Source organism: Glandiceps talaboti, chromosome 3 (genome assembly GCF_964340395.1).
Source record: "Glandiceps talaboti chromosome 3, keGlaTala1.1, whole genome shotgun sequence".
In the NCBI taxonomy this organism is placed as follows: Eukaryota; Metazoa; Hemichordata; class Enteropneusta; family Spengelidae; genus Glandiceps; species Glandiceps talaboti.
In genome coordinates, this window is record NC_135551.1 from 7622191 (window position 1) to 7681770 (window position 59580).

The following is a 59580-nucleotide window of genomic DNA, read 5'->3' on the forward strand; positions in this document are numbered from 1 at the left end:
ATATATCGCTGCTGCTGCTGCTGACAACCATGCAGTGAATCAGTTGTTAGTTGTGATGTGAGGACAGGAGTGAAAGGGGACACAATATAAACAACTTTCGTATCGGATCATGAGAAGCGCAAAAGTTTTGGTGGAACAGAACGTATGTTGTTGCAGTAGATAGACGTCCGTGTCGACAAGGTCGAATAAAATAATTTTGATTATACAGCATTTTCTACATACAATATTAACTAACATGCTACTCGAGTTGAAATATATCATTGTAGATGAAATAATCACATGATAACGTTTCCATGGTAACCTAATACATATTGACACGTTCTTTTGTGTGGACGACTTTGATGTAGTCGGTAACTTCGACAGTATAGTCGATGTAATTGGAAGTGAAACGAAGGTTATCATATTGGGTAATTGGATTCTGACGTATGTCAACCGTTCTTGGTTCTTAAACGGATTTTTCACAGCAGGAATGAATCTAGATGGAAGAAAAATAATGAATCTCGTTTATTAAGAGCAATTCGCACAGACTGGCTGGGGAGTCATTCTCAATTTGTTCCTACTTTACTTCTAAATATATTATATTCTATACTCGGCAACGTTTCCTTATTCGATTGCAATTGATAATGAAACTGTGTGACATATACAGTATATATGGCGAAAGATTAAAATACAGTTAACGTTGTTATACACACACTTTGAAAGATAAACTCCTAGATCGGTGTTTGAATAGTAAGTGGCCGACGTCTATCCCAAGAAAATAACAAGAATCAACATTCGACCCTCAAGCCGTAACCGAACTTTCACACCCTTTTTCAATCAAACTCACACCTATAAACTTTAACTTTATCTCAATCAACACTCTTGAAACGGTTCTCTCTGGTGTTTCTGCATCCTCTCATAAACTAACTTCTCCCATTCTTCTTGTACACTTCGACTAGTACTAGTAGAAACTCATTCATCACCTTTAATGGAAAAGTCACCATTTCCCGTTCTTCTCCACCTCGACTCCTAATTACACAAGAGTATGTCTATAGGTTTATAGTGAACAATTCAAACATGACTGTATTCAATATTTAAATACGGCCACCTTCGTCAACCTTCTAAATTTCTTCTTTTTTAGGTCTATTATGGTGACGAAAGTGTATACAAGAACACTGTACAATTAATCCAAATACTTTCAACATGTATACCACGGATGATTACTGTTATTGAACATACATTCTGGGTTCTGTTGATAAGTGAGTTTTGTGAACAATTAAGTTTGAGTGTAAAAAGAGGGAGCTGTTTCTAAACGTATCGAGTTTTCCCTTCGTCTTTTAAATTTGCTGATTTCACTCGACCATCAATTCAATACCATTTCTAAAAGAAAATTACTGGAGACTGCCTGGGGCATGTCGTACCGAACCCCTTTATCGTACAATTATTCGTAGAGCATTAAACAGTGTTCCCAGATATAAGGATGCCAAGCTCTCTTGTACTTTCAGAGAGCTCTCTTGAAATGAAAATCATAGTCTAAACCTTTTCACCATGTGCAAAATCGGTATGCATCAGACTGAATATTGTTCCAAGATTGTCAGACACTCGTTAACAAGCGGGAACTGACTTGCCTAGTTGTTAGGTAAACCATTTCCATTTTCCTATTTTTCCTGTTGTCCTCCGGTTTTTAGGAAAGTCAAATAAAATATTCCTCGTTACAGCAATTTCCTGAAATATCACGTTATGAATATCATCGGTGAAACTGATAAAAGGAAGTAAATTACTAAGAAAGGAAAGAAACTGAACTGAGGACCGACAAAGATATAAATAAAAGCTACAATCGATGAAATTGTACTTGAGTCTAGGATCATGGAAATAAGTCTTAATTTAAATAATGGCCCAAACTTGCTTGACCTACAATAGGAAAATTAGACTGTAAGATACGTTGTGACGTTTCGCCCTCACCGGCCTGGCCGGTGTGTGAGGGCGTCACGTCACGGCGTACCTTACAGACAGTAGGAGAATCTACTTTATAAAGATCTATAAATACTTGAAATGTCTTTTTGCTGATATATAAAGTTTTAGGAATAATACAACGATATGATACATTTACAAAGAATGGCACCTATTCCACAGAACACAATAAGAAAGAAGATAGATTAATACAGGGACTGGTACAACTGACATGTAAAGAAGTTGTCAAGTCGTAGAAATCAATGAAGGGCACTGCAACTTGGATTGGTAGAATAGCGCCATCACCGTCACAAATTCAACTTACAGGGGAACGGCATTTTCATTGAACTATGAATGCTGGCGAGTCACTTCACGATTTTACATCACCTGCTTGCGATTTCAGGAAAACATCGAGTTGATCTTGTCTATTTATATAAATTATAGGGTATCTTTGCTGTGGACCATTGCATCATGGTAGTCTGCAGCAATAATAATGTATTCATGCTTACACAATGAATATTCATGAGATGTTTTACATTGAAGGGAATAGGTACTTAGGAATCAGGATGTGAAATTTATGCTCAAACCGTTTGTTTCTATGGATGTTCATTCCCTGCTAAAAAAAAGGACCGGTGATGACTTGGGTACATATAACAACAAAGTTGTTTCGGTCGTTGGGGGCGCTAAATAGATAATGGTATCCGAGGACACAGCCACGTATTTTTTTTATAAATGCTAGGCTAGTTTAGAGGTACTGCAGCTATGCACGTAGAAAAAACAGTCGTTATGATTTTCTGAAGGCAGTTTTACTATAACTTGAGGATAATACCTCACTCCAGAGTTCACCCTCATCAGCATTCTGTTTGAGGGTGTCCAAACACAACATACAGACTGCAGTAAAAGTGAATGAAAAAGAAAAGAAAAGAAAGCAGTTATTTTTCTATGATATATTCTCTTTTTATTCCATACCCAATTCAGGATTGAACATTGGTGTTCAAAAGTAATTCAAAGATACTTTGAAATCATGTACACAGAATCATTCTAAAACAGGGCTAGTCTTGCTTACAGCTTCTTTCTTGGAATGACAAAGCAGACAAGACAGGACTCGGCATTGTGGACTTACTATAAGTATTTCTAAACTTCTGAGGTATACAATACATTGTATAATTCAAATAAATCGTCCATAGTAGGCAGGATACAGTATGATAAATACTTTCACTTAAAAGTCAATGTTTTGGGTGTGCAGTAATCAACGTAACATAACATGATAATTTACACAAGTACACCTTCATTTCATTATTTCTATTTCACATTTCATACATCAACCATAATAAAGGGGGGTTACTTTTCCACAAATTCTCCAATTCATATCACAACAAAGTGGAATGTCATTATGATGAAAGAACGTACTGTGGTAGAACAAACTGACAGTCAAGTGGAACCAACCCCCTACATCCTACCCCCCTAAGCAACTATCAAACAGGACCAACCCCCCCTAAGTAACTGTTCAATGGAACCTACCCCTAAGTGACTGTCAAATGTAAAACACCCAAGTGATTGTCAAATATGACCTACACATAAGAGGCTGTCAAATGAGATGATCCCCTAAGTCAGTCAAATGGAGCTGTCAAATTGGACTACGTGATCCCCAAGTGACAAATGGAAAAACCTGTGACTGTCAAATTGAACCTACCCCCTAAGTGACAGTCAAATAGGACATACCCCCTAAGTGACCATCAAATAGGACATACCACCTAAATGACTGTCAAGTGGAACTGACTCCCTAAGTGACTGTCATATGGAACTGACCCCCCCCCCAGGTGACTGTCAAATGGAACTGACCCCCCCCCCCCCCCTAAGTGACTGTCAATTGATAATGATATTCAGATAGGACTGCAATACATATAATATACGTTTTTTTGTATCAGTATCTTCCAACTGCAAAATTTGCTCCTTGTAAAAAATGAAATTACCAATATTGCAAATAAGTCTTCCTTTACAAAGCAAAGCTATATAAAAACATTAATACATGAATACTAGAAATACAGAGTTTATTTGTTGTCTAGCAAAAATGAAATGCTTGGTACAGTTGCAGTCATATCTAGGAATTCATCACAGATAATCATGTGTCTCGCCCACTGTTCAAGGGAACAAACAACCTATATTTTATAACTCATGATCATAGCTCAACCAGCTTGCTGTAACGGTAATTTTTATCATTTTTCGTTAATTTATCCCTCCAAATGAAATTCTATCGAACCCTTATTGCAAATGGGTCAAACATTTCTAATTAGTTGAATTACCTCCTGTCATTATTGATGTCATGATACACTGTCACTTCGTTTTCAGTTCAAGACACTTTCTGGTGACAAATTTACTTCTACTCTTTACAAGCTCTTGGACTCACAAGTGAAACTGCACAGAATCAGTGGACATTATCTACGGTTTTCATATATAGCTACCGGGTACTTGTCATCTCTAAAATCTAGTCAGTCTATTCAGTCAGAACTCTTGTGAGATCACCTTTCCACAAGCTAAGATATAAACAAACTAAAAATTATTATTTTGACATGTAGACACTAATCTGTCAATAGATGTTTAATATGATTACAACTGACTGTAGACTGGTTCAGTTTATTGGAAGACACATCAGTGTTTTACACAGACTTTTTACTTATACATTCACTGCATGAAAGGGTGGTATTTCCGGTTCCGTTTACATGGCGGTCACACATCGAAATTTTGCCGAAAATCTGGAAATGCCGCATTTCTGTTGTGTGACCGTTATGTATACGAAACTGGAAATGCCACTTTTCATGCAGCGTTTGTCACTGACTTCCAATGCTTACATTATCTTGATAATAGATTGATAATATCTCAATCACCCAGACACCATTATCAATCTCAACTATTTGATGTACTCTTCCACATGCCGCAATAATAATATTCGTTTGTCATTTGAATTGTTTTATTTTTGTTATTCTAGTTTTAGTTTGTCGAAACTTAGGGTGCCACAGTTGTATGTAATCATGACTACAGACATAGTGTGACCACTAAGGCCTAAGAAAAAAAAATTGTTTGGTTCCGGTTACCCGACCCCCACCTAGTTTTTCACGCTGACCCTAACCCTTTCTTTTACGTATTTGCAAAAATAAAATAAAATCGCGAAAATTGTTAATTCTCGCAAGAAAGTGGATGTGGAAACTGACATCAACTTAAGAAGACAATATAAAACTATTTTTCCAATTTGTAATGGCTGTACATCTGATGAAAAGAAACCAATAACACAGAGAATATGAAATAAAAAAATTTACCTACCCCACCTATTCTAAAATTGGGCATAATCGGAAACACACAATTTTTTTTTTAGGCCTAAGTACACTCTACCAATGGGATTTATTGCAAGATAAATTTAACTGCCACATTGTTTCCAAGACATAATTTTGCAACATTGTTGCCAAAACAAAAGTTCAATTTGCCACATTGTTGCCAAGACAATTCCATTTGCCACACCGTTACCAAGACAACTTCATTTGCCGCACCGTTGCTCTGTCCCAGCGTATGTTCTGACAAGTGTAAAGAATGAATTGTAGTCTATTCTATAATGGCTAGATGCAGACCTGTAGGAAAATAAGCAAATTCAAAAGATATCACTTTCAGACTTTGGAATAAACATTCACTGGAAAACATAGAATTGACGATATAACAGTTAAAGGCAAAAAAAACAAAAATTATACCTAAGGTATTCAGTTAAAAATCCTCACAACTTTTAAACATTTATCAAATGAAAGTCTTTCTTTAATACTTAGAAAAGGATGTTTATTTTAAGGGTGATTAAAACCACCAAAGTTCTGTACAATTGTACAATACCCAAATTATATTGTCGAATGAGAAAAACTTTGTATTCCCCTTTTACAGATTTTACTCTTTTCATTGTCAAGGCTTTCAACCTAGTCAACAAAATATTGCTAAATTTGTCCAAAGTTAAACTCTTCATCAGTTTATATACTATGACTGCTAAATTCCTTATCAACTGTAGATGAATATTCTACAATCGTTGCAATAGTTGTCTAGAAATGCCTCTGATCTTATCAGTGGTGGACAAATAAAACTTGCTTTGAAGGTGCCCAAAAGTCGTCTCCTTTACTAAACTAACATAAATTGATACAAAATAATATTGGGTGTCTCTGAGGTAAGTTTATGCCATGTTCTTATCAGTTTGTTTATGTCTGTAAAAGTCTGTCATATTGCTATATACAATATGTCTAACTTTCACCGACATAAACAACTGATAAAAATCATGGCATACATCTACATCTGAGGCACTCACTATTGTTTTTGTATCAATCTATGTTAGCTTGATAGTGTGACAAGGGGAAGACTTTTCGGCACCAGATTTTACAGCAACCGTCAAAGCCATTTTGTTGTTGATCACCACTAATAAAACGATGTTCTGATCACAGGCATCTCTACATAACTGCTGCAAGGGTTGTAAAATTGTGTTCTCTAAATTCTGAAAACATGTGTGACTGATAATATGACTTACAGTATTTCTGTTAATCTCATCTGGTATGGAAGAAATCCCAATAAACTATCAACTGCACCAAATTTCAATACCAAATCAGGGTCTGGAAAATGGCTCCCTGTAATACAAAATAAATACTTAACTTAAAAACTATACGAATGTATGAAGAAAAGAAAGTCATAAACCATTAACTTCATAACTTCCTCACTACAACACAAGTAAAGTACATATGGTACTTAGATTGAAAGATCTATTCTTTGTTTCCACTTTGTAATATACTCAATAACGTGGGTCGTGAGCGGTTACATAAGCGGCCAACGACTGGACCTTTCAGACTACTACCGTATTAAGCACAACTTGGGTACCTGCAGTACCTAGTACAATCACATTATATTTCGAATACATTACAATTCAAATTATGGACATGGTTGAAAGAAAAAAAAATGTCTTTCTCATTACACTCGCAATAATTAACACTTTAAAGAGCACAATGTGATTATATTTAGAATGATATACTTTCTCCTTATTGACTATAGATGCCGCCCTTTATTCACCATACAGATTTACTGTGAACGATGGTACTTCAGTTACCACGACACTATTTCATCTCATAGGAATCTATCTATGAAACCTGACCTACTTAACAATGTGAGGAAATGAACTTTATCAAAGACACAAATAACTAGAGTTATAAATATATATATATTCTAAAATGATCATGGTCACTCATTTGTTTTCTGAAATAAACTTTAATGATTACAAGTTTTTAGGTGGTAACTTTCGCTATATTGCGTGTATTAAATTTAATATTATGTGAATTAAAAAAGTACCTAGAGTGTTTCTACTTCCTGAAACATATTTAACTACTAATATTATTTGCCATGCATTGGCTAAACTGAAACCTGATATTTAGGCATCAAGTTATCTATAATAGTCTGGATATCAACGTGGTTTGTGAGTGGAGGTGTAAATGGTAACGATACTGTATAGGAACTAGACTATGTGAGTGGAGGTGTAAATGGTAACGATACTGTATAGGAACTAAATTAAATATATCAGGGATACTGCTAACAATCACTTTTGTTGCAAAATATGAAATGCATTATTTTCGTTTAATACAAAAATACAAATAAAAGTCAGTCGGCAAAAAAAAACAAAAACAATATTAATGACATAATTCAGTGTACATTTACCAGGAGAATCCAAATTCCACTATTAATTGTACTAATAACGCAACAAAAACATTTCATAGTGTCATTTAAAGTGGCCATATGGATGAGGATTGGGTATTTCTTTGGGATTTTTAATTTAAAAAACAATTTTATCATGGTCTCCTACTTGAAAAACAAATGAGAAACAACATAGACCAAGTCTGTGTTTGTAACTCAAAACACTGCAAAAAACTACAGAATGTGGAAAAAGTTTGTTATTGTACATATAATATCAAATATTTTACACATTTATTATGCCTTTTCAATTTATTGAGTTACAAACAAGGACTTGGCATATGTTGTTTCACATTGATTTTTTCACGTAGGAAGCCAGTTTTATAAATCCAAAATCCAAAATAAATACCAAAATAGTAATCTTCATCCATTTGGTCACTTTAACATACTAAAGTTGATGTTTTATAACTTTTACGCAAGTACTTTAATCAACACAAAAAAAAGATCATAAACTCAGTAAGTACCACTTTATCAGATTTGCTGACAATGCTATCAAACTTTAATTTCCTACTTCTGCTTTTTGTACAATGGATATATGGATATCTACTATCACCTTGTAGTTCACGAGCCACAAAATTTGAATCAAGTTCTTGTATTTTTCTTCTCTTTGAGGCAATATCTTGACAGAATATTCTAGCAATTGATACTATGTCATGTCTGCCATCTTCTGTTGATATAAGATTAATATGAATTCTATTCACTTCACCTGTAACAAAACAAAATAAAATCATCAGCATCAAAGCAGATGTTATAAATCGAACATGTATCTAACACATAGTGTGCCCTGTAATGATAGCCAAATTTCTTCAATCAATCAATCAATCAATCAATCAATCAATCAATCAAATTTCTATAGTACAGATTTCCAGAGCAATGTTCTGTTCAGTAGTGCTGAATGGCTAAAAAGCACACCATATGCTTGGTGAACAAATAAGTCACCACATAGTAAGAGATAAGGGAACACCAAATTTTGGTGTGTCGTCACTAGAAATTGTGTGGCAGTGGAGCGTCAAATTGCTTAGAGGGCACACACTAGGTGTCTTCATTCATTGGCCTACTCCTCTGTGACGTGACGCTGACAGGCTGAAGAACATGGCATATTTTATACATGTAGTCTAGCACACTGCTATCAAGTTGATATTCTGGCAATCGATGTCTTGATTTACTAAGATACAGACACAAATTAAAACTATTGATGTTCGATATGGTAGATTACAGAAATGGGTAACAGCAGTGCTGTTGTTGTGGTAATCACCCTCTGATATCAAGATAGTGCAAACATTGGAAGTCCACAAAAATATACACTGCACTACCATGGAAATCATCAGAGCACCACCCTACATACTGTGTGTGCGAGTACAATCAAAACCATTCAATAGTTAATATCAACATGTCACAACAATAGTTTTTGTTTGTGTCTATCTACACCGTGACCTTGATAGCCAGACTAGTATAAAGTAGTATATCATTCCTATGTTTGTCTCTCTCATAATATGCTACAATTGTACAATTATGTGACAACATTTGTCTTGATGCTAAAGGGACTGTCTTCAGGGACCTTGTCAAAAACACAGCAACTTGTAAAACCGTTATGTTATGTGTATTTTCAGGCTGAAAGAAAACATATTTTGGAGAATAGTACTGATATCTGTGCTAGCTTAATACTCCGAGGGAAAATGGGGGAAATATTAGCAAAGCTGAAAGTTTTGACTGAGCACTACAGAACCAATGATGTTATATTTACGTTGTCATTACGTAGAACTCCAGCAAAATAAATCCCATATTTTCTACATGAGTGGGTACAAACATGGTGTAATTTTCATGTTGGACGTCGCTTCACCACATACCCAATTAGCAGACAGTTTCGATAGCAACCTTCTAGTCACATGACTACATTGAGGTGTCACCTGACATTAGATTCTTGTTAATCATAGTACATTGTACCACGACACAATTTGTTCAGTTTGTTTTGGCGTGACATCAGTCATGTGTTGCCACATGACATATTGAGTAACCATGACAACATTCACATGCTACAATGTATTATGACATACATGAAGGTGACAATAATTCCACTCAGAGACACGGATTTAATTGCATATGACATTCTTAAAATATTAATATCACTTGGATCAGGCTATTAAACATCGTTCTGGGCTACAGCTATGTTGCCGTTTCTGTGAATCCATCGGTTTTGGAGTATTTTGTGAAAAAAAACTAGAAATACTTGTCCTAGCAATCTCCCGAAATCTGTATACACTACACTTTAGTTCTGTACACCATAGCGAGAAATGATATTGTGAACTTTGGACTCAAGTTAGTTAAATATAACATATTGGTATTCAAAAGTCAGAAAATTATAAATTATTGGGACAGCTAACCTATTGTAATACACCCTTGACAAAGCTGATGAGACAGGGTTTCGAAATACTTGGTCTCAAGTCAAATGACCACTTAATTTTAGTTTGACATCACCAGATCCATATGGACAGGGTTTTTTTTAAAAGAGTGACAGAATGAAACTGAAGTGAGAAAAATAATCATGTCTTGTTTATTCATGATCACACAGTGTACATTATTCATTTGTTACGTGTAAACAAATTGGATTCATCTGACTCTATGTTGATCACTATTATCGTGAGCAATGTCAACCACTAAAATCTAAAATTGGTGGTCCTCATAGAACACTTACTAAAAATGTAATTTATTTAAAACCCTGTGAGATGTTGCTGAACCTTCAGGATTATTCTCAATCATTCTCTGATTGTGAGTAAAAATAGTATTTTTATTTTTAGTATTGTGTAAACAGATGTTTGTGTCAAATGATCACACATAACTACAAATCAATCAAAAACCATCTATCTAAAATGTACATTTTTTTTGTAGCTCTGTCCCAACTTGAATGGATTCAAAAACTGATTTAAACTGAAGTGATTCACTTATATCAGTTCGACAGTTTTTTTGTCCTCATGAGAAAAACTTAGCAATGGATTTGAATCAGTTCACTTTAGCTTTTACATTGTTCTGAACTGATTTGCTTTGCATAGGTTCAAAACCATCCCCATGAAGTGGTTGTGAACTAATTCAACTAAATCAGTTCAAATTGTTTTTTATGTATCTAGAGACAGGAGAACCGATTCTGGTTTGATTTGGAACTGATTCAACATACCATGAGGGGACAGGGCTTTGTTTATAAACCACAATAATTGCTATTTATTCCAACTATCAATCTTGTATATATTAAAACTGCATCACATGACCCGAGTGTAAAATATCTAATGAGTCACTGGTAACCATAGCAACAATCAACCCCATAAATATAGCCATTTACATGTATGGGCTGGTTGTTATTTTAGTAGTGTGTAGGCGTGGCTATCAGATGATGAGTTAGTAACAGTAAACTAAAGGTGAGTTCACCATACATTGGTAGCCAGCTAACAGACCACTGTCTGATGTTACAAAACCCTTACCAATGTTGCAACATTGTCTTTGCATTAGTTACCTATTAGTTGATCCACATCCTGAAAAAGGATTAAAATGTAACAAACGTACTTGAATATGTCAGGCCAGACAATAAAATGATGCAATGTTTAGTAAGATTTCTGTTGAGTGATACAACATTCTGTGTCAGGTCACCTAACCTACCTGTAGGACTAACACTACTACACTATTTCCGCTATCCTAACTGACGTTTTGATTTTTTGATTTTTTGAATTTTCGCTCATCCAACAAGTCTACTCTGACTCTTCACTCAGACAGGTCTTGAATGGCATTCCACCATACAATGTGATTGGTTGAATACCTAATTAGAAATATTTAAATCCTGCAATCAGGTCACATGATGAATCCATAATAAGGTGTTCCCATGGGAGGTTACGTGAGAAATAGTTTCTGTCCAATTTTATTTCTGTTAATGTTTTGCGCATGTTATGTGTGTGGCAGAGTGTGGCCTAATACCAGCATGTGTGAAGAGTCAGAGTTGACTTGGTGGACAACCAAAAATTCACAAAAATCAAAATGTCAGTTACGATACAGAAATAGCGCTGTATCGCATTAGTCCTACACATCTACAGGTACAATGTGGGCTTAAAGTTACCTGACTTCCATTGTAACATTTACACATACCTTTGGATTTTATTTTTGCTCCACTTTTATAAATTTGATAACTATAACTAGATGTTTCTTCTCCTAGAATTTCTTCTTGTTTCTTCAAAATTTGATCATTCAGTAAATCACAATTTCTTTTAAAAATACCTGAAAAAAATTAAAATATCATGAAATAATATGACATGGAATCTCAAATACATAAACATATGATTGCATATTTCCCACCAAACTAAACTTGCACAACATTTGTTTTGACAAAATCGAACAGAAGCCAGCATTTTACAATCATCGAAGTTTGAATGCCCACAAGGTCTGAAAGAGAGACCTGAAATTTTTGATGAAGGATAGCATGCACTAGACTACAATCATCATAAAACCACACAAGCCTCTTTACAGCACAGACTGTGATGTTTTGAAAAATATGCCCTATATCACCAACACTTTACGTGATAGTCTGTAAGGTAGGCCATGATGGGGCGCCCTCACACAAGTCAACCTGGAGGGTGGTGAGGGCAGAACCACACGACATATCTTAGTTTATTTACATGACAAAGCCTGTCTAAAAATGTCAGTGTAGTCACTCATCAAATCTTTTCAAACACCTTTTTATTTCCTTCCTATCCATAAGGCCATCTCCTAGTATATTTCTGTAACATTATCTACTGTAAATGCATGTAAAGCTTCAACTATCTAGTTTAGTCTTCATGTTGATAGGTGCCTTAACTGAAATAAATCCTGTTTATCTCAACTTGTAGTTTTCTCAGTAACTACCCCATCCCCATTGAAGTGCTCATTTACTGCCCGTTTTCAACAGCTCTCTTTGATACAATCACATAGAAACCAATAAGAAACTGCCATTTCATGATAGCATGACCGCATGACCGCAATTTTTTGCTACATTTTATCTAATATGAAATAAACCATTCAGATGTATTGCAACCAGATGCAGACATGCAGGCACCATATGTTTTGACATTCTGCATACTATTAGAGGTGTGCATAGTGGCATGTCACTTCATTTCATTTCAACAAAATGTGGCAAGAAACCGTATGCATTCAATCTTGCTCTCTCAAAGAATAACACATGTTGCAGTTCTTAATCTTATTGGTTTGTGTGTGGTTGTATCAAACAGAGCCAGTGAATAGTAATATGAAATGGGCCGTAGTTTGCCGGAAATTAAAATGCATTACTACAAAAATACAAGATCTTTTGGTAACCAGTAACAATTAAATTATGCTTGACTTTTAGTAAGTAGAATACTAAACCGATCCCGGAGTTCACTCCATGGTCTATCACTTATTATATATAGCAAGACTTGAAGGGTGACATATTTTCAAGTTATTATTTCCCAACGATGAATAAAGTTTACTCCATCGACCCATACATTTTCTGAAATAATTCTGAAGGTGGAGATGTACAAAAGGAAGACTTGAAGGGTGACATATTTTCAAAGTTATTATTTCCTAATGATGAATAAAGTTTACTCCATAAACCCATACATTTTCTGAAAGATTATTCTCTCCTCTTTAAGGCTATTGTGTTTTCTACTGTCAGTGGCTGAAAGCAGATGTGTTTCAGGTATGACTAGAAGTGTCTTGATTATTACAAAGTGTCAATATAATTGCCTCGGAAGAGATCACTTGTCACCCAATTTTCCATTTCTTTAGTCTTTTAGAATGTTCACTTCACACAGAACTGAAGTGAGTCCAGATTTTTTTCTGTGATCTGTCATTCTTCTACAACACGCCTCGAAAGTTGCCACACTATATTGTATAATGGGAAGTTCAGTGACAGATTGTTCTCACTTAATCACCAATTTCGCATGTAATAGTGCGAACTTTATAACTTTCCAGACACACTTTAAAACAGCCTTAACAAACATCTAAAATATACAATACTCAAATATCTTGACGTCCGACTCTCCTACTATACATAACTAATGCAGCTAATGTGGTACGTGTGTTATTCAGGAAGTCGTTGTAGAGGGCGCATCGGACTCCCGAGTAAAATGTCAATTACTCTTCCTTTAATCAGTCAAAGTTTGTGGCGTGTTTACTGCTTATGTACGTAACGGGTATGTTCTTTGCGAGTTCTGATTCCACTGAGTGCATCCAAATAAATATATATGAGTGAATTTACACAGTTTTATTGATAAATTCACCTGATGTCCTAGCCATTACTACCTTAACCTTAACCTTCATGGCTATTATCATCAGGGAGATGCATGTACCATTTGCTCAGCTGTCCTAGCACCGTTCGTTCACTGAAACAGTCATCACTTGTTTACAAAATACATTTCATTGTCTACCCAGCCAATAAAGGAAATATCACTCTTGAAAGACCTTCGCTGTCTGTGAGTTTTGGGGGGCTGAGGGGGCTTATAGGAAAATAGCTCTGGATGTATTCGCTACGGGGTTTCGACACATCTCCCCCTCCACTCTGGTTCTTTCCTATGTCAAACAGCGAGACTGCGAACAGATTTCGTGCGCATGGATTTTGGGAATAAAAACCACCCATACCCTTGCTAATGACTATAAAGAGTACAGAAAGCAACTTTGGATCACTAAATTCAACCTACATCTTGTCCATTCTGTCAATTCTTGTCTTACGTTCATTTGAGCCACAAAACATACAATATGACAGCTGGTTAAACATGAACAAGGTTGTGTGCATGTGCAATATTGAGCTAATCTGTTTGCATGACTTACCATTGTCCATTTTGTGGCTCAAGGGAACATACGACAAGAATTGACAGAATAGACAAGACGTAGGTTGAATTTAGTGATTTAAAGTTCATTTCTGTATTTTATATAGTCATTAGCAAAGGTATGGGTGGTTTTTATTCCCAAAATCTATGCAAATGAAATTTGTTCGCAGTCTCGCTGCTTGAGATAGGGAAGAACTATAGCAGAGGGCAGAGGGGAGAAGACATGTCGAAAACCCACAGCGTATACATCCTGAGCTAATATGAAAACTGCCTTATTGTTAAAGTGTTTATGCTACTGTTGTTAATGGTGATGTTGCTAATGAGTTTCGATACGACATAAAAATAAATAAATAGTACATGTACACAAATAAACAAATATTTTAAATAATCTTGTAGGGAGGGGCGTGGCTACACTTGCCTCTGCAGACAAGTTGATAGAAAGCTTATTACAATGTACTACACTATCACTTCTTCGTCAAGAATTACAAAAACACGATGTCCTTGACACTGAGTTAGTTTACTGCACTACACGAGTAAACAACAATACTAACCCAATCACGTTACTTCAGCCACGTGTACACATCATATTGTGAGATGACCTGACCAAAGGTCATGCATTAATATTCCATTGTTCTTCCAGCACTGTGTAGCAGAGAGAGGTCAACGATCGGAAGAACAAGTCTGGTCAAATATAGAAACACGTAATTAATTTGAACCCATCCCCGAGGAATGCAAATTTGCGGTCTTACCTGCTGTATCGTACAAACTTATGAACGATATTCCTAAAGCCATACACCACACGACAATATTTGAAATATCCGGGAAAGATACATCATCCTCCACGACAACAATGCCAATATGCAGAGGGAGTTTTTTCAAAGTTTTTGAGTCATTTTTCAATTTCATCCGAGTACGTTTGGGATGGTATTGGAAAGCTTTCTTGAGATTACAAATCCATGCTACCACCCATATCTTGACGAAAATAACTGCATGCACAAGTCGTAAAAGTAGTCCGTGATAAAAAGACATTCTGGAGCATGTCGCCAGCTTGTTGAGTCTTATCGGGTCTTCCCTGGCGTACAGGTGTACTCGGATCGCGTACTCTCTCAGCTGATGACCAAACACAGATTTATCATGCTTTGCTCATGCGGCAGACGAACAGACATGTGACGCGATTCCGATAACATATATAACGGACGTTTCTATTGGTCGGTTGTATTTCCCCAAATGTTTTCTTGTAGCTGATTATGGGACTCTTTTGGTGTTAGCGCCAAACTTATTGAATTCAGACCGTTTCTTAGGTTCATCGGGCGAAAATAGATTAAGTATCTTGAAGGTAACTTTTACGTTAATCCCGTTTAAGCCCGTTGAACAATGTGACTCGTTAGACCAATCACAACGCACTTAGCATAGGTAGAATTTGTTTGACACGCATGCCTGACAGATGGTGGCATGTGATTGGATAAACTCGGTTCAAGGTATGATGACGAAAGATTGCATAATAAAACAATACCAGTAACGTTATAGGTAGTAACATCCACTAAACGATAATATTATCTCATTCTCTGATCTCATTAATGTCGGACACTATATTCAGACATGAGACAACAACACCCAGTCACATAACTCATTTAACACGTTTGCATGTTTCAATATTATGAAAGATTATTGCTATTGTTATTTTTTTTTTTTTTATCACAACTGAACTGATGAGGTTCAGGTGTGTGTGAAAACAACTTTTAAAGTCAAAAAAGCTGGAGCAATTGCCATGATATTTGGTGAACGTATTACATTAGGTGTCTAGATGGGCAATTGTTCAAATCAAATTGATCCTACCACCGTTGTGTGTGATTTGGGTAAAAAAAAAAAAAAAGTCTATACAGTGCAAAGATTGGTCAGTGGTATTCCATTGCTCAAAGAAATTGTTTTGACAGCTTAATCCTATTTCACTGTATCTTGTGCTTGTGTACAAACAAATACACCCTGGGGAGAAAAGGCATTAAAAAGACATCATGAATTAGTTGATCTAATGTAGGAAGGAACATTACAATATAAATTCCTATTTTTAATAGCATAGAAATCAAATACACACAGTAAACCTGGCAAAATTTAGTTCAGCATGATAAAGTCAAGATTTTGATGGAGGCAAAGTTTAGTATGACTGTTAGTGCTCACGATAACAACAATAATAACATAATACGACAAAATATCAGAAATTAAGACAATATAAAACAATATAATATTTTCAATGTTTTAAGTTTGTGGCTAATGACTTTTCCATGTGGCTAATTGAAAATGGACAACAGAACATTGAAAGGTGAGATGACCTTATTGAAAGGTGACATGACCTCACTTAAAGGTGACATGACCTCATCACTTAAAGGTGATTTGACCTCAATTTAAGGTGACTTGACCTCACCTAAAGGTGAGATGACCTCACTTAAATGTGAGATGACCTCACTTAACAGTGACTTGACCTCACTTAAAGGTGACATGACCTCACTTAAAGGTGACATGACCTCACTAAAGGTGACATGGATGGCCCCATTGAAAGGTGACATGACCTAATGAAATAAAACCTTTGGGTGTCAGTTCTGTTAGTCAAAATACACACTGAAATGATATATGGTGTTCAAACTGTATTTTCTTCCATTTTTCTTATTAAAAATAAAAACAAACCAGTTTTTGCAAAAATCTGCTATGTGAACATTTCTTTGAAATAACAGCCTTTTCTCTATTGTCACACATCTACATGGTCTATATATGATACAAACATTCAATATTAGTCACCAGTACTTATTCTGATATTAATCTTGGAAAAAATGTCATGTGACGTATCAATACTATCTCTAAAAAAAAAATATGGATGATGAAGCCTGTGTTCTTAAAACTAAAGTTGGTCTGAAGTCTGTGGGTAAAAAGTTCAAGTTAAACAATACCATGCAATTCTCAATACAGTAAAGTATTCCGGGGACACACAGCTGGTTTATTTAGGTGACGTATTAACATTTCGGCTATATTCGCGGTTTTAAGTTACTCTACATGGTCAATATCAAAGGGTATTGGAATTTTCCAATTGCATCTGTAGTCTACCTTTACCTACCAACCAACCAACCAACCAATCTACTATAAACCTAGATATTTTCACCACTGGAAAAGTTTGTGATTTTACAGTCTTCAGCTAATTCTTAAAGACTAATTTTCACTAATTTTCACTATTAACCATACTGGTAAACTGTGTTCATGTACATGTGTATGAAAATATATTTTTGTTGCTACATCGTAATTTTGTGTTTTTGTTTGTGTTTTGCAAAAATGAGCAGCAAACATAAGTCTTAACCAAACAATTCCAGATTTACAGTATCTTTGCCATCCATAGGTGGTGAAGTTCTGTGTTATTTCAAACCATATAGATATCTGGTATCAATCCTATATACGACGGTACAATACGTACTGTGTTTCTTCCGTATAATCTCATCTCGTAATTAATCAACTGTTTCCAAAATCCTAAATTTGGACGAATCACAGAGCGACGTGCTTTAATATAATCGTGAGCTTTACGCAAACTTAAACTTTCATGTTTCATCATGTATACGATACACATGGTACTGGATCTGCTTACACCCGCGACACAATGAACTAATATTTTTCCACCTCGCACTTTTTCTTCTCTGATTTTATCAGCAACGCTGTCAAAATATGGTGATAGTGAGGCTGCGGGGACATCATTGATAGGCACTTGCATGGTTTGGATGTCAAGACCTGTGGGGCGTTTGGTTGATGTTGGAGTCACATTCACAATAAACGTTATGCCTTTCAAACGAAGGTTTCTTCCACTGCAAGCTGCAGCACCACTGCTTAAGTATAAATAGTCTGTGATTTGTGACATATCCATAGCCATACTTCAACAGTTACTGGTACCAATTATACAGAGTGCAACATGTACTTGAATGTGGTCTTTGCAGTCTTGCCAAAATCTATAACAAAACCGATAATTTGTACATGGTTATAATGATAGTATATATAGCAATTTATCATCTCAGTCTTAGCATGGTGATTTCTAACAAACATTGACCGTCGAACTAAAGACACACACACACACACACACACACACACACACACACACACACACACACACACACACACACACACACACACACACACATATGACCATTTTTCTGTAATTGTTTTTAAATTTCTTTATTTTTTTGTTATTCTGAGCAGCAGCGAACCAATTTGTTTGGCCATTAAATAGGAGATCTCTTTGTAATTTATTCCTGAAGTGGCTATTGTTCGCAATTGCAATACATATACAAAAAATAATTGTACCTTGGTATGTAAAGTACTCATAAAAATAAATGTTGAGTGCTCATCTCACTTTTACATCTCAAAACAGTGCCCAAACCAAATTGACAATCATTGAATCTTCAATTTGGTCACAAAACTATGGGTTGTGAAATGTGACCCTTCCCTCAAATATCATAATGTTTGTAAAATGAGTGACACCCCCCCCCCCCCCATCTGTAAATACTGAAGGCTCCCTAACACAATATTGCAAACTGGAATCTATGAGTTGGGTTTCACCTCAGACCACTAACCATAGACCCTCCATCATCCTCCTGGGTGGAGGGTCTATGCACTAAGGAAATAGTAGTAGTAGTAGTGGTGGTGGTGGTGGTGGTGAGGTTTCACCATACAGTAGAGGGTAAAATGAGCAGCCATGGTACACAGTGTGAATCGAAATCGGTGTATTGTATCAATTCCACTCGACAGAAATGTCCTGTGAATGTATACTTGTTAATTGTCTGTGTGGTAAACAGTAGGCCTACCTGAATGTTACCGTATTTCAATCGATAGACCCTGTATGTTGCATTAAAATACAGTGCCTACTTCTAGCTCTGACACTGTACACTAGCTGTTAAACCAATGAGAGACTAAACGATATATATACTTGTGTGATCTCTGAGATCAAACCACACTAAAATGTTTGAGGACAGTTACATCACAGTCCCTCTATGTGGTTACATCATCTCCCCTTATAAACCAATGCATCATCACAGCATTATTACAGCAGATAATGGCTTTGTTGTCCTATTGTATTGACCAATAACAGAGTTAAGATCAACTACAAACTACTGCCAACAAATTCTGCCGATACTTGACAATTTGTGTGATCACAGAGGCCAACAGGATAGAATGTACTAGTTGCCATGGTACCACTGCCAGGAATTCAACTATGTCAAGAGCGAGGAAGAGTGTTTTCAGTGTTTGTTGACAATCTGACCGGAAACCGGTCTGTACAAAAGATACTTTCGGGTCGTTTACCCAGACTCATCGCTGGGCATGGGGGCGCTGTCTGTTGACAATCACCACCATGATCAAATACTTCACATGTGCTTACTAGTATATAGTGGGTGATACTTCCATGTACTTATGTACTTGGCCTATGCAAACAATTTCGCACTTTCTCAATTTCTGTACATAGGGAATGGACGGAGCAGGGACTTACCTTTATTTACATAGTTTGTTTTGCAAAAAAACATAAGCAAACAACAACAATGTTAACTATAATACTTGTTTCAAATACAGATACATTTCATTAAACATGAACAAAACGTCGTCATTTAAGCCTTAACTTGGTAATCCTTACGTTACTGTAAGTCATACAATTCAAATGGCATTTCATCTGGGTAGAGATTAGTTTTAGTAATGTAATTAAGTTAGGTTTCTTTGCTTAGTCTTTCTATGTAAAATGTTGCTATGTTATTCTTTATCAATTGTAATTATTTTCAATCTTATCCCCCTCTCCTTTTGTACTTCCTGTGTACGTGTAGTTTCTGTAGTGTATTCCTTTCCTTTTTTTTTAATTAAAAAAAAAATATTTTAAAAAACTCCCCGCGAAATCTAAATAGCCTAATAGGCAAGTAAATCAAGTTGACACCGCCAGAGCTAACGTACATACTGCTGACAATTATGTAAGTAGTCCTGGAACCACATCAGTAATATACCTCTAATGCCATAATGATCAAGTTTTAGTATCAAAAAGCTTTAGAGAAATCAATGAAAATGCCAAGAGTAATCAATTTTGTCTAATTGCTTCAGGAGATAATTCACTAAATTAATGACAGACAGTTTTGTGCTGTACTTTTTTCGGAAGCTGTATTGATGCTCACGCAAAATTTTATTATGATAAAGAAATTACCTTAACCAATTATCGACTAATTTTTTTCCAAAATTTGGAAGAATACAAATTGGCCTATAATTGTCCGGGCTATGTTCTGAATCCTTTTTTATATATTGGTTTGACTTTTGCTAGTTTGAGGGCATTTGTATATTCCAAGGGCTTGGATATAGTGTCAGCTACATCCGATAAAAGTTTATGGCAATTTGTTTGCACAGGGCAAGTAAATGAGCACATGTGAAGGACTTGATCACGTTTTGTCAACAGACAGCGCCACCAGCGGTGAGTCTGGTAAACGAAAGTACCATTTGTACAGACCGGTACTTCCGGTTGGAGTGTTTGTTGACAATCTGAATAATTCATACATAGCAAACACTCTTCTTTGCTCTTGACATAGTTGAATTCCTGGCAGCTGTATCACGGCAACTACTACCAGTTTACATTGAGGTGACGATCATGTGCTAGCCTAAGGTAATCTTTTCACTTTCAGAACATGTTGGTTTTCTACCAGCTCTGCGTTTCATGTATGTTTGTAACGGTTTACCGTTATACTTATAGCGTTAACTTTAACACGATTTACCGTTACGTAGACTGAATGGGACAATTTGCCTCTGTTTGTGAGTGGCTTACAGGAAGTCTGACATATAGGTAGCCACATCATTCTTGTGCTTATATTCACCGGGGGAGAATATATATTCCGTCTTCTTGGCAATGTCCAAAAACACTCACTTATAAAAAATATAAGTTATAACGCCATCATTCCATGGAATAATGTTGTATTTTTTCCAAGTGTAGAATATGACTTTTGTCACATGACTATATCATATCCACCAATTTTCTTCTTGTTGTCTTACCGCTTAATCAATTTGCAATATTGTGTCTATACCTGTTTCATAGTGTTATATTTCTTGATGTACATGTGTGTGTGTGTGTGTGTGTGTGTGTGTGTGTGTGTGTCATCGACTCATTGTCATGTCAATATGTGCATCTGTACGTGTTACTGTCAATGAGTTGACCACCTGTTGCCCACTGCCATCTTATTAAGATCAAAACCGGGTCAAACCAGATAGAATGGACATTCCACTGCTTTCGATACGGTATTACTATTAGTAGTTTTAAAAGAAGTGAGATCTATACAAATCAAGTTGAATAGAAAATTCAAACTCGTGTAACAAAACTGGCAACACTCTCCTTGTAACTCGATCAGTCATGTAGTTGCCATGGCAATGGTTGCTTTGTGAACACCTTCTAATAACTCACCCCATTACAATACGTCACATTTATTGCCCCATTATAACTGGTGTCCCATAGTACCATGACGTCTGGCAACTCAATGCCTATGTACACACACCTCGTTATCAATAGTAGTAATCCACACATAGTCATCACATAACTGTATTCTATAATTTCTAACTTGCATATCTCTATTGTGTGTTTTACTGGTCCCTCAAGACAACCAAACACTTATTGGACTCAATAAACCCATAGCATTCTAAGCATTTATTGAATCATACAATTTTTATCGCAATGATAATATAGCTGTCTTGGGACATTCTATCCTGTTGGCCTCTGTGATCCTGCAAATTGTTAAGTATCAGCAGAATTTGTTGGCAGTAGTTGATCTAAACTGGCAGTCCTCCATTGTGTTTTATTGGTCAATAGGACAATACAGCAGTTATTTGATGTAATAAATGCCATAATGTAACTGTCTGCGGACACCCTAATGTGCTTTGACCTCGGCGATCACACAAGTATCGTTTAGTCACTGTAGGCAATAGTTACAGTGTACAGTGTCGGAGCTAGAAGTAGGCACTCTATTTATGCAACATACAGGGTCTGATCAAAATACGGTAACATTCAGGTAGGCTAACTGTTTACCACACAGACAATTAACAAAGTATACATTCATTGTACGTTTCTGACGAGTGGAATTAATACACCGATTTTGATTTACACTGTGTATCATGACTGCTCAGATTACCCGATATAGTGAAACCCCAACTCATAGATTCTAGTTTGCAATATTGTGTTAGCTTCTTGTATTACTGGTACACAGCACAAACTGAGTTTTTAAAACTTTTTATTTTTCAGGCATTTTACAAAAAAAATAGTTCTTAAAAACTTTATGAAAATTTAATCTACTTGTGTATAGGCATGATAATATTGTCTGTCGGCAACTGAAAGCTTGAAACTTTACTAGTTGGTACTGGAGTATCATTGCTCGATCAGACAACCAACAATATATTCACTTATAATTGTTAAAATACAAATAATGAGAAGGTGTACATGAGGAGTTGATTTTATCTACATAAGTAGTACAGTATTAGGTAGACTGTCGACAGTCGTACATGCCTTTTTTGCTACGTTTCATCTAAAACAACATCGTAACCTCTCTCAGTAGCACTGAATACTAATGCATACTGATAGGAACTGCGATTGTTGAAGGCACGAACCGACACTCCCTGATCAGTACACAGTTATAGTATTGCTCTGGATCAGAGCGAGGCAACGACTTTAGTTTTAGATAAAACGTAGCAAAAAGGCACGAACGACTGTCAACAGTCTAAGTAACAGGTTGAAATTGTGATTGCATTGGGGACACTGATTTTAATAGGGTATGGACTCAAATATCAGTTTGAGTGAATACAGTATCATATTATGTGCACAGCTATAAATATGTTGACACACAGGGAATCCAATACTTTTTCAGACTGTACAATATTATGAGTAACTTAAGTCAATTTATATCAAATTTGTAACTCAGTAAGTCATTATATCTAAAAAAAAAAAAAAAAAAAAAAAAAGTATTTTTTTTCAAATTTTCTAGTTGCAGCTAGTGCAAATTTGATAGGAATTGTCATAACTTTTAGTAAACCACGGGTTTCTTCACAGCACCATCCAAAACATACTTGTTTCATATTTCGTATCAGCAGAAACATGTACTCTATGTGCAATAATGAGTGTACATCAACTAAATCCTGTCATTAAGTTATTTAATCTACTTCAGGTTTTACCTCTGCCAATAGATTTAATGTGTTCCTGTCGTTGAGGGTGCTGATTTTACGGTCCATACCCAAAAATGATATAATTGTAATTTTTTTCTGATCACATTTTCAAATAGGTGTTTACTTAGACGCAATTCTCTATACTAAGGGGTGTACAATAAAAACATATAATTATTTTATCTAACAAAACACTTTCAAAAATTGACCCCCATTGCAGCTAGTACAGGTTTAATAGTTACATGTAAGTATGCCTTGTTAAGTAGAATACTACAGGTAAAAAATTATGTTCAAAAATATATAAAATCAGTTTTTGTCATTTTTATTTAAACTAGATTTTATTCTTAGATTGTATATAGCTTACCTATAGTCTTGATGGATGGCTGATGCTACTAGTATTACTGTCATTTTGATGTGTTCAATTTCACTCGTTGATAAGGATGTGCGAAATTCAGAAAATCAAAATAGCTGCAGTAAGGATTGTTGAAGTATTGACGTAGCTATAGTCAGCCATCCATCATCTCTATACAGGTAGGCTACAGATTGTAAGCCATAGAATACAATGCTTAGTGTGTGTGTGTCTTTAATTGAAATTGCCCTGCCAATACTGAGTTGGTAAATTCTTACGATAATAATATCGTGACCGTGTGTGTAAATTACTGTGTTTTGTTACAGATTTTGTCAAGACTGAAGACCACTAGTATACAACGTATAATTGATACCAGTGACTCTACAAGTATGGCTATGTTTTCATATTCAGTGTTCCATACTTTGTCACAAATCACAGACTATTTATACTTAAGCAGTGGAGCTGCAGCTTGCAGTGGAACAAACCTACGTATCAAAGGCATAACTTTTATTGTGAATGCAACCCAAACAGCGACAAAACCCCCGACAGGTCTCGACATCCGGACCATGCAAGTGCCCGTCAATGACGTCCCGACAGCTTTACTATCGCCATATTTTGACAGAGTTGCTGATAAAATCAGAGAAGAAAAATTGCGAGGCGGAAGAACATTAGTTCATTGTGTCGCGGGTGTGAGCAGATCCACTACCCTGTGTATCGTATATTTGATGAAACATGAAAGTTTAAGTTTGCGTGAAGCTCATGATTATATCAAAGCACGTCGCTCTGTGATTCGTCCAAATTTGGGATTTTGGAAACAGTTGATTAATTACGAGATGAGATTATACGGAAGAAACACAGTACGTATGGTACCGTCGTCTCTAGGATGGATACCAGATGTCTATGAAAAAGAAGTGAAAAACATGGTTTGGTAAAATGTGTCCATGTAGGACAAAAATATGGGTTTGAAATAACACAGAACTACACCAACCTATGGATAGCAAAGATACTGTAAACCTGGAATTTATTTTGCTTCAGACTTATTTTCACTAGTGTGTATTTTTACTAACAGTTAGAAGTGACACCCAAAGGTTTCATTTCATTAGGTTATGTCACCTTCATTGAGTTCAAGTCTCCTTTAAGTGAGGTCATCGCACTTTTAAGACTGCAGGAATTGGTGATTGGCTTTAATGTCACTTTTTCAAGGATTTTTCAAAATTACACAAAAAGGAGGTAAATCTGATATTTACATAATAGTTTTTACCAATATTTATAGCATATTGTTAGCCAAATTTTAATTGGAAACTTTCAAGTTCATCACAAACTTTAACTAAATGATTATTTAAATGGGAATACTATTCCAGGAAGTAGATGCATTTTTTTTGTGTGTTTTAAAAAAAAAAATTTTGTGCTGGGAATTCAGTTCTCCCATCGATTTTCTGTTATGCAGACATATACACACAAACACACAAACACACACAATATTGAATGCTAAAGAGATCCATTCAGATTTGGGTCTACATGACAGGGCTATGTTACACACTCCATAGCACGTTGCTATGGAACTGTCAAGGCTTTCCCAAACAGTCTTACAGGAAATAGATGTACTTTCATAAACTTTGGGTTGTGGAGAGTCATTTTATGATTTCACAAGACATAAATTCTGTGTGATTGCCATGAAACACCAAAGTGAAACTCTATTTCACCTCTGTACACACTGGTCCACTGTTGCATCATGGGACTTAGCATACATACATATTTATTAGATGCACACTGAATATTCATGACAATTTATCTAAAGGAAATAAACACATAGGAATCATAAATATTCAGTGTACATCTAATAACTATTTATGTGATGTGAAATCGTGAAATGACTTGTGCCCTCCAGGAACTAAAGTTTATCAGAATACGTTTATTTTCAGATGTTTCCCATTAGTGATTTTGACCCATACTGTCACTTTGAATTCAAATGTATTGAACATGAAATGTCAGTACTTGATCAGTGTGTATAAATATGGCAGCTACATTTTAATAGTCCTATTTCAAAATTGGTTGAATTCATGATATTAATTCAGAAATTACTTTAATTTATTTTGTATGATTTTAATTTATGCATGGTTGAGATGTAGCCTGTAAGGTATGCCATGACATGGCGCCCTCACACATCGGCCGATCCTTCTGGGTGAGAGGAGGCCGGTGAGGGCGGAAAGTCATGACATATCTTACAGTCTAGAGTGAGATGAAGTATAGAATTGAAACAACCTGAATACTACCAAACCAGAGTGACTATAAAGTTTCAATTAAGCGGCACAGTGTTTTTTACTACCAAACCAGAGTGACTATAGAGTTTCAATTAGGCAGCAGTGTTTTTTTTACTACCAAACCAAAGTGAATATAGAGTTTCAATTAGGCAGCACAATGTTTTTTTTACTACCAAACCAAAGTGACTATAGAGTTTCAATTAGGCAGCACAGTTTTTTTTTTACTACCAAACCAAAGTGACTATAGAGTTTCAATTAGGCAGCAGTGTTTTTTTTACTACCAAACCAGAGTGACTATAGAGTTTCAATTAAGCAGTACAATGTTTGACGTCTCACACAGTGTTTTATGTTACAATAACATACACACACATCAAATGTTACATTTTATCTCACTGTGAACACAAATATTAACTTGTGGTTGAACTTCCTTGTTTCATCAGACAGTTAATTTGTGTCGACAGTTCACACTATCAGTGTCTGTAAATTTGCATTTTGTTTGAATGTGTAATTCATGGCAAAAAATGGCGCAAGGCATAAAAAAATATCATGCCACCTAATTTAAACTCTACAGTCACTCTAGTTTGGTAGTAATCTTCTTGACATAATTTCAAAGGAAAACTTTTAGTATTTAAAAAGAATTTTAAAAAACCAGAGAAGACAGAAGTGTAAATAGCTTTCCCATTTGTAAACTTAAAAGTCATATTTTAAAAATTCCAAATACTGGTATATTCTGCTGTCGATTGTGAAACTTTTGTATTGATACATTTGTAAAGTATTTGTTAGAATTGTGTGTGTCACCTAGAATCCATTGTTATCAACATTTCATGACATCTTTGTGTATTTCACAAACATTTACAATTGTAATAAAAATTTAATAGCCACATACATTGTATTGTCATCAGGATCATTGTTATATGAAGAAAAAAAAAGAATGACTTGTGTACTATGATGTAGTCTGTCTTATTTTGTGTTTGTAGAAAGTAGACATTCTGTGGATAGACAGGACCCTGAACAAACTTGTGGAAATGATCTTAAAGTTTATGATTTGAAGTCTCACCAATACTCAACTACTGTCATTGAATTTGAATACATCAATTATGATAACTGAAACCATTTCACTTCAAACAGAGCATTGCCTGATTCAATAAAAATCTTAAATGTTAGTGAGATATCTGTTGAGCCAGACAATGAAATGTAGCAATGTTAGTGAGGTATCTGTTGAGCCAGACAATGAAATGTAGCAATGTTAGTGAGATATCTGTTAAGCCAGACAATGAAATGTAGCAATGTTAGTGAGGTATCTGTTGAGCCAGACAATGAAATGTAGCAATGTTAGTGAGGTATCTGTTGAGCCAGACAATGAAATGTAGCAATGTTAGTGAGATATCTGTTAAGCCAGACAAAGAAATGTAGCAATGTTAGTGAGATGTCTGTTGAGCCTGACAATGAAATGTAGCAATGTTAGTGAGGTATCTGTTGAGCCAGACAATGAAATGTAGCAATGTTAGTGAGATATCTGTTAAGCCAGACAAAGAAATGTAGCAATGTTAGTGAGATATCTGTTGAGCCAGACAATGAAATGTAGCAATGTTAGTGAGGTATCTGTTGAGCCAGACAATGAAATGTAGCAATGTTAGTGAGATATCTGTTAAGCCAGACAATGAAATGTAGCAATGTTAGTGAGGTATCTGTTGAGCCAGACAATGAAATGTAGCAATGTTAGTGAGGTATCTGTTGAGCCAGACAATGAAATGTAGCAATGTTAGTGAGATATCTGTTAAGCCAGACAAAGAAATGTAGCAATGTTAGTGAGATGTCTGTTGAGCCAGTCAATGAAATGTAGCAATGTTAGTGAGATATCTGTTAAGCCAGACAATGAAATGTAGCAATGTTAGTGAGATATCTGTTGAGCCTGACAATGAAATGTAGCAATGTTAGTGAGATATCTGTTGAGCCTGACAATGAAATGTAGCAATGTTAGTGAGATGTCTGTTGAGCCAGACAATGAAATGTAGCAATGTTAGTGAGATATCTGTTAAGCCAGACAATGAAATGTAGCAATGTAATAGTGAGATATCTGTTGAGCCAGACAATGAAATGTAGCAATGTTAGTGAGGTATCTGTTGAGCCAGACAATGAAATGTAGCAATGTTAGTGAGATATCTGTTAAGCCAGACAATGAAATGTAGCAATGTTAGTGAGCCAGACAATGAAATGTAGCAATGTTAGTATGTTACACCTACTGTGTTGGCTAGAGTTGTTACAAGGATATTGCACACATAGCTGGTACAGTCCCCGTAGCTTCTCTGAGCTGGTACAGCTATGTGCACAACCCTGTCCTAGGTATGTGAATGTTACAGGGGCATACAAGTTTCCCTGTGTAGCTGTGGCTCTTCTTCCTAGCAGCTAGGATGTACAAGATTCCCTGTGTATACACTGTGCAGTATTGTCATAAAATGACCATCCCTCACCACTTCAGGTCAACCATTTCAAGACAATACTGCACTGGTAGTAAGGTTTACCATTACATGCTCCTCTGATGTCAAGCCCTTACCATCATACATACAACCTCAGTTCACAAAACCCCCAGTGGAGTCATGATGGGACAATGTAATAGAAATTAGAGTGGCCGGCTTTGCATCTGAAGGTTGCAGGTTCCAGCCCTGTCACTGCAGTTTGTTTCTGAATGACTAAAGTCCTTGTGCCTCGGTCAACCCAGCTGTATAACTGGGGACCTGGTAGGATAGAGGTTGCAACATGAATGTTTTAAAACTATGCACTTATAAAGGCTGCAATGGATTGTATACACCCCAGGGAGTTGAGGAAGTATAAAGGGTCATTGTGCTGATATAGATCCATGCCAGTGGTAAGCGCTTAGAACACAGAGTGGGAAAGCACCATAAACAACCAGCTCAGTTGTGAAGGTCATTATTAAGATTAGACTTGAGAAAGTTGAGAAATATTCATTCAAAGCAAACAAAGAACTGTGTTAATAATACCTGTCATTTATTCAAAGTTCCAAACAAAGCCTCAAAACTTACAATAAACTAACATAGCTGAAAAGAATACATCTTTTATTGCTAGTATATCAATATTTTGTTGTGCAACATAGCAGACTAGACTGTTGTCTCAGGTGAATACATTCTAGTAACTTGCCAGGTTAAGAGAAAACAAATATTTCCTAATGTGGAATAGAGCATCACTATACACAAATTTCTAGTATATCTACTTTCTACGTATACGTGAAATAATCTTACATTTTTTTCAAAATAACGTGAGTTCTTGAAATAAGTTCTCATTTTATATATCTTACTACAAGGGCGATGGAATGTTCAGCTTATTAAGATATGCACAAAGTAAACAATTGTTCAAGTTCAATGTCGTAGATTACACAAGTTGATGATAGCATGCCTCTGTTGTGTGATTCTTGTCACCCTGTGATCATGAGAGACAGTGTAAACATTGGAAGTTTTAGAAACGTACACTGTCAGATCATACATCAGAAACACCACCCTTGCAGTACAATTTAAAACATAATGTTGTCCATTCAATAACTTACACCAACATGTCGCAACTATAATTTTAGTTTGTGTCTGTCTTTAGTAAGATGAAATCTCAATTGCCACAGTTGTATTAAACTCAACACTAAAATGATAGAGTTACTCTGTGAAGCTATATGAAACACTTGCACACCTGCAGAATACACACTGGTCCCAGCTGTTTTATCAATAAAGCCACCAACAATCATGACAGCTTTGTACTCTATCGTTTTAAACCCAAAGATAAATATCTCTTGTTTTGATTTCATTACAAAATTAGACAAGGATACAATAACATATATATTAGCCTCACTGGTCTCCAATTTTGCCCAGAAAGAAATTCAAACTTGAAAACTATTATATTGTATTGTATGGTATGGTACCATGCATTGTACTGTATTGTGTACTGTTGTGTACTGTACTGTACTGTATAGTGTATTTTACTGTGTACTGTATTGTATTGTACTGCACTGTATTGTATTGTATTGTACTGTACTGTACTACATTGTATTGCATTGTACTGTGTTGTATTGTATTGTACTGCATTGTACTGTACTACATTGTATTGTATTGTACTGTGTTGTATGGTATTGTACTGTATTGTACTGTACTACATTGTATTGTATTGTACTGTACTGTGTTGTATTGTATTGCATTGTACTGCATTGTATTGTACTGTATTGTACTACATTGTATTGTAATGTATTGTACTGTACTGCATTGTATTGTACTGTGTTGTATTGTATTGTACTGTACTACATTGTATTGTATTGTATTGTACTGTACTGTATTGTACTGTATTATATTGTATTGTACTGTACTACATTGTATTGTATTGTACTGTACTGTATTGTTTTATTTTTGAATTAAATGTACACTTACAGACACCAGAAGTCCAATTAGTGAATGACATGACAAATAACTCTAACAGAGAATCAACAAAAAATGTCATTATAAAAAAAAAAAAAATTGTTGCCATGGTGATACTGTTGTATGTGCAAAGTAAACATTTTGACTTATTTTGATTTTTTTTATCAATAAAGTAAATAGAATGTAGAAATTAATTCTGTAATAGGTCAAGCCCTGAAGAATTCCTCCTTTGTGTAAAACATCAGAAGTTATATAACGTATATGAAAGACAACATTATTACCATCCAGGTGCAGCCAACAGGCAGATTTGTGGTTTTCATGAATTATATGTTGTTTCAGACCAAGAATGGTGTCTTTTTATAGCATCACCCCCCCCCCCCCCAACAAAACAATGGTGGTGAAGGATATCTGCGTTCCCTCCCTCCCACTGGGTTTTAGGTTACCCACCAGCCCACTACCCACCCAATATTGAGAATGATTTACTCACTCCCCACCAGGAAGACGTCTGTATTCCACTATACCAACAATTCATTTTGATGTACACAATGTACACCCTCCCCCTACAATTGCATGTTTTTCTTTCCTACTTTATGAAAATCAGGACTTCCCAGTCACAATTCTTCCTTGGTTGCTCCCCTCCCACTACCGATCTATTGCCCACCCACTCGAAGAATTGCATAAGAACAGCTTTTCACAAGAACAGCTTCGTTGATAGACTACAAGATACGTCATGTGGTTCCGCCCTCCTCACCGAGTAGGAGGGGTTGACCAATGTGTGAGGGCGCCCCGTCACAGCATATCTTACAGACTACTTCATTGACTGCACCTGATCATCATATCTTTGAACAGCCTCAGGGAAATGAAAAATTGTTTTCTAAAAAAAAAAACACTTTTTTCTTTTCAGGAAAGACATCCGGCAAAAAGATGCAAAAAAGATAGTATTCATGGCTCAAAAACGTTCTAAATTAATTTATAATAGTTCCAGCCACACTTTTATTTCTGCTTAAACATTGCTCTTGAATAAGAATTCACATAAAACTGCTATTTTAAAATTGGGCATGGTTAAATGTTATTTTACAAACTTACATCAAGTTTTTTTTGAAGACCTGTGTACTTCTGCACAACAAGTACATATCTGACAAAATATACACCATTTTTATATCATATATTCATATTTTCATATTTTGAAATATTTATATGAAATGGATATAGGTATGAGGAGTGTCCTCCCCATTTTACATTAATTTTCTGTTTAGAGATCAACTAAACGGAAATCTTTACAAAGATGTTGATAAATTATTACTAGTGATTTCCACGTTTGTCTGCAAGTTCATTTCGCTTGAAGTTTATGTATTTGCCTGAGTCAATAGACATGGAATTTTCAGCTTTTTACTTTACTTGGTTGCTTTTCAGAGATATACGTATATCTATGTGTGTTTGAACATGAATGAGAAAAAGTGACAGAATGGATATGTTCAAAGCTGAATAAATTACTATTGTAGCAGCCATATCATTCTGATGTTAGTATTTTTTATTTCATTTTTTAGTTTAATTATTTACCATCCAACAGGCATTTGCCAAATAACAGGGCGAGGGTCAGTGTTAGTGCAGGAATGAAACTTGAGTACCCGGGGAAAACCTGCGTTGTTTGGTGGAGTCAAACTGAATGACACTCGTCTTACTAACAGCATGGTAAATTTAATCAAACACTGAATGGGTTTGAACCCCGACCGCAGTGGTAAGAGGCAAGTGGTTCAACCACTCGGCCACTGACAACAAGAAGATTTTTCCAGGCAAGGTAGCAATTACATAATGTGCCCCCTGGTGTTTATTGCTGATGTTACCTCTAAGTTTTAGAGTAACCCACAATGTGTATCACTGTTGAAGTAAGTGTGGAGACGGACTTGGAAAGCAATGCTGCTGACCTATTAACATCTATATATGAATACTTTCATTTGATAATCCCTAAAAAGACCTGTAAAATTTCAATATTTGAATCGGCAAGTAGAAGTAGTAAATCCATGTGTCACACCACCCTAAATATTGCAAACTCTGCAAATTGCAAATAAAAAAGTAAATATAGGCATGGTACCGGTATGTATTAATCTTTTAGCCTTAGGACTCATCATCCTGGTTTTAAAATTTAGCAATTATTTCCGAACGGATGATCGCAAGATATGAAAGCCAATAACAATTTTCTGGGCTAATATACTATATGCTGCTACAATTATGTATTAGTATTAAATGTACAATTAGAAATTACCATAATCTTTATATGCTAGCTACAAATTATTATCATAATTAGGAAGTATTAGCCAATAACTTAAAATAATCCCACACTATGGATTTGTAGAATTTATCACTAGAAAAACTTCCTTTATGACTGCTTCTTCCAGATTTCATAAAACACCCAGCTGATATTATTTGTTAAGGAATTTAATACTGAACAAATCAATTATTAATTTACGCTGTCTGTCAACAATTAATCAATCAATCAATCAATCAATCAATCAATCAATCGACCAACCAACCAACCAATCATAAAATCGATCAATCAACTGAACAACCAACCAGCCAACCAACCAATCAATCAATCAATCAACAAATCAATCAATCAATCAACCAACCAACCAACCAACCAACCAACCAACCAATCAATCAATCAACAAATCAATCAATCAATCAATCAATCAATCAATCAATCAACCAATCAATCAATCAATCAACTGACCAACCTCTTCACCAACTACAAATTAACAACACTTATCAACCCTAAAGTGAAGTATAGCTTATCAGTATCCACCAGTCCTGTAGCAGAATCAGTATGTGGCACCCCCTGTTAATACAATCCATGAACAGGGGGTGCTACCCTAATCTGGGTCACCTTTATAGGACAATCAGTGAACTTGAGATCTGATTGATGATATGCATTGCAATTTATACTTATAATACAGTGTTTGTGATAAATATTTAGATAACATGTTTACCATAGAGGTTTCACGGTTCACAATATTCATCTCAGTATTAGACCCTATAATATGATCTGTACACACTTCATCTACATTTAGTTACTTTCACCTGTACAAAGGATACAGTTCAAGATAAGATGGTACACAGATTGTCTCTTTCTTGAAATCCACAGGATGTTCTAACTTCTTTAACTGTTCTTCATACATGGCTAATGCATTCTTTGAATTGGCTCCATTGCCCTGCAATAATAATTTGGATAATAATGACGAGTATTTATAATATGCTTTTCTTCCTGAGAGCTCAAGGTGCTCACAATTATTATCCCTGGCACAGATCTATATCAGCACAACATCCCTTTATACTTCCTCAACTCCCTGGGGAGCATACCATCCATTGCAGCCTTTATAAGCGCACAGGATTAAAGCATTCACATTGCAACCTCTATCCTACCAGGTCCATAATTATACAGCTGGGTTGACTGAGGCACATTCGTGGATCAAATCTTGCACATGGACTTAAACCATTCAGAAGCAAATGGCAGCAATGAGGCTGGCACCTGCAACCTACAGATTCAAAGCCGTCCTCTTTAACCATTCACCCATCATGACAATCTTGTATTTATAAACTGTTACAGGAGTATCTTGGGTCAAATGTGATGATTTTTGTACAACGTCCTAGTTATGCACACTCAGTAGTTTCCAGACATGTTCATCAGACTGTTCTGGACAAACAACTGACAATCCCTGAGACTGTTTATCTCAGATAGGAAACAGGACTGGTTTGTCAGGGGGAATCAAAGAGGATGGTGGGAGGGGGGGCTATAAGAACACCGCAACCATCTCTAAACAGAGACAGGGGAGTAGGACACTTTACCACCTGTTTAGGACAAGATTTTGAAGTCAAGCATGCATAAATATCATGACTTCATAGCCATGAAGAAGACCTGTGAACTCACGGTTAAAGCTAATATAGGATTTATCACAGTATTGTGATGCACTACAAAGTTTCAAATTACAAATGTACTACTTCCTTTCTTATCTTGATGTAGACAGCAATATCAAAATTTTAAAGACTTCTAACAAGCAGTTCAAATGAATGGTAAAATTTCAAGCGAGCTCTAGATCAGTTAGATCTTAAGTTATATCAAGGTAGGTTGTACAACTCTGGTAGCTGATTGGTGGGGATCGATATTCCCTTTTGTGAATTATCATACACACATTATACAGACAGTCAGAAGTGATAGCGTTGTCTGATTTACATATTGAGTGATAAATTGTGTCATTTTTTGTAGCTACAATATATCCATCATTAACATAACATACCTGAGTGTAATACTTTCCAGTTGGTTTCAATACTTTCATTGAGAAATCTAAGATAAGTCGTAAGAAATCCCACTGTGATCCTGAAAATAAGAAATGATTATTGTCAGTCATCAATATATTTACAGAAACAAACTTTTCTCCCAGGTAATAAAAGATGCAAATATAATCGATTTGGCAATTAGCAGTTTTTAAGATGATGTTAATAACTTAAATGCACAAATTGGCAGACAGACAAATAGATAGACAGACAGACAGACAGACATAAGTTAACATAAACATACATAAAAAGAAAAAAACAAATGCAGACATGGACATGCGAAAGAAACAGATTTATGTATATGCCACCAGACAAACAGACAAGTAGAGAGACATAAGAAACAGCAGGCAGACAGGCAGGCAGACAGACAGAGCATGAGAAAGAGATAGACGGACAGACAACAGACAGACTGAGACAGACGGACAGACAGACAGATAGAGAATGAAAAAGAGAGAAAGACAGAGAAAGACAGAAAGACAGACAGACAGACAGACAGACAGACAGACAGACAGACACATGTATAAGATAGACTGGCATGGAATAGTGTAAGAAAGAGAGAATGAGAGAGAGAGACAGAGAGACAGAGAGAAAGACAGACAGACAGACACATGTATAAGATAGACTGGCATGGAATAGTGTAAAGAAAGTCACCTCTAGGCTCTGTAGATATGGGTATAGCCGTTAGATCATTGATAACAAAGTCAAATTGTTTGCCTTCCTTCACATACGCTTCTAAAGCAGGAATACAGTCTTCCACTCTGACCTGGTGATTGGAATACAAACAAGTAGTGGATCAGATATGATATGACCAACAAGTACTGGCTTGTCTTTTCTGTTAATTGTACTTTGCAAAATACCAGTAGGTGACTTTGTAGTGAGGTTATACATGTATGTATTTTGAAGTTGACTGTACCATCTATTGGTGATTCCTAACAATACATGGATATTATTCCTCTATATTTTTCTTTGTTCAGCGGAGGAAAATACATGTGACCTGAGGGGTCTTGTCACTATGAGTCACTAGATGAGTAGTAACAAACCCTTTGGTTATGAGTATTTTCAGCAGAAAAATATTGGGGGAATAATTATAATTATACCTCCTCAAAGTCATGCATAATTCATTAAAAATCAGCAAAAATTGGTATGGAACGTTATTTCAAGCACCAGATAACCAGTGACGTAGACATGGGTTGTCGAGACATAGAATGACCAGGGTGTATAATCCATATTTACTGTTCAAAGACAATAACTCGGCTAGGGCACGGTATAGCTAGATGTTATTCCCCACATTTTCTTCATTCAACCAAGGAAAATACGGCTGACCAAAGGGGCCTTTGTCACTACGAGTTGCTAGACAAGTTTAATATGACATAAAACATGTAAAATATCAAATCAAAAGGACAAATTTTTTCCCAATTCTAAATATTCCCTGTACAGGATAAAACACTTTTTCCAGACTTACCAAATAATTGTCTCCCTCTAGCTTATCCATGGAATCATAACATATCCCTCGTAAGTGTTTGATGGCGCCGTCAATAACCAGCTGATCAATGTACACACAAAGTTAAGAACACTATCTTTGTTTCACTTTTCAATGTTATTTATATAATAATATTACTTGTAAGTTTAGACTTTTCAGGGTATATAGAATTGAATTCTATGACCTTTGTTTGTACTTATTGATTAGGACTGTTTTATTCATTACTTTTGCCCTCTTTACATACACACACACACACACACACACACACACACACACACACACACACACACACACACATACACGTGCACATTATTATAAGAACCCAACATTACACAGACAGACAGACAGACAGACAGACAGACACACACACACACACACACACACACACACACACACACAAACTTCAATTTTTGTTCCAAGGATATTTCAATCATAGTAATATATTTGGGATTTTCTTTGAGTACTTCATGTAGAATACCGCCATCACCACCACCAAGAATAAGAACTTCTTTATCCTTGTAATCTTCCCGTCCATTTCCTAAGATAGCCTTGGTGTACGGCAAATCACTCTCTGCAAGGTCTGAATGAATATAAAATAGAACAGTTGGTATTGAATTATAATGACAATGTGATCTAAAGGTACAACCAATCTTAACAGACATCATAACAGCAGGTGGACAGTTAGATGTAAATGTACATAACTGACAAAGTACTTTCACACCTAAATTTACACATATTGAAGCTAACCTTTTCACACCTCTCTGGTTACTCAACACCTTCAGTAAATTTGGATCATTCTGTCAGATCCAGTTAGACACTGAAGATGGATAAGTGATTTGTTCAAAACATGTCTGTTTCTCAATCAAAAGTGGAAGAAGAGAACGTTTGTATGAATCTAACAGACTGTAGCCTAGCATCCAGCCATGTACGGATTTTGCTCTCACTTTCCCCTTTTCCCTGACATTTTGTTATCGACCTACTGCTATGGTCAGAAAACAGGCAAAATTCTTATTAGGTTTTTAACTCTTCTTCTTGTTACCATAGAAACATATTTTCTTTACGACCTTCTTATTTGATATACCATTAAATTTAGTAGGTTTTCAATAAATACCTCAACATAAAGTCACAGCTGATTGGTACAGACTGCATTGTTTTTATCGTCTGACATTAAAAGGCAATAAAAATCCACTGCATTAATTACAGAAATATTCAAACACACCAAAATATAGCAATACAGAAACCAAGCTTTCCGCTACCAGCTAACAAACTCGATCTACTCCTGTTTGATGTGGTAGATTCAAGTGGGTGATAGATACTGATACAGTATATAGGGGTGTATTTGGTGTGTGGATATAATCACCCTGTAATCAAGATAGTGTCAACTTTGGAAGTTCCTACAATGGAAACTGTAAGATCATGAAAGTTATCAGAAATGCTACCCAACTGTGGGTATACCTGTAATTAAACCAAAACCCATTCAATTAATTTTGTATTTTGTTACCAAGGTTTCGCAATCATTTATATTTGGGTAAATACACCACTTGTATAAACAGGTTGCAACAATAGGTTAGTTTGTGTCTATCTTAGTTAGTTGATACCTCGGTTTCCACTGCTGTATGTACTTACTTGGGTCATCATCCAGAATAAGCACGTTACCAAACTGTGGTGAGTGCATGATTTTAATATTTTGGTAAGGTGAGTTTTCTTCATATACTGTTTCATCAAAATCATACTCAATAAGACGATTGTCAGCTGTAGGTATGTAGTTATCAATTTTACAACCTCGTTGTATTGCTGGAAATCTGATAAAACAGAAACAGTAAAAATACAATAAATTACAATTTTATTAACTCTTTCAGTGCAGACATATACACACAAATAACACATAATGCTCCAGCAATTCCCAGTACAAAAATATTTTTAAAAAAACAACAACAAAAACCACCTCTTTCAGTGCCCCATTCAAACCATAGAAATGCCACGGGTTATTGAGAAATTGTATATCACAGTAATACGGCGGTAATGGTGGTTGGCAATCTTCCTGAGGGGGAAAAATCCAAAACCATTGTGCCAGAATTGCTTCATTTTTGTCTTTAGATGTACTTTGATCGGTTTCAGATTCAAAATCAGACAATGAACTCTCGAAATTAGAGCTACACGTAGAACTTAGCGACAGGTCACTGTCAATACTGCATGACGCCATGCTGGAGTACGCACACAAAATCGACCTTTGACAATTTGAACTTTGCTTGAACTTACTGCGCAAGTCTCATTTCAATGAAAGTATGACAAAATGAGAACATTTTATAACAAGATCACTGATTGGATATTTTTAATATGATAACAAGATATTATGCAAAATAAGCGAATCAGAATATCCCTTACAAAATATCTAGAATGGCCCAATGTATCGACCTGTGCCAATTTATATATGAATGGGTTTGCCGATCAATCAGCCTTGGGGCACTGAAAGAATTAATCATTTACAGGATATTTAATTCAATATCTGCCAGTAAAAATAATTAAAACAATTAAGTACATAGAAATCTGAAATAATTCTAACTAGTTCATAAAAAAATGCACGACTTCAGAACATTTACAAACATATACAGAATAAAAGAAAACTTTCTAAAGTTCACAACCGTCCACCACCACAAGTTCACAACTGACAACAAAGCAACTCCACCACAAGTTTAAGTTCCAGAATTGTCAATTTTAATAGTGCCACCTCAAGTTCAAGTTCGCAACTGACAACAGAACTCCACCACAAGCTTAAGTTCCAGAATTGTCAATTTTAATAGTGCCACCCCAAGTTCAAGCTCCACTTGTCTAGTGCCACCACAAGTTCACTACTGGCAACAGAGCAGCGCCACCACATGTTCAAGTTTACAGTTAACAATAGAGCAGCGCCACCACAAGTTCACACTTGACAAATAAGCAGTGCAGTACAAGTGCACAAGTTCACGACAGTGGGTACAGCACCACCACAGGTTCACACTGACAAATGAACAGCGCCACCACAGGTTCACAACTGTCAACTTGGTAGACCACCACATTTATTTTTCCCCTATGGGATTTTAATACATCGTCATCTCTGTAGCATTATAATAATGCCATACACATGGTGAATAGAGTGTTTACGTACCTTTTTGTCTTTTTACAATCCAATAACTTTTTGACCTTGCTTTCGATGTCCTGTACATGTGTATCCTCTACTTCAGTTTTTTTATCTGTATTACATAGCTGCAAGTCCAGTGTTAGAAGTCCATGGGGATATGCTCTCATTGTAGCAACTCTACTGACAAACAACATTCACAGACAACAATTTTACCAAAAGGCACTGCACTGAAAATGGAAATAATCTGTCTTGTGGCTACTATATGTGAATTATATTCTTTGTAGAGGTAACCAGGTAAAATGAATTATTTCCCTCCGGTACAAATGTACAAATTACATCTACTAAATTACAGACACTGTATGCCAACACATTATCGTTTCACTTCATATCATCAAATATAATTTTAATTAATTAGTCCTTAATTGTTTATTTTGATTAATACATGTAAATGCTATCATCTCATGACATATCTTTTAATAAACTTTCTATGACATATTAGGTAATTAGTATGTTAATAAGATTCAATGATTCAATTCTTCATGTAATCTACATCCTGAGTGTATACAGTCATTATACACTCATCAATTTTATCACCCTTTTTTTTTTTAAATTATAGTAATCTTTATTCGTCCAAATAAATTCAGAAAATTGTTGAATGGTTGCCAAGGATCAGTGCCCTCCTGTTGAAGAAGCAGGAGGAAACCGGAGTACCCACGGGGAAAACCTGCATTGTTCGGCACGGTCAAACTCAAACTGAGCATCACCCTTCTTACATACAGACCTGGTTAAATTTTAATTAAACCCAGCCAATGCTTGGGGGGTTCAAATCCAGACTGTAGTCGTTAGAGGCATACAAGCTAACCTCTCACTGTCTCAGTTACTGACAACCCTGATATGATTTCAATATAGTGGTACATTATATGTAAAATTTGTAAGTATTCTGTGACAAGTGCTTCAATCACTCCATCAATCTCAAGTGCTTCAATCAATCAATCAATCAATCAATCAATCAATTAACCAATCAATCGAACCAATCAATCAATCAACCAAAGATTATTAAGGTACGGCAGTTAGATCCCAAAACACTATTTTGCAAGGCTGGATGATTGATTTGCATTGCAAGGTTGCTTTTATCTCAGAGTTTAAATGAACTGAATTGTTTGCAAGACTACTGTGATGTGATACTAGACAGACATGTACAAGCTATTGATTGTAATTTACAAAACTGACAGAAAGGTTTACGTTTATCAATAATTCACTGGTGACATGTTCAAGGGAAATACTGAAATGTCAGTAGCTATGAATTTTGTATTCTCCATGGATGATAATCCCCATCACAAACCTCACAAAAATACATCAACATTAGCCAGAAGACTTTGCTATTCAGTGTGACGATGTTGTTTGTCAAAAGCACCATTATGTAATGTCAGATAGCCAAGTCCCTGGGCTACATCAATATCTACTGACAAGACAAGATTCATTTGTTAACATTTTACAAATCTTTTCATCCTATTTAAAAGGGTATAAGCTGCAGTTCATACTCTTTTTTTTTCTTCTTTTTTTTCTCTTTTTTTTTTTTTTTTTTTTTTTGGGGGGGGGGGGGGGGAATTTTGCTGGAGATTGAAAGCACACTTGTTGTACACAAACTAGCATATTTAACCATCACCAGTTATTGGTAGAACTCAAACCAGGCATTTAGGATTAATAAATTGATGATTCGATGACATAATTTATTTATTACACATATGCTAAAACATCAAGGACACCCCTATTATACTACATGTATAAAGCATGCTAAATCCACTAGAATATGATTTCAGTTCCATTAACGTATACAACATAAATACTATACTAATATTATGGCTTATGGTTTTATGTATTAAGTATTTTCACTCAAGTATTAAAGCCACATAGCTGTTGTACCCAAGGCAGGCGTAACCAATGTGATTGACAGGTACAAATGGGGCTTATCGGCCAATCACGAGTCAGTAAATTAAAACCAGTATTATAAATATAAGTATTATACACCAAACTTTTAGTGAAATATAAACCATACCATTTAGTGGTAGAAAAAAATATACAAAGACACAGGTATGGGAAAAATAGATGGGAGGTTACATAGGACGCCAAGTTTGTAACTCTTTTGCTACACTGTATCAAATTTATATTTATTTAAGTGCAGGTCACATGATACTAACTGTAGTCCAATGATGGAACAAGACAAAATGACTTCATTATCTATAATTTATGATTTTCTTTGAAATGGCGTACAGCTTGATGTGTAAAGTAAGAGTATTTTTTATTGTATGAAAATACATATCTCTGCTTATAAGTATGACCTAACTAAAGTATGAACTTGTCAACATTGTGGGTCATACATGTACATGTAGCAGGGTATAAATTCCATATATTTTGTTTGAACATGTTAAACTTGTTACATGCATGTGATACAATGCCTGTTGATAACAACTAGTAGTAAAACGTTATTCTTGAATTAATACTAGGTATAACAATTGGTCCTGTACACTGTATCGTCACGATTTTATTGTGCTATACCTGACAAATATTTCATATTAAATTTATGTATTTGTTGAAATATTCATTCTATTCTCAAATTGATAATCTTTTCACAGAGACATAGTGAAATAATGAATGGAATATGAATAATTATAATGAACAGATCGTGGGAGACAGATGACGCCATATTACAGCCTCCAAATCAACTCATCAAAATTACATTCAGTTCTACGATAAACTCTGCCTTAATTCACATTTGCATACATGCAGCCGTGCAAAACAACTGGTGGGCAGCAGATGACGCCATCCAATTCATTAGAATCACACTCAGTTCTATATTTGCATAGCTGTACAGTATAAAAATGACTGGCAACAGATGACATCTGACCTATACAAAGTCAGCTCTACTAGATAACATTAAATTAACTGCACAAAACTGATTGGCAATTATGACACTATCTAACTCACCAACATCACACTAAGTTACATGTAAGTACATTAAAGTGGTCATATGGATGAGGATCTGGTATTTATTTTGGATTTTTTAATTTATAAAACAATTTTATCATGGCTTCCTACTTGAAAAATCAATGTGAAACAACACATCCCAAGTCTGTGTTTGTAACTCAATAAATTGCAAAAGATTAATAAATGTGTAAAATGTCTGTTACTGTACGTACATTTTTTTAGCTTTTTGCAATGTATTGAGTTACAATAACAGACACTTCGCCAACATTGTTTTCCATTGATTTTTCAAGTAGGAAGCCATGATGAAATTGTTTTATAAATCAAAAATCCAAAACAAATACCCAATCCTCATCTATATGGCCATTTTTAAAATTAACATTTGCACAGGTGTTCAAAAATGAAGGGTGGCAATTATGACAACACCTAGTACTAACTGGTTAAAATAAAAGTCAGTGCTACGTTAAATCAACATGTGCATATAGCTGGATAAAAATTGACAAATTGATTTTATATTAAACTAGTGCATATTTAAAAGCTATTAGTCAATCCTTGCCTACACACACACACACACACACACACAGCTAGAAGTCTATTGTAAACTCACCTTCCATCCTTGCCTCCCCCCCCCCCACACACACACACACACACACACACACACACACACAAACAGCTAGAACTAGTAGAAGTCTAGTCAACTCACCTTCCATCTTTGCCTGCACACACAGCTAACAGTCCATTTTCACCCAAATCTGAAGACCAGAATTCACCATCATATCCGGCTTCTTTCAATACACTGTGAACATCTTGCAAAGTTGTCTTTTTATTCACTATATGGAAAAAAAATGGAAAAAACAAAAATGTTATTGTTAACGCAGCCACACTATATTTTGATTCTAAAATTTACTTCCCAAATGTTAGTTTTTGGGACTAAATACCAAAGTTCCTGATCATGATATCGACTTTCTTTTTTTTCTTTCTTTCTTTATTTTTTTTTTTTATTTTTTATTTTTTTTTATTTTTATTTTTTTTATTTTATTTTTTTTTTGGGGGGGGGGTCTTGTAGGCAGAGCCCCCTAGTGGTGAGAGTCTGGGTAACCGAGACTACATTGTAAAGACATCACAGACAAGGAAGTCCACTGTGATGATATGCAAATCTATGGTGCAGTGCACTTTACAGCTACATGTACACATAGTAATTATTCCTGGGTATCAGCCAAGTCTATATAATATTCATATCAAACTTAACATCACAAGTAAAAGCTCCCTTGAGATCATAAAACTCCAACCTGATGCAGAAACATATATACATCTACTATAAATTTAATATTTTATGGTTAGACGCCTAAAGCTGCCATATTTAGTACATCATTTCCTTACGGGCATACAGTATTTCTGTTACACATATATTTGTCAATGCCATATGTTTTTACATCATGTGTGTATTTTATTTATTGTCATTCAGTTTCTATTAAACCACGACATAGAATTAAGACATTTATTATTCTTTACAAAAAAATTGCCTACCATCACAAAAATGTTATTTATTGTCATTTTGTTCAAATTCTGACAAGTTAAAAGTCTGACTCAGTAAATATTTGATCACTTATTGAGATATGTAATAATAGCAAACTGCATGTATTAGCCCTTTTATATTCTTGTTTTAATTCAAGCACTGACAACGACCTGTCAGCTTTGACATACAACATGTAGTCACTATAGTTGAAATTTTAATATTACTGCCTTGAGTTGATGTTTGATGCATTGATAACACAGCACATGTGGCAGCATAACACTCAAAGCATAACATGTACATTTATTCCAACCACATCCACCCCCACCCCTCACCCTCACCCTCACCCTCTCCTTTCACAGAGGTACAACTGCAACAATCAAGGTTTTGGCTACTAAGATAGACATAAACTATTGTTGTGACATGTTGATATACATTTGTAAGCTATTGGATGGGACAACATTTTAATTTTTACTCACCGTAGGGTGGTGTTTCTAATATTTTACATGTCTGTCAAATCTCTGACAATTGGTTGTCGCAGACAAACAACTGAAGAGATACATGTACTAATTAATATTTTTAACATAATACATATATTAACTATATGATATACTAAAAAAGAATACATCATAAAAGTGTGATGAAAGATGAAAAGGTCATCTGTGGAAACATTCAGGATATGTTCATAAATTCAATTTCATTTTGCACCAAGAAATACAAGGAGTTCAAAGCTTAATTAACGAAGCCAATTAAGCTGCTATGGTGGATACTGGGTGAAAGCTTTGGTGAACTACTAGTATTTCTTGATGCAAAAGGAAATTAAATGAAGGAACATAACAGTGAATTACTGAGACATTTTTGAACCCACGTCTAGTTTACTCATATTTTGAACATGTTAATGTAAAATGATGACAAATCAGTAAAACAAGAGTACTACAGTGACATTATATTAAACTCAAGGTAAATACAATTGGAAGTATACAACTGACACCAGTCCCTTGAGACATTTTTTTTGTCTCAGAATCTTCCAATGTTTTGACTAAAAAATAGTTTAGTTTAGTTTAGTTTATTTCAGTAAAACAACAAGATCGACAGTACAGATACATGTATACAAACAAAAACTGGTACACATTGTTGAATTACTTGGATAATCCACAAAGTCAAAGACTTGTTTCCAGTGGGGACCATACAGTGATTCAAGAAAGTGGCAGGATTAGCAAAAGGTGTTTAACTATATGGAATAGAAAAGAATAAAGGCAAACTAACTAATAACGAATAAACTAGCTGGTTTCAGTACCCCTTAGCATACTGGACAGATGTCACTCGACTGCTTTTTTAAAGGCATTTCTTTGTGATATCTGTTATATTGATGCTGGTAGATTATTCCAGTCCTTAATGGCATTTAGCATAAAACGTATTAGCAGCCTCACCTGTAACCATTGGCTGATAACTTGTTATTCAGTTCAAATTTTGTATAGGAAAATGTGGTCAAACTTGTTTTAAATATTTTTTCCATTTTTAGTGACTCAGGTTGCTATTTCACACGAAAGAACAAAACTGTTTTTACAAAAATTCTATTTTATAAATAAAGGAGTGAATAATTGCCAAGAGACTTGAGCAAGTCTACAGTTAGCCATAATGTGCATCAATCACGTAACAATTCTAATCCTTAAGGTTATCCTTAGGTTTGTATTTTATGACTTCAGGGGTATCAGATTTACTACAGCAGTGATGGTTTACATTATCCATGGACTATCACTAATCAGAAACAAATGTCAGCCGTAGGAATTGAACCAGCAATGGCATATTCCCTAGACTTCAATTTATAGTTACACTGTCAACAACTGAGTTATGGTGTTATGGTCTTATTTTTATAGACAGAACATATTTTATAGAAACTTAACGAAGTGAGAATACATTGTAAACCACTGTTAATATTCTATCAACACCACACCTCATCCAGCGAGAAAAACAATATAGAATTGTTGTAGCATCTTACATAAAGCAATTATATAAAATCTAATGTCTATATATAGACACACACTTATAATGATAATTTTATATGTCTTGTCACTACATGTACCTCATTATTTATGAAAGATGTATTTTTAGTGTTTTCACTGTGTACATGTAACGCATACCCCACAGTGGCTTGTTCGTGCCATTAGGTGATTTTTCAATCAATTTCCGATGTTTTCACTTCCTTTCTTTATGATTTTATACATTCTCCCATTTTTGAACTATGACAATCACCTGGAAAATAAATTCTCAGGTGAAGAAGTCAGAAATTCAAAATCACCCAAAAGCCCTAACAAGCCAGCATACATGTACAATACATACGCTAAAACTGTCTGTAATGTACATTAAGTCTGGTATGTCCATGGAGAACAACTTATGTTTAAATTATGACATGGTTTTCAGGGTTAACGTTTACTTTTAATAAATACCATGGTAACGCACCATTACACTTTTGCGAGTATCATTATTAATTTGTCATCTTCATCTAAATATGTATTCATTACAATTATCAATATGACAGATTCAGTGAGTTTCTATGAATGCAATAAATCACTATTATTACAACAGTGATGAATTATTCACCATCTAATTTATATATTACAGCTAATAGTGTTTGATTATCAATAAACATGGCAGGTTTTTTCATTGATTGACACATTAAACTCTCTGTGGATTAGCAGAATGAAACACTATTTACTGAATATTAACTCTAGTACTTTGATAACATTTTTACAAAAGTTAATAATCAAAGTCAGCTGTTGTCTTTAAATCGAATGTTAAATATTGCGTAGACAGATTTCAGTCACATTGGTGAACTGAGAAAAATGCCGGAAAGCGGATTAGGAAATAGGTTACTCACATCCTTCAATCATGACACAAAATTGTGTACATTTACTTACACGTTTAAACTGAACAAACAGAATGATAATCAAATTATCGTGAAGCAACATATAACTTATCAATACATATTTGATAATTTGTGTAAACGTTAGTTACCTGGGTCGTGCAGCACTTCGGTATTGAAGTGAAAATTTAGCAAAGTTGTTGCTACAGACATGTCGGTTCTTCAATGCACGGAGACTTCGAACAAAAGTGGACAATCACAGCTATGCACTTTGCAGTACACCGATTATCAGTCGCTAGCTGCCGAGTGGCAAATTAGTCTGCAAACAAGCTCCAAATGTGCATGAGCCACATGTGACATGTGTTAGAAATATTGACCAGAGGTGCGCATCGTGGACCTGTTCATTATGCAGCTATTGTAAACTATGGTGGCGGAAGGGATGGGAAAATCGTACACGTGACTGAATGACGTTTTAGAGCTATGACGTGGACATTTCTTGAATATTTATAAAGAGAAATTTAGTTGTAAAGTTTCAGGGCAGAGAACAAGATTTAGGAAAGGTTTCAAAAAAGGAGTCGTGTTTTTCTCAAAAACTTTGGATCACTCCCCCTCTCTGTAGTCATGGTTTAACCCCCGATCCCCGTATGCTTTGTTACAAAATGGTGGCTCCCTTGTGATTGATCGGATTCTGCACCGAACGCCTCACCTTATACCTATCTCTGTCACCCCTGGGTTTCGGGTGTCTACGGTGCATAACTTGAATAATTCGAAGGGATATTCTGACTTCTTGTTCCTCAAGCCACCGTAAATTTACAGATCTGATTTTAAAGACAGACGTAGGTAAGCAGGTGAACCGGGAGACATCATTATTGACAATCACAATAACATAAACACTATTGTTTCTGTGTGACCACTACATGGGACTTACGTCACGACTCCGAAGTGCAAATCTTGACGTCAAAACAACAAAGTTACATCTATTATCTTCCGAGTGACGTTAAAAGATGGCTGCAGCTGGTGGCGGACACGGTGGGTTCCATGTAGTGTTTGGAATTAACCAAACCCGGCTTACAACAGCATTGGAGGAGAAAAGATACGGCGACGCCGAAAGTTTGATAAACGAAACAAACGTACCATCGCATCTTGATGAAGGGTTCTACCAAAGAACACCGCTGTATATTACTCTTTGTGGTTTTACAGAGCTAGGACAAGCGAGTCCTAGAAACCTACATGTTGCTAAACTGTTGGCTGATAAAGGTGAGAACGGCATCATCTGGGGTTTTTTTTACATCTGCTTATTGACGTTAACTTGCATACAGTCTTAGAAATGAAAAATATTGTAGCAAGTCTGGTCATTTGACATGAATTTAAAATATATAGAAATTAAAAACATTACATATAAATAAAAACTTTATAAAATTTCCAATCTAATTTGAATAATTTAAAGTGAAGTGATATAAAATAAAAAAGATAACATATGGATAGAAACTTTATTAAAAAGATCCATGGTAATTTTAAAATTTGACAAGTTATGAATTTGAAAGAATATCTTGGGCTCAACTTACTATCAAGTATTGCAATTGCATAATAATATCTAAGAATCAAGATTACTAACAGAGTCAAACAATGTCTTGGAAGCAGAACCAAGTTTTTAAGAAATTTTTTGACTCTGTGAGTAGAATTTGTTATTATTAATCATAAACCTAATCTAGTAAAAAGATATGTCTGGTCATCTTCTACAATCTCTCTCCATATATATGGTACTCAAATGGATGAATTCTACTGAAAATCTAGCTAAATCTGCTGGGGGAAGGGTGAACAGCGTAGACTAGCTAAATCTGCTGGGGAAAGGGTGAACAGCGTAGACTAGCTAAATCTGCTGGGGAAAGGGTGAACAACGCAGACTAGCTAAATCTGCTGGGGAAAGGGTGAACAGCACAGACTAGCTAAATCTGCTGGGGAAAGGGTGAACAGCGTAGACTAGCTAAATCTGCTGGGGAAAGGGTGAACAATGCAGACTAGCTAAATCTGCTGGGGAAAGGGTGAACAATGCAGACTAGCTAAATCTGCTGGGGAAAGGGTGAACAGCACAGACTAGCTAAATCTGCTGGGGGAAGGGTGAACAGCGCAGACTAGCTAAATCTGCTGGGGAAAGGGTGAACAGTGCAGACTAGCTAAATCTCCTGGGGAAAGGGTGAACAGCGTAGACTAGCTAAATCTGCTGGGGAAAGGGTGAACAGCACAGACTAGCTAAATCTGCTAAAAGTGATTCAAATAACAATGCGATATATGAACACTCCAGTAGCATTAAACTACTGCCGTCAGAGGCAAGAACGAAATGTCAAGCTAAAGAAAACCATTTGACTATACAGTGGAGAGAGATCATAGAAAACAACCACACGTATAGTTACTAGACCATGAACATTTATTCTCACAATATCTAAGTTTCTAAGGCGTTAATGATGCTAGTATTATGAACTACCAGTACATGTATACATTGTAGATGACAAGTGGTTTATGATAATTTCTTACATTATGATGGTAGTCTAAAAGGACACTTTGTGTTTCCTCAATACTGCTGTAACAGCATGTGTACGAGTATACTACATGTACACCACACATACATTGTATATGGTATAACATAAAATTATACGAGCAGTATGAAAAAAAAATAACAAAACCATATTTCATAAAAATATATGCTAATACAATTTACACAAATTGTTGTGCTCCTAGCTGTAACAACCAATGATGTAAATAATAAAAGACAGGACTAACCATAAAAAATGTATGGTGTTGCTCCTTTATATCCATGGTTTACAAGGCAGTTACCATAGCAACTATCTACATTTGCAACATCTTGCCACTGGCAAGGAAATGAAAAAAAAAATGATAAGCCAATGGCTGTAACCATGGAAACAGTACTAATGTTGTCACTTAAAGAGATTATACAACATATGTATCAAATGTATAATAGATGTTAATTTCATATTCAGTATATGAACTCATTCAATCACTTTGTTTCCTAGGCAACTGCTCTCCTCCCATTTTCTGCCTTTAGATAACAGAAAAATCAATGTGATGACTCGAACCACACAGACTGTGATTATACAATTGCACACAGTGATATCACCAAAATTCAACTTAATTTATACACATATGTGTATTTCCAAACTTGTGTGTACATTATATTGCAATCTGTAGGGAGCAAATTTATAGGAACGAAAAACATGTAAAATCAATCAATCAATCAATCAATCAATCAATCAATCAATCAATTGTGGAGTTATGATGGGTAAATGGTTAGAGTGGTCAGCTTGGAATCTGCAGATTGCAGGTTTGAGCCCCATCGGTCACTGCAGTTTGTTTCTGAGTGGCTAAAGTCCTTGGACAAGATTTGAACCATGATTGTGCCTCAGTCAACCCAGCTGTATAAACAAAGGGTGGGGGGGGGGGGGGGGGGGGTGAGAACATCAGTCAGCCCAGCTGTATAAACAAAGGGTGGGGGGGGGGTGAGAACATGAGAGCATGAGAACAATTGAATACAAGTTACATATATGATACTGAAAATACAAAAACAGACAAGATTGTAAACTGTAAATGAATGTTGTAGGTAACGAGTGTGTGATATGTTCTTTACAGGTGCTGACACTGGACACAGAGTACCTGAGGTACGTAATACAATGATATTCATGTATGATACAATGTAAATCCCATGAAGCAACAATTTCCTTTAATTGGTGTTTCTTGGTGATTGCACAAAATTTATGTGAAGTAAAATCATGAAATGACTCTCCAGAATTCAAAAGTTATGAAAATACCTGTATTTCCTGTATTCTTGCTCTTCTAACTGCTTATTACCTTTAGGTAAACAGTCAGGAATATTCATTGTTCATCTAATGCATATTTATGTCTGCTAAGTCCCATGATGCAACAGTAGATGACTATTAGAAGCACTGGAATGTGAAATACAGTTTCTTTGCAATCACACAAAAATTTATATGGTGTGAAATTATGAAATGACACTCCAGAATACAAAATTGATCAAAATACTGTTATTTCCAAGAGTGACATCCTCATACATTGTAATGAAACATTTTATCCCTTCAGACGTTTGGATCAGAGTTTTTGAATCCTGGTCGTTCTCCATTACAACTAGTGTTAGATTTCTACAATGAAATCACAGATAAATGTAAGGAAATCAGTAGACATGGGATTGTTGGTCCAGATGTCGTCATCGGGTTCGGAAATAAAATTAATATTACTATCAAAGAAGTGATGGATGAACTACTACACCTTGTATGGATACTTTTAGGTAAGGACAGTGTGTGTGTGTGTGTGTATGTATGTGTGTGTGTGTGTGTGTGTGTGTGTCACTGTATGTATGTATGTATGTATGTATGTGTGTATATATGTGTATATGTATGACTATGTATGTGTGTATGTGTGTGTGTGTCACTTTTTTGTGTGTGTGTTTTGTATGTATGTATGTATGTATGTATGTATGTATGTATCATGTGTATGTGGGTGCAAATGTGCGCATGTCCATGACTTGTGTATATTCATACTCGTATCTTTGTAAGTTAACCTGCATCAGCTGTCTAGCACATATTATGTTTTCAAGTCTGTATAATGTGAAAGAATAGAACAAAATAAAGATTTATTGATATGACAGCATTCATTATTTAATGACATACAATGTACATGTAGTAGACAGTAATCAATGACTTATGAACAATTGAGGTTGATAACACTATGACATGATAGTAAACCATGTATACAATGAGGTTACTAAGTAAAGACAGAACCTCATGACAGGGGAGTGCAAGTGTGACATACATGTACTTTGGGTATTTACATGATTGCTTGCAGTGTTCTCTACATGCGTGTAGCAAGTGAAAGTGCAGCAGAAACATTGCATGCAAGAGTGTAAATACACGTGAGTGCACCCACACATTAGATCTCACGTGGAATGGAATTCTGTTATTAGTACATTATGTTTGTCCGTAACAACAAAGTTCTGTGAAAAGGACACTATATGCGATCACACACTTTTGGAATGAATGACTGCATCCTCATTTGCATATAATTTACATACATGTATGTGATAATATTTGTATTGTTTATTTTCAGGTCGAGGAGCTGACCCCAATGTCCGTGATGAAAACTACAAAACACCTTTACATGAAATACTCCTTGGTAGCAGTGACTTGAGTCTGGCTGAAGTATTATGTGACAATGGTGCTAATGTTAACTCTAAAGATTGCTATGGCAACACACCGTTGATTTCAGTTTGTACCTCCTTTCCTTGTGGTATGGAGTTGGTAGATAATCCGTACCAACAAGGCCATAATATAGAATGCAGGGATCAACACATTCCATTTCTGTTGTCACAGCAACAACTTCAGGTGAGTAGATCATATTAATTATTTATTATCAACTAAAATTTAATTAACCAAAAATAGTCATCGGCTATGGTAGATCGAATTATTTACAAATGTTATAACACACAAGCAGTTCAAAGTTTGTTAGCATTGAGCTTTCAATCTGTCTTGGTCGATCCTCATCAGAATGACAAATTCCATAGTTAACAAAAGAAAACCATGAACCATTCTGTAAACCATTCCATGATCCATTCTGTTCCTTGGTCAGATCACAGACACATCTACTAAAGTCTTATAAATATTTCCTGTTTCCAGATTGATGCACAAAACAAACAAGACAGGACAGCGTTGTTTGAGTGTATGTCCCGAGGTGATACAAGGAACGCATTGAAATTACTTGAACACAGAGCTGATCCTGATGTGTTTGGCTGGATTAATGATATATCTGCTGACCAGGGCAGGTAAGATGACAGTGGGATTTTGAATCACAACTGACATTAATGTATCTTTGAGTCTATAAAACACAGTGTGTATTCTGTCATCCTATCAGCCAACACTCAGACCAAACCAATGATGGTAAAACAATACGAGTCCCAATGTGTCCTCTTAGCCAATTTGACAAGCCACTGGCACACACAATTTCTAGTGACGCACCAAAATTTAGTGTTCCCCTATCTCTTACTATGTGGTGAATCACAAGAAATCCCAGTTTTTATCATTTTGACTCACAGCAATGAAATTAGGCTATCACTAGAGGACACACTGTGTGCTGCCCAATTAGCCAACACTCAGAGGAAACCAAGGAGGGTAAAATGATATGATGTATCGTACAGTCGTCAGACCTACAACTGCTATGAAATCAAGTACTAATCATAATATCTGTGTAACTCAATATTTGACTCCAACATTCTCCACATCAGTACTTATTATATTTTATCATTGAGAGCTGTAAGGAGTGCATATAGGTTTAGTTGTCTGTTTTCCTACAGCTCAGATAATCTCCTCCAAATTATAATCCTAATCTAACATTGACCTTTTAAAGTGCAATCCCATATCCATGGATTATCACTGTCTTATCACGAGAGGCTGAGCTGTAATGATTTACATAGGATTATTCTGTTATTCAGAACTTACTTTTCGATAGTCCTTCCAGACAACTGTTTTTACGACAGACAAGTATGAATTGTTACTTGTCTGTGGTTTTACTCACTTAACTTTTAATTCTGATGTGACATGGGTTTTTATATTGCCACTCTTGTCACCATGAGAAATTGCATTACCATGGGAATGGGAGATCACAAAGACATTAAAGTATCACCTCTATCCACTGTTAAAGGTTTGCCGCAGTGTGTTACGAACAATTAACGTGAATAAAATAAAGAAACTCAAGTTATAGTAGATGTAGTCATTGTAGTCAATGTTATGGGCTATACATTCTACAATGTGAACTTTGACAGACGTGTACACTCCAAACCATGATAAAGATTGTGAAAAAAAAAATCTCCAAAAAGATGTCAAATTGATTAAATTATTATCACAATTAGGAGGTCAAGAGTAGATATAATTATTTGTGTGTTTGTTTCTTGTTTCTTTTCTCAGACATGTATCTCCATTGTTTGTGTCACTAATGTCTTCAAGAGTGGTCTGTTCTCCAACACCAATGAAGTCTGATAACTATCAGTTTATAGCACATCTTGTAGATCGTGGTAAGTTTTTTAGATAGACTAATTGACAGTTCTTGTGGGTATTCTGATCACCCACCAGGCAGTCATTTTGGTCAGAAGGGGGTACCTCACAGAGGAAAAAGTAAGGGCTAAATATCACATGTCAGTACATGAAGCAGTCAACGAAAGGAAGTTAAAACTAGTCTTTGAGGTCCTAAAAAATGTCATCGCATAAATCATCAAAAACTTAGAATGTTTGACTTGTTGAGAATACAACTCGGTATTGCTGTGAAACAATGTGAAGTAATGATGCTTTCAAAAGAGGCTATAGTAGTCAACTCCCATGGCCCTCACTTCTTATCTTTAATAATGCTCCTCCTGAATAGCACTCCTAGTGGCTAAACTACAAAATCTTTTGTCTTTCTGATAGCTAGCATATCATGTCATATTTACAGCATATCTTGATTATAGTAGGTAGTACATTTAATCAAGGAAGTGTATTCATTGTGACTTTGACCCATGTCTTCAAGGTCAAATGCTTTAAAAAAAATTAAAACAATTCTCAAACATGATAATTGTATTTATCCAGCTCAATATTGTAAATATGGATTCAGTATGAGCATGTTGGTAAATGATTGTTACCAAGTGAGAAAATTCACTGAACACATTTTGAAAATGTGTATGTTATATTTTCAGGATACTTCAGCACCGCCAAAATCTACAATGAATTGTTAGATTACATGCAAGAATTACCAAACTGCAGTCATCTTTGCAAAGTGGGTCCTCGCTTGATACATTTGTTGTTTGGTGGTACCACCAGCACTCTACTCCAATTATGCAGCAGGAAGATCTTCCAGCTATGTTACATGCGAAGAATGGATTTGTTGAATTGTAAATTGTTTCCTCAAGACGAGTCAATTTGCCAAGAATCTTACGAGCATTACGCTGAGTACTACGAGAGATATTTGCTATCATTTCTCAAAAGAGATCTGTTTGAACAGATGGTGGATATGTTACATCTACCAAAAGACGCAGTCATGAGTTTTGAAATTGAGCTACTCAGACAACGGCTCCTAAGCAAATTCTACCAAATTGACTGGTTTGATGAGAAAAGCGTGGGTTCCCATAGCGATAGTGAGGGGGAGTCTGATGGAGAATATTGGTAAAGTGTTGCCTTGGCAACAAGCCTTTATGAAATACAAACAAAATTACGATATAACTGAAATATCATGTCATCGAATGCAATTCATAACACACCTAATTATCAGATCTCAACACAGTGTTCTTTAGACCTTTGACCTCAGCTTTGACCTTACTATCAGCACTTCGCTTTGACCTTTGACCTTGCTTTGACCTTTGACCTTCAATGGCCTTTTTCTTAAAAAGATATTTAGTTTGTTTGACCTTTTAACCTTCACAAAAATTATTTGCTAAAATATTACCACTTTTTTTAAAATTAATTTTGATCATCTGTAATGCCACTGAGAAGCAAAGCTAAGAACCTCTATTTACATATAATGTACTACCAGAAATATCATGTAAAAATTACATTTTTGTTCCAACTACAAAAGAGAAAGTTGAGACCAGAAATTTTTGAGTGAACTCATTTGTTTGGTCACAATTTTTTGGGTGTCTGTGAAAGTAGTGACAGAGGACAAAGCCACAATCATGTCAATGATGAAATTCGTGCCAACAGAAATATTGTTTTACTAAGTTAAAATCACTGTCCGGATGACAAGCATGTTTTACAATTATTTACAATTTTCATACTCAAAGGACAACACTATCAAATTCAACACCTATAGAAAAAATACAACTGTGGCACCTTCAGTTTCGACAAACTAGAAAAGCAGACACGGACTAAAACTATTATTGTGGTGTGTAACAGGTACATAACTGGTTGATAGCAGTTCCTCTGTATTCAAGATAACGTAAACACTGGAAGTCACTGAAAAATGTGTCTGGAAATCAACCCAAATAAAACATGAAATGTGTCAACCAGCACTGTCAAATTTACCACACATAGACTATACAACTACAGTGCCTTTAGTTTCAACATGCAAAGAGAGTCACAAACTAAAAAACATTATTATGGCCTGTAATTGATACATAACTTGTTAGCAGTGCCTTGGTGCAATGTTGATATAATCACCATGTAAATGATATAGAGTAAATTACTGGAAGTCCCCCAAAATTGTACAGTGGAAATCTACACAGATATAACAGTGCATGTGTCTTTTCATACACTGAACCATTCTATAGTGAGTGTGATTTTATGAATGTCCATAGTTTAATGTCAACATGCCACAAGAGTAGTTTTAGTTAGTTTTTGTCTTGGTTTGTCAAAAGTCATCTCACCAGAGTTATATCATTCTAGTCAAGTTGCTTTACATTGGGTTTGATTTTCTACATCTCTCTCTCTCTCTCCATGTAGTCAAATGTCTTTATCTAGCACAGCATTCTGTTCTAGCCATTGAAAGTGACAGTATATAATGCTAATGGAGTGTTGATATAAACATGATGACGTCATCATGTCTTCATGTCACTCACTTTCAAACTTGAGGTTGAGTTTGTAGTAAACTGAATGAAGTGAATGCATTACTATTGACTTGCGCTGTTCACTTTAAAATACCCCCAGCAGAAGATTTAGCTAAATTTTCAGTATATTATGTTCACTTGACTATACGATGGAGAGAGAGAGAGAGAGAGAGAGAGAGAGAGAGAGAGAGAGAGAGAGAGAGAGAGAGAGAGAGAGAGAGAGAGAGAGAGAGAGAGAGAGAGAGAGAGAGAGAGAGAGAGAGAGAGAGAGAGAGGGAGAGAGAGGGGGGGTCATACAAAGTAAATCACAACTAGGAGAGATGATACTTTCTGTAGATAGAATGATTTGTACAGGAACGTCAAAGTCATAGAGATTCAAGTACTTAGAATCTGTCAGAGTCTCAAAGTCATGTGATGTAATATTAAGTTATGTGAACAAGTCAGTTTATTTTTGTCTGTCTTCAAACAGTGTAGAAACATTGCAATGAATTCCCCTCTCTGCCAGCATAGGTTGATTAGCTGATACAGTCCGTGACACACCATTCATACTTCTGTGGCATTCCATTACATTTTGCAGACTTGTCAAAGATTAACTGAAATATAACCTGCCACAGGTAAACAACGAACATGATTTCAAGTAACTGAAAGTTCATTAATATTAGATGTGTACATGGACGAGTTCTTCCCCTCACCTATGACATCACAATTTCTCAATGTGGCCATTGAGGGCGCAGTGCTGTAGATATTGTGGAGGGCATTAGACTGTTCTGTTAGCCCCAGTCATAAGTTCTCTGTAAACAAATATGGATGAGATTTCAGTGTACAGTAACATTGAGTACAGTATGATTGCTGCAACTGTGGAAACAACACTAGATAAATTCATTGTTTAACTTTGTAATAATTTAGTCTCAGTTACTCAATCTCTTGCCTTTGAGGGCATAATCCCCCTGTGTGTTTCTCGGAGCACAGAAAAAAATGCTGAAACAACACCCAGAAGCTAGTGCTCTGTACAGCAGTTTGAATTTCCCGCATTTGCATAGATTAGCCATAATCCTCTTTATATCGGGCAGTTCTGTGTTTAAGTGAAAGCGATTATCAAGGCGTTTTACTGTCATCTTTGAGAGCATTTTTACCATGTCTTACCTTTCCTATACTATGCTTTCTGCTATGGTACATGTATGTGTGTGTGTATATATAATTATATAATTATATATACGTATATCATGCATTGCTCAATGAAACTATGAAATATACGCAAACTTTGATCACAAGTTAACCTTGACAATGAGATATATTATCAATCTGTATATTTATGTATCTACTATTATTTAATTCATAACAAGAACAGTCAATGTATTTATAATTTGATGATGTGGGTTTTTTTTGTCAGTTTTTACTCTCGACCAAAGTACTAGTGGTTTTTGTTGATTTTATTTTTTGTAATATCTAAATATTAAACCACTATTTATACGATTGAACTACGATAATTTTTTTATTGTATATATTGGATTTTTAAAAAAAAACTAATTGAAATATTGTATTTTGTGTTTGAATATTATATTGGAAATAATCCATTCTTTGGTCTGCAGTGTCTGTGTTTTGTTATTTCATTATACTGTACACCTGGAAATTTTTGCTAAAGACTTATTTTCACTGAGCAACCAAAAATGCAAAAGTAAGTAGTGACTAAAATACCTTCTTGTACATGAACACTATGTACCAGTCTGGTAATTAGTAAAAATTAGTCTTTGACAACGAGCTGAAGACTCTAAAATTGCAAAACTTTTCTAGTCGTGAAAATATCCAGGTTTACACAGTACATGATGGAGTGAGTGAGATGCATGTTGTATTTCCTTTAGTGAACAAAACTGTAGATCTGTCTTTATCTGTTACCCTAGTCTCCCCAAGTCTCACACTGCCAGACTCATGACTGTCGTCCCTTAGCTTTGTAAGGTGCACGAAGTGCGCCATGAGTGGCAAAGCCGCGAGAGAAGTGAGGGACTTTAGTGAAGTGACGGATTTTAGTCGGGACTAGTCCCTCTCTTCTCGTGGCTAAGCCGCTCGACATACATACAAAGATTAGGGACAATAGTCATGAGTCTGGCAGCGAGACTAATTCTCCCCCTCCCTAGTCTAGACCTTATTCAGTATCATTACAAGACTACATCGGCATCCAATCCAGACTACCCCACCCCCACCCCACCCCCACCCCCCTTTCTCTCATTCTCTGTTGCAAGTGATGGATAACACTTGGTCTGTATACTATACATATATTTCATCACCATATTTCATATCTTAAATACAAATAGGAATTTATTTTGAATTCTAAAATTTCATAAAATAACTCTGCTATGTTTTCCTATTTGAAAAAACTATATGATACAGCACCGATGCAGAGTTGTTTTATGAATTTTAAGATCCAAAATGATACCCATGTGTGATCCGTATGGCCACATTTACTTAAAAAGAGGCTGATATTACAAAACACATTGATAGAAACCAGAAAAAGTTGCATCAAACATGCAAAAGACTTCACAAATGCAGACACTGATACTTCGACTCTAGCAACCATAGCAAGGCTAGGCGAGTGTGATAGCGCCCTCACACGACCAGTGAATGTAACTCGATTATGAAGTAAATAATAACAAAAAGTAGGTAGTGTTAAACTTTGATGTCAACACCAAGAAAGACAAGCAAAATAAATGTGTGTGGTGGAAGCAGGAACTAAAAATTGATAATCATAATAATGTAGTCAAACTTTGGGCTCTCTGGTAACATGGGATTGATGGGGTGGGATATATAATATGGGCTCCCAATAGCAACATTTGGACCCTGGTGGCAGTCTTTGGTATCTAAGTATACCAAGAGTAAAAAAGACTGCACTGCCTAAGAAATAAGTGCTGGATTAATACATGTTTGGACACTTGTTAAAACTTTCAACTTGTCATAACCATAATCCTGTTTACTGTCACAGTGATGTAACTAAGGATAATGAAGAATTTAGACGTCAAT

General features: G+C 35.6%; 5 protein-coding genes across 7 annotated transcripts; 2 read left to right on the forward strand and 3 right to left on the reverse strand.

The window, feature by feature from the left end:
* Window positions 1–3794: 3794 nt before the first annotated feature.
* LOC144432579 (dehydrodolichyl diphosphate synthase complex subunit Nus1-like) lies at window positions 3795–15627 on the reverse strand. Of its 2 annotated transcripts, XM_078120822.1 has the most exons (5): window positions 15245–15627; window positions 11806–11934; window positions 8234–8386; window positions 6476–6572; window positions 3795–5549 (listed from the first exon to the last, which is right to left on the reverse strand). In XM_078120822.1, the coding sequence occupies exons 1-5, from the start codon at window positions 15522–15524 to the stop codon at window positions 5459–5461; spliced, it is 750 nt and encodes a 249-aa protein (XP_077976948.1). In that variant the 5' UTR covers window positions 15525–15627; the 3' UTR covers window positions 3795–5458. The 2 variants fall into 2 exon arrangements, with proteins under 2 accessions (XP_077976948.1, XP_077976949.1); XM_078120823.1 differs by lacking the exon at window positions 11806–11934.
* Window positions 15628–17833: 2206 nt separating this feature from the next.
* LOC144432984 (dual specificity protein phosphatase 18-like) lies at window positions 17834–18396 on the reverse strand. Its single transcript, XM_078121296.1, has one exon. The coding sequence runs from the start codon at window positions 18394–18396 to the stop codon at window positions 17896–17898; it is 501 nt and encodes a 166-aa protein (XP_077977422.1). The 3' UTR covers window positions 17834–17895.
* Window positions 18397–21025: 2629 nt separating this feature from the next.
* Window positions 21026–25930, forward strand: LOC144432850 (dual specificity protein phosphatase 18-like). The gene is made up of 2 exons (XM_078121145.1): window positions 21026–21147; window positions 24354–25930. Exon 2 carries the CDS (start codon window positions 24417–24419, stop codon window positions 24957–24959), a length of 543 nt encoding a protein of 180 aa, XP_077977271.1. The 5' UTR covers window positions 21026–21147; window positions 24354–24416; the 3' UTR covers window positions 24960–25930.
* Window positions 25931–31158: 5228 nt separating this feature from the next.
* On the reverse strand, window positions 31159–47394 carry LOC144453998 (spermine synthase-like). 2 transcript variants are annotated; one of them, XM_078145387.1, is made up of 10 exons: window positions 47135–47394; window positions 43310–43436; window positions 39652–39801; window positions 38133–38308; window positions 36932–37086; window positions 36489–36578; window positions 35678–35789; window positions 34990–35069; window positions 33791–33906; window positions 31159–33111 (listed from the first exon to the last, which is right to left on the reverse strand). In XM_078145387.1, exons 1-10 carry the CDS (start codon window positions 47193–47195, stop codon window positions 33075–33077), a joined length of 1104 nt encoding a protein of 367 aa, XP_078001513.1. In that variant the 5' UTR covers window positions 47196–47394; the 3' UTR covers window positions 31159–33074. The 2 variants fall into 2 exon arrangements, with proteins under 2 accessions (XP_078001513.1, XP_078001512.1); XM_078145386.1 differs by having other exon boundaries at window positions 36489–36576; window positions 36930–37086; window positions 39652–39804.
* Window positions 47395–47520: 126 nt separating this feature from the next.
* LOC144432649 (uncharacterized) lies at window positions 47521–56713 on the forward strand. The gene is made up of 7 exons (XM_078120914.1): window positions 47521–48239; window positions 50625–50653; window positions 51093–51297; window positions 52116–52390; window positions 52682–52827; window positions 53966–54072; window positions 54727–56713. Exons 1-7 carry the CDS (start codon window positions 47987–47989, stop codon window positions 55194–55196), a joined length of 1485 nt encoding a protein of 494 aa, XP_077977040.1. The 5' UTR covers window positions 47521–47986; the 3' UTR covers window positions 55197–56713.
* The last annotated feature ends 2867 nt before the right edge of the window (window positions 56714–59580 follow it).

Coding starts and splice junctions, on each gene's coding strand:
- LOC144432850 (XM_078121145.1), top strand. CDS start 24,417: ATGGCTATGTTTTCATATTCAGTGTTCCATACTTTGTCACAAATCACA.
- LOC144432579 (XM_078120822.1), bottom strand. CDS start 15,524: ATGTCTTTTTATCACGGACTACTTTTACGACTTGTGCATGCAGTTATT. Junction 11,935..15,244: donor AAGTTTGTACGATACAGCAG/GTAAGACCGCAA, acceptor AATTTTTTTCAG/GTATTTTTAAAAGAAATTGT. Junction 6,573..8,233: donor TGTGGCTCGTGAACTACAAG/GTGATAGTAGAT, acceptor TTTGTATTACAG/GGAGCCATTTTCCAGACCCT.
- LOC144453998 (XM_078145386.1), bottom strand. CDS start 47,195: ATGTCTGTAGCAACAACTTTGCTAAATTTTCACTTCAATACCGAAGTG. Junction 39,805..43,309: donor TGTGCAGGCAAAGATGGAAG/GTGAGTTGACTA, acceptor GTTGTTTGTCAG/TAGAGTTGCTACAATGAGAG. Junction 33,907..34,989: donor CTGGAAAGTATTACACTCAG/GTATGTTATGTT, acceptor TTATTATTGCAG/GGCAATGGAGCCAATTCAAA.
- LOC144432984 (XM_078121296.1), bottom strand. CDS start 18,396: ATGGCTATGGATATGTCACAAATCACAGACTATTTATACTTAAGCAGT.
- LOC144432649 (XM_078120914.1), top strand. CDS start 47,987: ATGGCTGCAGCTGGTGGCGGACACGGTGGGTTCCATGTAGTGTTTGGA. Junction 48,240..50,624: donor TAAACTGTTGGCTGATAAAG/GTGAGAACGGCA, acceptor TGTTCTTTACAG/GTGCTGACACTGGACACAGA. Junction 50,654..51,092: donor CTGGACACAGAGTACCTGAG/GTACGTAATACA, acceptor TTATCCCTTCAG/ACGTTTGGATCAGAGTTTTT.